The 71,364-nt window shown below is 35.1% G+C and overlaps 5 protein-coding genes across 10 annotated transcripts; 3 read left to right on the top strand and 2 right to left on the bottom strand.

The window, feature by feature from the left end:
* Window positions 1-3,035: 3,035 nt before the first annotated feature.
* LOC121243195 (probable WRKY transcription factor 50) lies at window positions 3,036-4,631 on the top strand. 2 transcript variants are annotated; one of them, XM_041141276.1, is made up of 3 exons: window positions 3,036-3,341; window positions 3,580-3,712; window positions 4,304-4,631. In XM_041141276.1, exons 1-3 carry the CDS (start codon window positions 3,050-3,052, stop codon window positions 4,425-4,427), a joined length of 549 nt encoding a protein of 182 aa, XP_040997210.1. In that variant the 5' UTR covers window positions 3,036-3,049; the 3' UTR covers window positions 4,428-4,631. The 2 variants fall into 2 exon arrangements, with proteins under 2 accessions (XP_040997210.1, XP_040997209.1); XM_041141275.1 differs by having other exon boundaries at window positions 3,043-3,392.
* Window positions 4,632-9,034: 4,403 nt separating this feature from the next.
* LOC121243194 (aspartic proteinase Asp1) lies at window positions 9,035-11,862 on the bottom strand. Its single transcript, XM_041141274.1, has 8 exons — window positions 11,539-11,862; window positions 10,992-11,109; window positions 10,681-10,907; window positions 10,222-10,455; window positions 9,971-10,109; window positions 9,691-9,885; window positions 9,508-9,580; window positions 9,035-9,422 (listed from the first exon to the last, which is right to left on the bottom strand). Exons 1-8 carry the CDS (start codon window positions 11,733-11,735, stop codon window positions 9,328-9,330), a joined length of 1,278 nt encoding a protein of 425 aa, XP_040997208.1. The 5' UTR covers window positions 11,736-11,862; the 3' UTR covers window positions 9,035-9,327.
* Window positions 11,863-30,963: 19,101 nt separating this feature from the next.
* LOC121242696 (dnaJ homolog subfamily B member 13-like) lies at window positions 30,964-32,883 on the top strand. Its single transcript, XM_041140624.1, has 3 exons — window positions 30,964-31,156; window positions 31,464-31,986; window positions 32,154-32,883. Exons 2-3 carry the CDS (start codon window positions 31,532-31,534, stop codon window positions 32,596-32,598), a joined length of 900 nt encoding a protein of 299 aa, XP_040996558.1. The 5' UTR covers window positions 30,964-31,156; window positions 31,464-31,531; the 3' UTR covers window positions 32,599-32,883.
* Window positions 32,884-33,305: 422 nt separating this feature from the next.
* On the bottom strand, window positions 33,306-48,391 carry LOC121242695 (aldehyde dehydrogenase family 3 member H1). Of its 2 annotated transcripts, none has more exons than XM_041140623.1 (10): window positions 48,040-48,391; window positions 37,791-37,859; window positions 37,592-37,688; window positions 37,255-37,461; window positions 35,856-35,971; window positions 35,606-35,710; window positions 35,345-35,517; window positions 35,146-35,236; window positions 34,517-34,666; window positions 33,306-33,718 (listed from the first exon to the last, which is right to left on the bottom strand). In XM_041140623.1, the coding sequence occupies exons 1-10, from the start codon at window positions 48,262-48,264 to the stop codon at window positions 33,479-33,481; spliced, it is 1,473 nt and encodes a 490-aa protein (XP_040996557.1). In that variant the 5' UTR covers window positions 48,265-48,391; the 3' UTR covers window positions 33,306-33,478. The 2 variants fall into 2 exon arrangements, with proteins under 2 accessions (XP_040996557.1, XP_040996556.1); XM_041140622.1 differs by lacking the exon at window positions 48,040-48,391 and adding an exon at window positions 38,716-39,307.
* A 14,361-nt stretch (window positions 48,392-62,752) lies between these two features.
* LOC121243047 (probable L-ascorbate peroxidase 6, chloroplastic/mitochondrial) lies at window positions 62,753-70,544 on the top strand. 4 transcript variants are annotated; one of them, XM_041141104.1, is made up of 13 exons: window positions 62,753-63,100; window positions 63,204-63,353; window positions 63,657-63,777; window positions 63,848-63,948; window positions 64,032-64,119; window positions 67,519-67,620; window positions 67,850-67,917; window positions 68,003-68,089; window positions 68,984-69,058; window positions 69,131-69,208; window positions 69,286-69,390; window positions 69,883-69,957; window positions 70,249-70,544. In XM_041141104.1, the coding sequence occupies exons 1-13, from the start codon at window positions 62,852-62,854 to the stop codon at window positions 70,399-70,401; spliced, it is 1,452 nt and encodes a 483-aa protein (XP_040997038.1). In that variant the 5' UTR covers window positions 62,753-62,851; the 3' UTR covers window positions 70,402-70,544. The 4 variants fall into 4 exon arrangements, with proteins under 4 accessions (XP_040997038.1, XP_040997041.1, XP_040997040.1 ...); XM_041141107.1 differs by having other exon boundaries at window positions 70,099-70,544; XM_041141106.1 differs by lacking the exon at window positions 67,519-67,620 and having other exon boundaries at window positions 62,755-63,100.
* Window positions 70,545-71,364: the final 820 nt, after the last annotated feature.

The following is a 71,364-nucleotide window of genomic DNA, read 5'->3' as shown; positions in this document are numbered from 1 at the left end:
CTTTATGTCCTGTGCAGATTTGCTACATCAATTGTATTGCATGCATGTATTACCACGGTGGTGTTTCTAGTAGCATTATTATTAGAATAAATATAGATAGAAGTTACTGTTGAGAGCAATCATTTTACACACATGATGTAGTATCATCTAGACCACACATCTCTCAAGTTTAAAATAAAAAAGTAGAGAACTAAAAGCAGCCATGTAGTGAGTGCAAAGTGTGCACTGCTACAGTGACTTCTCTCTAGCATTACTCAAGATAGAATTCTACAACCCCATATTTTAAGACTTAAAAGAAAAAATTAATGATATATACAAGTTTTAAATATACAAATTTTGTATGGATTTTTTATAAAAAGACAGATTGAGGTCCCATCATAAAAAATTATGAAAATTTTATTTTATTTTTTAATGGATTTATTTGTTTACAAAAAAAAATGTAAAATTTATACATCTAAATCTTGTTCATATCATTACTCGAGCAAAAATATCAAGACTCTGGGAATTAAAGACCAACCAGTATAAATATGTCATCTGTGTTTCCACTTGACTCGAGTTTCCTTTTCTTCTCTTTCGTCCTTTTAAGTTTCATTTGAATTGAAAGATGATATAAAATAAATTAAGATAGTTTATAAATAATAATAAAATTTATAAATAATAATAAGATGATTTGAACCCATCTTTTAATTCAAAGCCGCACTCAAAACACTTTTCGTACATTAGCTATATTGGAACTTCAAAGCGTCATTATAATTTATGACAAAAGTAAAGCCGCACGACCATGACCCTTGACATTCATCAAACAAAAGAACAGCGACTTTTACGAGTAAAATAAAATAAAATAAAATAATCCATCTGAAATATGTATTTATCTGGTGCACATATTCCTCGAAACCCTGATTGCTGTGTTGGTGAGAAAACCTGAGCCTTCATGGAGGGCCCAAAAGAATCCCCTTCAGCTTTCCTTCCCTCTCCCTGCTGGGCAAGCCTAGGAAAGTGATCTAGAAAGTAGAAAGTCTGGGAGACGACTCAGACGAGGCTTCCCAGAAGAAAAGGTTTTCTGTGTTGGATTAAGAGAGAACGGAGTTTGATTTGACAGATACCTAGTCTGGAAGGCACGACAGCAGGAAGTTTATACAAGTTGCTGCGCTTGGAGTTGGAAACACTACAACTCCAGCCTATTGGACAAGAGTTGCGTACTCTTCTTTAAAAAAAAAATAACAATATATATAATTTATTATTAAAAAATTAAAATTTTTTTCTATAAATCTATTATTTATTTATGTTTATAAAAAAAAACGATATTTACATATTTTATAATTATAAATAAAAGTTTAGCAAAATCATTTATCAGGTTAATCTTATTTATTTTTACATATAAGATGAGATGAGATGAGATGAGTTTGTATTAAAGTTAAAAAAATTAATAAAATATTATTAGAATATGTTTTTTTAATATTATTTTTATTTAAAAATTTAAAAAATTTTAATTACTTATTTTATTTTATATAAAGATTTAAAAAATATATAATAATTAGATAAAATTAAATTAAATTAATTGAGAGGAATCCTAGGTAAGTCGTAAAATGGCTTTAACATTCAAAGGTGAATTGGTTATCCGCGGTGGAGGAGAGGGACCAAGTCATCAGTCAACAGCCATATAAAATAAAAAAATAAAAATAAAATAAAAAAGGAAGAAATTGCCTAAAAATTTCGGAGTTAAAGGCATGGGGCCCTTCTTGATCATTCGATGTTGACCCAACTGACTCTTCTTCATCGGTCTTAACTATTTTATTTATTTATTTATTTATTTATGAGTGGTGGATTCCGGCGAAAAAGCTTGGTTTGATTGTTAAATATATCTCAAATTCGTAACAATTTATTATTATAATCTTTTTAAATATCAACACAAAATTTAATAAATAATTTAATTTTTTTAAATTTTAAAATAATAATAATATTAAAAAATAATATTTTATCACCTCAACTAAATCTAACTCAACTCAATTTAAGACTTAAACACAACCAATTCAGATCCCATTTGTTACGAGGTAGACGATCAACTTCTTAGATGTGATAAAACAAAAGAGTCCAAAATGCTGATGTCGTTGTTAGTAGCATGCAATCTTCTTGAATTTTATAATAATTTTAACTAGCGTTAGCAATAATAGTAATTAATATTTTTTGAGCAGTATTACTTTACTGTCAGAGTAGCATCCCTCATTATTATCTCTAGTTACTTTTATAATTTTTTTTAATTTTTTTTTTACATTTTTTTAATATATTCAAATATTTTAAAAAAATAAAAAAATATATTAATACACTTAAAATCATTTTTTTAATCATTAAATAAAAATAAAAAATAATTTTTTTCCAACAGTCAAATAAAGCGGTAAAAAATAGTAGGCATAGTAGTTTTTTTCATATTTTTTAGATTACGAGTCTACATATGATTTGGATCTTCTTTATCCTGTTACAAATGATATTAGAATAAAAAATAATTTGAAGTGGATTATTTGAGCCATTTTCTTGATGATAAATGACTTTGATTTAAATCATATTCGGGAATACAACTGGGCGAAGATCCTTTTAAACTATTTTATTATTATTTATAAATTATTTATTAATATTTATAAATTATTTTATTATTATTAACAGATGATTAGAGATATTCTTAACATCTAAACGAAGTGTTACGTTATAATGAATAAATACGGATAAAATATTACTTAATATTGGTTTCAAAAGAACTAGAAAAATACATGTACAAGATGTTATACATCGTCTTCACACGTGTAAGATTTTTGCGCAAGGAAGCAACCCATTACAGCTCAAAATCAGTCACTTTCACGTTTGACTCGTATTCTTCTCCGTTGTGAAGGGGTTGGTCCAAGCACGAGACCTACACCCATGTTCACACGATTACAACTCCTTTTTTGAAGTCTACCAAAGTCATCCCCGGCATGCCCCACTTCCAGTTCTGTCCAACCCTCTCTGTTCTGATTAGCATTAACATTGAAGCTTCGTGCTCTTTCACAGGAAGGTCAGGATGAAGCCGCCTCTCGAGTCATGGAACCGGTGTTTATATATGTGTGCCATTAACACTACTCAGTCTAGTACGTACAAACAATATCGTCATCATCCATTCCCCAAAATGTCTGATACCAATTCCCGACCATCGGACTCGAACGACAGACACTACTATGCTATCGAGCAGCCTAATTTCGAGCTTTCAGAGATCTTGATGTTTGAGGAGTGGCCGGACGAGGATGCTGCGTATAATGCTTCTGTGGGGCCTGTTGATCAGAACCCGGTTAATCAAGCAAATGAAGTAGTGTTGGGCGAGTCTGGTTCTCGGAGTGGCAGCCACATTGAAGAAGGGTCTGATAGCAGTAAGCAAAATTATTGATAGAGAAAAAAAAAAAAAACACTTCAATTAGTACAAATATAAAGCATTTTTGTAGAGTATGGATGAAAATGATTGCTCTAGTCAATATTTGCCTTGGGATATCTGCATAGCATTTGTAGCATCTCTCTCTCTCTCTCTCTCTAAAAATGTCTTTGGTTGTGCATTATTAGGAGACGATGGCAGTGGGCGAGAGAGGAGAGAAAGATTTGCTTTCAAAACAATATCAGAGGTCGAAATACTTGATGATGGATTCAAGTGGAGGAAGTATGGCAAGAAGATGGTGAAGAACAGCCCAAATCCAAGGTAAGAACTACAATAATGAAATCAATGGTAGTTTTTTACCATAGGGTACTTGAGGAATGTTTTATGGTATCTTTTAATTTTGAAGAAGAAACAAAGACCAATATCATTGTTCCATTAATGTTTATGGTACATCATCTCCTTTTGAGTTTTATATCAGGCTTAAGCTTTCAATGCTAAGGACCAAATCATAGTGATTTCATAATTCATATAGATGATCTTTGTCATTCTAATTTTGTTATCGTAATTAGAGTATCGCATATTTCAAATAGGAAAAATGATAGTTGCAGTTTTGAGTGCATAAGTACCGTGTAATCATTTTAAAAAAATGAATAAATACGAGATCCATATAAAAAAAATAATAATATTTTTTTAATAGTTGACCTCCTCACTCTTTTTAAAAGGACTGTACAATGCTTGCGTACTCTATAACTGCATGTAGCATTACTCGACAACAAAATTAGAATAGAGAAAACTATTATTCAGGATATGTTTTTCTTTTTTCTTTTTATCTTCACATTCCTATACTTTAGTCATACATTTACAAAGTTTGGGAGTGTGAGTCACCATATAATATGTGATATGTGATTACAGGAATTACTATAGATGTTCGGTGGACGGATGCCCTGTGAAGAAGAGAGTTGAGAGGGACAGAGATGATCCAAAATACGTGATAACAACGTACGAAGGCGTCCATAACCACCAAAGCTCGTTTTAGTAAATTACCATGTAAATGTAGTAGTGCTGCACATTGTACAGGACATGGTACAACCAGTCACTACTACTAAACATTTTGGTTTACTTCCTTAATTGCAACCTTTGTTGTTGTTGTTGTAAGGGCACACTTGTCGAGGCTAGGGCTATAGCTGAGTGAGTGCTGCTGGGCCATAGTTTGTACCATGATCTTTTGCTCATGAACAATACACAGATCTTCTAAGAATATTATAACTGCAATAATAGATGGACTTCTACTTTTTGTTGTCTCAAAAAATTTCTGAACTTTTTGTTGTCCCAAAAACATTTCAGAATGCAACGGCCGTGCATGGTTTTTCATTTTAATGATCAATGTCCTAAAATAAATGAGCTAACCAACGTTTGGAAAATTCTTCCATCGACAACATCTCGCGCGGGACATAAAGCTGTCACATAATTTATTGAAAAATGATATGTTCAGCTCTTGAAACCAATGATATGTAAAGCTTCTCTACAAACCAAAAAGAGTGATGCTAGGTTGTGCGGCGTGCCGCCTAAGCAAAATTGTTTTTTTTTTTATTTAATTTATATTTTCTTTTCATATTTTTTTAATATTTTTTAATATTTTTTAAAAATAAAAAAAAAATCAATATATTAATTGTCACTTTTTTAATCAGTAAATAAAAAAAATTAAATACATAAACAGTCAAAATGATAGGATAAAATGAGAGGACATACTAACATTATTTAAACAAAAAAGTGAGATCCACTTGAAGGCATTCACTTTTTGTTGTGAGTGCTTCGAAGGATTTGCATGTGTTATATTTATATTAGCATTACTCATTTTTTCTATTTATAGTTGATATATGATCGAGGGTTGATATATATATCGCATGAATATTATTTCCAAGGTGTTGATATAGCAAAAGTAACACTAAAAAGCTGTCTCTTACTTTTACGTAATCTAATCTCGCATTTCTAGCTGTAACTTGTTGGATTTGTAAAATCTGGTCTATTGTTGTAACGGCCCGACTTGATGACCCGATTCAACAATGATTTGTTACAACTTTTTGAGTAGATTTTCTAATAGGCTTGTATCATGAAACGTAGGCTTGGGCCAATAGGCTCAAGCCGAAGCGATCAGAAAAATGTCAAACAAAAAGTTTGTTCGACACTCACTCGACAGGTCGCTCGATACGCATTCGACACTCCGCTCTAGCGAATCTCGGATAGAGAGTAATGTCCATATTCTCCAAAGAGAACATCCCATTCTAATATCTTCGAAATAAATGAAATGAATAATTATATTTAAAGGGCTTTACCCCATATACCATCCACGTGAATATAATTTGATTTAGAATATAAATTTTAAAATTTAAATGTTATGAATCAAACTATGCCACGTGGATGGTGTATAGTGTAAATATTATCAAATCAAATTACACCCATTAAGATGCACATAATCAATAAACGACTTAGAAACCAAAATTCTTGAACTTATGAAATAAGGCCACCCATATTAATATGCCATGAAATAAGCTATGTATGGATGCTTTTGAAAAAGGATTAATTTTCACGAGCTGATCGTGAGCATTTAAATAAGAAAAATGCTATTTATACTTAAGAAGAAAAACTTACAAAAAATTTACTTATTTACATATCAGTTACTGATATGTTAAAAATTGTAAAATTTAAAATTTGAATTTAAAAACAAAACTGACCAAATGAATCTTATAAGTAAAGTGTAAATAAAAGTTATAAGTATAGATAAAACATACAAAAGAAGCCTGCATTCGTTGTGGTAGATATGATTTGAAAACTTTGTTTGATGTTCATTCTAACGAAACCTTTGTTTTACAATACGTTTGGAGAATTCACGCAGTCGAGGAAAGAAAATTTGACTTGAAGAAGATAAGCTGGGCTCTTTCACCTCAGAGGCCGCGTCAGCGCTTTTTGTAAATATCCTCAAGGAATCCATTAAAACAGATTTTAATGACGACAAGGCCACAAGATTTGTCAATGGAAGTAGGGCCAGTCATAATTGATGAAGTCAAGAACATTGAGGGTTCGTTTGTTTTTAGAGATGAGATGAGATGAGATAAGATTAAAGTTAAAAAATTTAATAAAATATTGTTAGAATATATTTTTTAATATTATTTTTATTTTTGGATTTGAAAAAGTTAAATTGTTTATTTTATTTTGTGTGAGAATTTGAGAAAGTTGTAATGATGAAGTGAGATGAAATGAGATGTTTCCTGAAAATAAACAGGCCTCGTTTATGGAGGTCGACATTGGGAGAGGATAAGAAGAATTTCGGAGAAAGCCATTGTGTTGTGTAGAAATTAGAATGTCAATACCCGTCAAACATCCAACCCCAATAAAACTTGGGGAACAAGAAAAAAAAAAAAGAAGATTTGTGTTTCAAATGCAATGAGAAGTATTGGGAGTGCCAAAAATTACTCCAAAATGAGTCATAATTATTATGAATAAATAACAACTAGTGTTTACTGTTTATCTTATTTCCAAACTAGTGTTGATACATGTGGCTATTTTATGAGCACGGGTGATGACTAAATGCAGCCTATCTTTGTGTCTGTAGCGGCCTATTTGTAAGAGAAATACTACAGACATAAAGATATTACATAAAATAAATTTAGAAATTAATGTGACTTGATGTGATACATCAAATTGTAAAATTATTTTTATTATGAATTATATATAACGGATTTTATGAAGACATCAGATTGTAAGTTTATTTTGTATAATCTCTTTGTATCTGTAGTAATTTTCAAATGCAGCATTTGTAAAATCTGTATTGTTCTTTGAGTTCCTTGTCAACATCTTAAGAAGGATCAGGTACAGACAACTTGCGATTTTTTATAAAGGAATTCTGTTACAGAATTATCACTGTTTTGGAATTGAATTCTGTTACAGAGCTACAACCCGACTTGGAATCCTCGGGTTTATGATCGAACCGACCCAAAACGCAAGATGACGGAGGCCAACTAGACCCGACCCGATCAAAATAAAACCGGGTTAGACCCGTATGCCCCGACCAGGCGCTCTTTCTTCTTCTTCACGAAAAGTAAAAACGGTGCAATCCAAGCATTGAAAACTCAAATAACACTCGTCCCTAAATCACTTTTTTAAATGTATTGGAATCTTCCCTTGCAACTAAAAGTCAAGAAAATTCAACCAATTTCCATTTCAGAATTCCCTTCTCTCTCTTCCAATTTCTTTGAAAAGACTAAACAACAGTGTACTTTTTGGCTTTTGTCTTCCTTCTAAGAATAAAACTAGTATGTCTTTTCATTTTATCCGCTCTATTTTACCGTTTGTCAAAATTATTATTTTTTTTATTTAATAATTTTAATTGTATTGATATATTTTTTTTAAAAAAAATATTTAAATATATTAAAAAATGTAAAAAAAAAAAAAAGAAAAAAAAAACCACTGAACAATACGCCCAACGATAAGAGTGGAGTGACATAATAGCCCCACTCTTCTTCTAATGCCATTTCTCAAGATGCCTAGAACCCCACATCTTCTTTTCCCCTTCTCTCTCCTATTATGAAAGTGTAACTCCTAGGAGCATTCACATTGGTCTATATATATATATATATATATAATTATATTTATATAATATGAGCCTAAATTTATCTATATTGACTTATGTATATCAATATATTTAACTAGTTATGAACAACACTTATCTAAATTTGAAGAACTACTATTCACTCTACAAAATATATTTTAATCATTATTTCTCTCTCTTCCCACTCTCTCTCACAATCTTTTCCTTTTTCTTTCCTTCAACAATATAACAAACATTCATCTGCACATTTATTTTATTATTATAATATATTATATATTTTTTTTCATTTTATTATATTTTTAATATAATATATAAAAAAATTATATTTTTTATTATTACATTTGTATTATTAATGTCAAATATATATAGTGGATGCTAATTATAAAATATATAAAAAAAATTGATTTTAGAAAAAAATTAATAATAATATATTATTTTGTCTATAAGTCAATGTGAAAGTTTTATTTGAATGGTAAAATGGATATCAAAAAAAGTGATTTTACATATACGTATGCGTATACATATATCGATACTGATGCTCTCAGAACTTACCTCCGGACCTTTTCAGGAGTTATTGTATTTTTCTCAACTAATCATCAACCCCAAGAACCGGATTAGTTGCTCATGACCAATGGAATCTAATCGGAGCAACAATCCGGTTCACTCTTGGTTCTTTCTCTGATCAGGTTTCCACTGCTGGGGCTGAGAGTTCTTGACCGCTCTCGCTTTTCAGTTGCTAGAAAATTCCCAATTAATCCCTGTGTAGGTAACCGATCGGATCGTTCTCGTTTTCATTTTATTCATCCTTTCCAGATTTGCATCCTTTTTTTTTTTTTTTTTTTGGTTTTCTTTTTGTTTCGGGTGAAGGGAGGTCATTTCAAAGGTAGTTCGGTGAGGGGAAAAGTCCGGAGGACAAAATGGCGCAGGGGTCAGTTCCGGATCCTTTAGTAAAGGTTGCCAAGCAGCATAATGTGTTCTGTTACTGTCGTGAAACTTGAAAGCAGCAATTAATGGAGATGCATGCAAAGTGGCAGAGATTGATCAACACATTGATATTCCAAAAATTTCTTTGGTAACCAACCAAACATTTGTATTTCTCACTGCAAGTATGGAGATTTTTATAAGTTATATCCCATCTACATTTCCTACTTGCAAATTATACCACAGACAATGAACTCTTGTAAACATTCAATGACTAAACAAATGTGTGTCCAACGTATGGGGATTATATTGTCGTTTCCTTTGCCATTGCTTCTGCCTTGGAGTTATTTTGTTATTGTTTTGGGGGACCAAAGAGCTTATTCATCTTCTCAAGAAGCATGAGTGTGGTTCAGAACTTGGGAAGCCTATCACAATTAGCAGGAGTCCATCCAATCAGCTGCTTTTCATTGTTATAAATCACCATTTTATCTTGCATAGAAATGTCTGCAGAACGAGAAAACAAAATCAGTGCAAATTGTAGCAGTTAATACTCATCCAGAAGGTTTTTTGCACAGAGGACTCTTCTTACCTCCAATTATGTTAAGATTTTCAAGTCCTACCTCGGCGCCTTTCAAAATTCCCAAGCACACATTGCCTTGTTTCTGAAAGGGAACTCGTTAGCCATATTTCTTTATTAACTAGCTCTGTTGCAGGAAACCGAAAGAAAATTGAGTGGAAAAAGAAACAATGAAGGTTATCAGTATGTGCTTACTGTGACAATGAGATAAGCTTCGGGTGGTAATTGTAGCTGAACACTCCTGGCATTTGTAAAGCTCAGCACTAAAGGCTTGAAGTAGTCCTTGACATCACCAACGGATTTGAAAGACTTTGGACCTTTCCAGCAGATTGGGAGGGATTTATCCTCTGGTGCTTCCTTTAATGGCTTTCCAGTTAAATCTTTCCTCAGCTGAAAGGCGGATTAATGGTGTCAGTTTCAGTATATGCATATATGGAAATTTGTAGAAGATTGAAGTCCTCTGTAACATTCTCACCAGATTAACTGTTGTTTGGTAAGCTTGGGCATTGAAGTAAGTATAAGAGCTTCCACTGTCAAAGACAATGAGGAGGCCCTTTACACCAGTAGGCTTCCCACCGAACAGAAGTTCGGCAGGTCCCGATGAGTAGTGGTACCTGAAATAGATCATCTAGCATTAATTTTTCGAAAGTGGAATGAAAATTATACACATTGCAGAAAAAAATGCTATATGAGAAGGGAAACAATGAACTTGGAGGGTGTGCTTACTCCAAGGAATTGTGTGAAATTGGTGTCCATAAAATCCCTGAAGAAGGTACAAGATCATCTCCAATGAATAAGAATCCTCCCCCTCGGCCACTTAAACAGTGGCCAACCACATTCTGCGTTAAACCCAAAGCATGCAATTGTGACACTATGCTTCCTTTGCCGTTACCGAGGCCCAAAACTCCTGCTGTAGATGGTGGAGGGTGTGATCCAGAATATTTTTGGTTATATCCACACCTGCAGACGGGTGGAACAGAGCATGATACTAAACAGGCATTAATCTCAAAACTTGGATTACATACATAAAAATTTCACGTCAAGCTCAACCCATTCAAAAGGCTAATCCCCTTGCATTTCAATATAAAAAAGTAAAAATAGCTTTTATGATTCATGTCAAATTCAAAATAATAACCCAATCAAAACATCAAGTGCCCATTTTGATGAAGAGAAACTGTTACCTACCCAAACGCCAATCGAGGACTGAAAGAAGAGCCATTGTACAGGCGAATGGGGAAGTTGTCCTTGACCAGCACACCAAAAGAAGAACCATGATCTGCGTAGTTGACCTCATAGTCACACTGGTCATTAGGGTCCTTGCACTTGGGGATTTCCGGGGCGTACATGGCAGTACAAGCAGGGTCTGCACAAGGAACAAGGTTGTTTTTCGGTTTATAAAGACGATCACGTGGCTGCATAAGCACACAGGGATACTGGTCAGGACATTATTAAAATCAAATGGTATAATTATTTTCATAATCAAACAGGAAATTAACCTTAGTGCAACCGGTACAAGGTGCATCACATTGGACCCAAGTCACGTCACTGCCGGTGTCAATGTCAAGGTCATACAGCTTCGGCGGATTACCTATGTTGATGTTCACATAGTAGTACCTGCCAGATTGAAAGAACAAGAAAACTCCATAAATATTTCAATCTCAGAGAAATTGTGAAAGAACAACTTTAAAGATTAAGCTAAAGTACTGAAACAGATTAGGCAACCCCAAAAAACCAGGAATCATAGCAGCGCAAAATCATTGCAAATTGAATAAAAAGTAATACCATATGAAACAATGGGGTTCAGCTATTATTCAACGAAAAGAATAAGGAATATCCGAGACATTCAATCAATTCTAACAAATCAGACAATTCCAAAGACTCAAGCAAACACACCCATCCAAGAAACAAGAGAAAAGAAGAAGAAGAATCAGATAATGCAAACATGGATCAGTCAGAAAACTGATCAAGAGAGAATTCAGAACTACAACATTATTAAACAAAGACTACTTGTAAATAATCCAAATAAAGTATCTAAATTCCTACCCAACGGGATAAACATTTCCTTGAACAGGAAAAACAACTGACGAACCGAGGCGAATAGGGACCGTGGTTTGGGGAGACTTTTTCTTGAGTTGAGGGGGCTGGTTGGCTGCCGAGAAACAGCCTGCAGGAAAAGTTGCAAGCAGACCCAGAAACAAAAAGGCCGTCAGTGCCATCATTCCCTGCCTTTTGTCACTCATTACAACCTACCTTTCTGCAGTAAAAGGATGAGAGAGAGAGAGAGAGAATGAAAGAGGGGGAGAGAAGCTAGAGAATTTGAAGGGTTAAGAAGTCCATGGAGTCCACTGGCGTGTCTGATTCATAAGGTTCGCCATTTATATACATGCGGCAGACTCCCACGCGTTTTCCTGTTCTACAGTTTGGAGAGGTTTTGTGATCATCGTTTTATTAGCCTTCTAGAATTTTGCTACTTTAAAATTTTGTACACATTATTTAAGTGGCAAAAAATCTATTTGTTGATTTGAATAAAATAGATAGATATGACATAATTTTAATTATAAAAATTATATATTTAAATTTTACAAATAAAATAATAGCATATTGATAATAAAGTTAATATACAAGGTTTGAAATTGCTGCACATTTCTAATAAAAAAGTGATATATATTATTAAAAAATTATTTTTTATGTGAATCTCAAATTTAATTAATTTTTTTTCAAAAGAACTGTATAGAATTTATACAAAATGAAGAGGCTTTGTTTGGATAGTGAGATAAGATGGTTTTAGATGAGTTGAATAAAATATTACGAGAATATTATTTTTTAATATTATTATTTTTTGAGATTTAAAAAAATTGAATTGTTTATTATATTTTAAATAAAAATTTAAAAAAAATATAATAATAAAATGAGATAAGATAAATTAAGAGTGTTTTTATAGCTAAATAGGACTTAATATTGTTTCATGATTTAGGCTTTGTTTACTTCTTCAACTTATCCCAATTTATTATAATTTTTTTAAATTTTAATATAAAATATAATAAAAAATTTAATTTTTTAAATTTTAAAATAATAATAATATTAAAAAATAATATTTTAATATCTCAAATTAACTCAATTCAATATCTAAACGTAACTTAAAAGAAATTTTTAACAAGGCATTGTGAATGTAAAAAGTTTAAACACGGACTCGTAATTTTTTTTTAAGATTCTTTAAAGTAAAAAGAGAGAAAGTTAAGCTGACATTGTGTCCTTCGGAAGTTTCATAGTACTTGCAGAGACAACCGTGTGTAATGCCAACCGGAAGTTTCTAGTTTGTGGGTTATTCACCGAAGTCTTTGGTCGAATTAATTACTTGTGAGCCGAGGACTCCAAGGTCGATACCTTTGACTTTTGACTTTTTATTGTTAACGTTATTCTCGTTAATGATACACATGACGAGTACATAATTGCAGTTTTACACCCTCTAGGATGAGTTCAATTGAGAAACACTTATTTCATTTATAAATTGAAAAATAATATTTTATTCAACTTTTAATTTTTATATAAACTCATATCATCTCAATTCACTGTCTAAACCTAATCTTAATTATATAATATTTTTATTAATTTATATGTTATCAATTAGTGCCTATAAGAATAAGTGACATGACACAATTTTGAGTCATAATAATTTACGTAAATTGTAACGTTTTGATAACTTAGGATCTGGATATTCAGAATATTTCTATATATTTATAAATAGAAGTGAAATGATTTTATTTAAAATATTTTTATTGAGTTTTGAGAAGAGAAAGTTGAATAAAAAATATTATAAAATTAAAAAATTATTTGAATATAATTTTTATTTTTAAATTTAAAAAAGTAGTATTATTTTTTATGTTTTATTTGGGAGTTTAGAAAAATTATAATGAATAAGTAATAATCAGATGAAACAATTGAAGATTTAATATTAAAAAATATTTTGTATTTGAGTGACAATACTTGTGAAGGAAATATTCGAGAATACTTAAAAATAATTGTATTGTTAAACGGACCGTCAAGGTGTATAAATACATTTTTAATGAATTAATCGACTTTTTTAATAAAATATTCTCAACTGTAATTGTTTTCCCTACATTTGTCTAGCAAACTGCATGAATAGGTTCTATATTTATTGCAATAAAAGCCTTCGGCTAGCATTTGGCCAGCGGCCACCACTAATTAGAGCTAGCTAGGTGACATATTGAAAATGGAAATTCTCCTTCATCATCATGCATGTATTTATTGACGATATTACCTAATCAACTAATTAAATATTTAATTATTTCTAATGTCTGTACAAGGCTCTTTTACCATATTAATTCAAGTTATAAATAATGGGCATATATATATATATATATATATATATATATATATGCATTTGGGGAAAACCCACCTGAGTAATAGAGTTTTCCATTTTCAAAGATAAAGAATGCCCATATGATCCTACACCAGCTAGCAAAGGGAAGTTAAGTACTTTCCAGACAGAAATTAACATTAACTTCCCATTTTAAGTGGACTACTTAGAAAGACCATTTCTAATTAGAAAATAATTATTCATCATCCTAACTTCCATCATCTCATGATGTGGCATTAGATAATAAGTTTATAAGTGAAATATAATAAATAATTTCTAATCATTTAATGACACATCATAAGATGACGTGAGGATGATAAAAGTTGAAATGATGAGTAGTATTACTCACTAAGTGAAAACTTTATTTTATTTGTATTTTAATTTTTAATTTGAATTTCAGATCTTAAATTTTAAAATTTTTCGTAATTTTCAATAGCTGGCACATCAATATGTATGGTTATGTAAATAAAATTATAAGTATAGATGACATTTTTTTATAATTGTTAATAGGGGCATCTTTGACATGTAAGAAACCCTAATTAATAGGGTTATCTACTTCATTAAATATTGAAGTGAACAGATAATCTTACACCAACACAACCATCCGATGCATGTATGAGCATTTACTCAAAGGCCATTCCTCCAACGTTCACTCTTATAAAAGCAATTAAAAAGAGCACTTTTCTCACGAGTGGTTTTTTTTTTTTAGGAATTTAAAAGAGGGAGGATGTGGGAAGGAACGAGGATAATACCTAGATATTTCCTTCTTTGTGCATATATATTATGAAGTAGGACCAATTCCAAAACCAAAGTAAGAGGGATGACATCGTCTTTTGGGTGGTTGGTGTTGTATAAAAGTCTCCACAGAAGCTTCTAAATATTATTCTATTCAGCGACTGACCATGACTCGACCAGAATATCAGATAAAGGGAAACATTTCAACCTTCTTGTGTTCTAGTTTTTTCCTCTTTCCTTCAGTTTTTATTCACGGGTAATATACTGACGGAGGGATTTTACACAATGTTTCGAATACATTTCAAGTAAGATATTGAAACAAGATATTTTGATACTGATATCGTTTCGGATACTGTTTCGAAATAGTTGATATATTAATCAATTTTATATATATATATATTTATAAAATATATATATAAATTATATTCTAAAATAATAGTCTATATATAATTTATATATGAATAAATTATATATATAATAAATTATAAATAATTTAGTCTGAATTAGGAGTCAAAAAATAAGTTTGCAATTTGAAGAAATGAAAAAAAAAAATAAATGCCAAAATATCAGACGGTATAGGCCGAAATGATCGAAATTCTGACCGGTACGAAACTATATCCTTTTATATACCGACTATGCTACAGAAACAATATATTTCAATCGTACCAACCGATACGGTATGAAATTCAAAACTTTAACTTTACATCCAAAAAAGGAAAAAAATAGTAATAATAGTCTCATAATTTTATATATTTTTAAAATATAGCTTTACAGCCACTGCTTTCAAATCCTACTAGGAGCTATCGTTAGTTATATTAATTTTTTTTTTTACTTTTTTTACATGTATTTTTTAAAACTTTTAAATATTTTTTAAAAAAATAAAAAAATCATAATATTATTAAAAAATGTCCTTAATTACTAAGTAAAAAATAAATAAAAAATTTAAGAGAGAGCTACCAGCTGTAGCGCCCACGGAAAGATTAGCTTTTTCCTTTTTAAAAATGATGATTAGGTTTTCAATATGCAATTTGGTCAGGTCAGTCAATAAAGTACTCTGAACTGTAGGGATGGTGGTAAGCAGGAATGGTGGTAGAGTCCCTAATCTCTCATCAATTTTTTCCTAATCTTTGCAAGTAGATTGTTACGTTTACCACACAATTTGCATATATATGGAGTTAATAGTAAAACCTTTGATTTTTTTTTTCTTTTTTGTCTCCCATCGATTAGTTTTATATTGTTTTTGTTTATGTTTTATTTATTTTTTCTTGTTTGCCTTCTTCATCTCCTTTGTTTTTTATTGGTCCTATTGACTTCTGCGGAACTCTTTCTACTATCCCCTTATGTAGATTATCATCTTCCATTTCAAACTTTCCTACTTAGATACCACTCCAATATGATTGCTGATTATTCTTTTTTTTTTTTTTTTTTTTTATGTTGCAGATTTGAGAAATTTGGATCTAAGTTCCTCACTTCAGCCTGAGGAGAGTGAGAGCGAGAGAGAGGGGGGCTAAGAATCAAACCTTCAGAATTGAAGGGGGGGAGAGAGAGAGAGAGCAAAAGTTGTGAGGAGAGTTGTGTCACGGGTCTCGGGAGAGGGGGGAGAAAGTTGTTACGAAATCCGTTATTCCCCTGGAACCAATTCTATTTCATATTGGGAGAAACTCATATGTGGCATCTCATGATTGGGGGGTGTAAAATGCTTAAACACACCAGGTCCTGCACCCAGGCGCTCCCTTGAGAGATATATCTTTGGATACCTAGAAAATAGCTCATGCTCGAAGTATTCAAAACTTGGAGTCGCGGCAATTGTGGAAGTACTATCTATAACAGATTGCAAGGAAAAAATTGTTGGTTTAAGTCCATATATTAGTTGGTCTTTTACCAATAAAATTATTTCTTTTTGCAGTTACCTATATTTGCAACCATATTGCTGTCGCAATCAAATTATGGTAGTCGCAAATAGTGATCTTAAACTCAAGTTAAGTCACTCACTTTCATCACTCCAACCATTCGGTCAACACTTAGATTTTATTTATTTTCACAATTTCTCTCAATTTATCTCATCTCATCTCATCTAATCATTACAATTTTTTCAAATTTTCACACAAAATAAAATAAACAATTCAAAATTTTCAAATCCCAAAACAAAAATAATATTAAAAAATATATTCTAACAATATTTTATTCAACTTTTAACTTTAATCTCAACACAACTTATCTCATTTACGAAAAAAAACGAGGCCTTAGCCTAATCCGCTCAAGACTTTACCCAACCTTGCAAGCAAGCTCTCCCATCATCCATAACCACCACTACTCAGCCCTTCCTCATCTCCTTTAGTCCTTCATGCTCTCACCACTTCTCTTCACTTTCACACAAAGCCAACTTTCACACTTTGACATTTTGGAGAGCAAAATGAGTGAGAAACTTGAGAGAGAAGGTGCTAAGTTTTCTCATGATACCCAAAGCTTTGTAAGTCTAATTTTCAAACTTCATCTCTTCTATTCTATGTACCTTAATTCATGATTTTGTTAGTGGAGTGTTGGATCATTTTTCCTTAAACTTTTGGTGGTTGATATTGAAAGTTTGGAAGTGATGTTTCGGGTAGCATGCTTTGTATGCCTTGGGAATTTTGTGTTGAGGTATTGTTTGGTCTTGAATATTTCGATCCTAATGATGTTAATATTTTGTTGGAGTGCAAATCTTTTGGTTGATTTATAGCACAAGAGGTTTTATGAGAAAAGTTTGCATGCTCCACTAGGATTATGAAAATTGAAATCTTTAAGCATGAAATCCTTTGTTTAAGTTTATTCTTTGAACTCTAGAATCTTGTATTAATGACTGGATCCTATATACTCTTGCTAATGAGATTTTAATCTATGTTTTGAGTTTAATTTTGAGCCTTGTGATTAGGGTTTTAGGTTGAGTTTTGATGAACATGCAAGCAAGGATATATGGTTTGATGCAAGTTTTGAGGATCTTGGCATGTTGCTTGTTTTAATGGTGAAGTTTGTTGTGCTATGTTGTAAAATGGTGCTAAGGCCTAACTAGGACATGTATATGAAGTGTATGAATGATTTAGTTCTTGAAAACTTGCATGCTACCTAAGGATCAAGTCAAGATAGCCTATAACAAAGCATGTAAGAATTGGTGTAGGGTTTATGGCACAAAACCAATTTCTATCTTTGGTTATCTTGAATTTTATTGCTTGGTGTCATGTGTTATCAAACTAGGAATGAGTGTTTAGCATGATAGAAGATATGACTGGGGATTTATTAAGGCTATTGAAGCCATTTGCAAGAGAAATGCTAGAGATTCTATACTAAGGTTTCGGGTTGCATTATTTGTTATGTTTTGAGTTGTTTGATTGACATGACAAATATATGACCATGATGATTGTATGAATGGTGTCTTAACATGTCACTAAACTAGGAATTAAGATTTGGTCATATGTAGAATTCGGATTATAGAATAAATAGTATGCAAGGAGGACCAAAATCACACCAAGTGAAAATAGGGTTTAAAGGTTTTGGCCATGGTAGGGTTCTCATATTAGATGTGTGTTTTTGCCAATTCTAAGTTCATAGATGGACTTAGAATGGAAAATACATGAGGTTTGGCAAAATTTGAGGCTTGTTTGTAATTATTGAAAGTTCAGGAGCTTATTTGTAAAATTTCTAAAGTCAAGGGGCAATTTTGCAAGCACTACTCTAGGATTTGTAATTTTGGTTTTTCTAAGATAAATGAGACTTCATCACTTTATAATACCTCTCATTTTAGCCTGCTCTACTTTTGTGCACGGAGAAATTTGTAAATTAACTTCTAACTTATTGGTAGCGTATTATAGTATCTAAGATGCTAAAATTCATGCAAGGTAAACATGTTATAATTATATATTTGTTATTTTCATAATGTTTATGACATACCATGTTGTCATATGTATCAAACATGGACATCTGTCATAAAGCACGACAAACATATGTCATGGATCATACGAGTTTATCATGAAGCATTTTTTAGTCAAGCATAAAATGTTACGTTTTATCACAAACCCAAATACTAGGATGCAAAATTTATCTTAGTGAAACTCCCTTGTCCACTTTGGAGTAAATCAAGTGGAGTGGAGTCCCTTGGATTGAAAAAGAACAGTCAACAAGACTTCGAATGGAACCAAAAGGTTTAGGAGCAAAGTCAAAGGCATCTAACACTAGCGGGTGTCGCTACGACTCATGGTAATGGTTAATTCAAACTACATGAGGTAAACCTTTGATGGCGTACTCATAACTGGTATACGAACCTGTGTTGTGATGCAGTACCAGCAGGAGCACACAGTCTATGGGGAATCGTGGAGTGTCCATTTCTCTGTAACTTAAGAATAAGAATGAATGAAATCTATTTATGAAAGCAAGCACGTCATGAAGTATGATAAGCTCTGATGTCATTAAAGTTATGTTTTTTGCAAAAGCAAGTCCATGTTTGTCATACATATATGCCATATTTATTATCGTGCATGCTTGATATACTATTGGTAGTTTAGACATATAATTTGTTGAGATTGAAAAATCTCACCAAGGTAGTTCCAACCATCATCCCCCGGAATGGTAACAACTGTGTCAGGAATTGATGGAGTATCGCACCCCAGATTGGATGAGGTGGAGTACATCGGGGACAAGCATAGAGGGACAAGCATAGAGGAGCTACTGGGGATTATACTCTAGCTTTTGAGCGTTATCTTGGCATTAATAGCCTAGTTACGTGAGCAGCATGGCGTATAGTTTAGGTTTCATTATGTCTATAACTAAGGAGTTCTTACACTAGTACAATGTTTATTTTGTTATGAAGACTTGTATGGACAAATTATGATTTTGATTAAGTATAAATGAAATGAAAAGTTGTTTTAGGATTCAATTATTCTTGTACAACGTATGTTATAAAAAAGAAAAAAATTGTTGTGTTTACTGCGTATTATTATAACTATGTTATGTGCATTGCATCTTATCTGTCATGAATGGGGGTATGTAATATTGTGTTGCATGTCCCGATACTTTAATCTCCGTTAAACTCCAAGAAAATTTTGGGAACGTCACAAAATAGATTGGAATGGATTGGAACAGGCTGAAATTTGGAATGAAACGAAATGAAAATGTATAGTGTACTGGGTGCTATACCAATAAGGGAAATTCTGGCTAGAATAGGACAAAATTTAAAAACTATGCTCACAATAATTTCAAGCAAAATCAACCGACTCCTAAACATAATTAAAACAAACTAGAAGTTAATAAAACTAAATTAGCTCCTCTAAAATAAGACTAAACATACTAAATGGTTCCAATTCTATCTCTTTCAAGTATCTTCCCTTAATCCAAAGATGGCACTAGCCCTTGTACAAACCAAGCCCTCCCGTCATTGTATTTCCAACCCAAACAACTCTCATTCCAAATAGTTAATAAGTTGCATAAAAAATCTCCAAGTAAGTCCCCATTAACTATCAACCCGAGACCTAATGATCCAACTTTCACACCCGAGACATAGCAAGTCAAACCTCCCTATAGAAAACTCGTTTTCACACTTTTCTAGTAACACACCCAACCAACCAGATTTCAAATCCATATTTTTATACTAATCAACTCATAAATACTCCAACTGATTTAACTAATACTTCCTTCTGACCTGCTTACTTCCATCTCCAAATCGACAAACATATTTCATCCAACCTCAGTGAAAGATTACCACAACAAACCATTAATCCACCGTACAACACAAGACTCCACAAAAATTCTAGAATTGTCAAGTTACTCCATTTCATGGGTTGGTCGCAGTTAAACATGTGTATGGAGAGAGGGAGGGAGGGAGGGAGAGAGAGAGAGAGAGAGAGAGAGAGAGAGAGAGAGAGCATCCTTACCAAATTTGTAGTGGTGCTTGGATGAGTGGTGGCAATGCCTAGTGGCAGAACGGTGGTATGGTTCAGAATGGTGATATAGCATTTCCCTGATTCGACGCCAAAAGCACACTTTGCCAGGCTTAACTTCCTCTGGTGCTGCCTCAGTATTGCGAAAGCCACCCTCAGGTTGTTCAAGTGCTATTCTGAAGTCTCACTCTCAAGTCATCCACGTAGACCTTCATGTTTATTCCTACTTGATTTTTGAACATACAGTTGACCAACCACTGGTAGGTGGCTTTCGCGTTCTTTAGCCCAAAAGGCATTACCATGTAACAATACTGTCCTCGGTCGATGATGAAAGAGGTTTTCTCCTCGTCCTCGAGGTTCATGCGAATCTCGTTATACCCAGAGTAAGCATCTATGAAGCTGAGCATATGATTACCTGTCGTAGAGTCGACAATTAGATCGATGCGGGGAAGTGGGAAGTTGTCCTTCGTGCAGGCTTTGTTGAGGTTGGTGAAGTCGACGTACATTCTCCATTTGCCGCTCGACTTTTTTACGAGCACCACGTTGGACAACCATTTTGGATAGTGGGCTTCTCGGATGAATCCAGCAGCTAATAGGTAGCCCACTTCCTTAGGTATGGCGACGTTCTTTTTCGCACTGACACTTCGTCATTTCTGCCTCAATATTTTGGCCTTTGGATCTATGCTAAGGTTGTGTTGTATGACTTCGGGGGCTATTCTGGGCATGTCCTCGTCAGTTCACTGCCAATCCTTGCCATGGCTTCTGATCGATCCGGGTTTAGGGGAATGAATTCCAACGGCTCATTTTGTTCCACATTTCTAAGCCTTTGCTCATCTCGGATTGTGCCTTTGGCTGGGGCATAGATGGGAGGCATTGGCAAGGTTTAGTCATCCACTGTAGGGCACACCGAGCTCACCTCGCCACTTGAAGGCATCCCTTCCTGGGTATGTTTCCCTTTCTCTTCTGCGGCATCTCCTTCGATCCTAGGAGTTTGGCTTTCTCGTTAGTCAGCTTCCATTCTCGTCAGCCCTATTGGTGGGCTTCCAAGTTGTCTGAAACGGGTTGTCCAAGCATAAAAAGTAGACGCAAGATCTATTAACATCCCACAGACGGCACCATTGTTAACATCGTGTTTCGTACGCCTTTGGGTCAGGTTCCAACAACTTAGGTCTTTAGAACTGGGCTTACGAAAATAGAAAAGAATGCAACTGGGAGAGGGTGGCCTTAGGGCTGGGAGTCTCTGATGCCAAAGTTAGTATCGTCTTTTGGAAGTTTGTAAATAAGTGAGAGAGTCTAGGTATCAAAGAGAGTTTCTCGTACTTGAGAGTTGCTATTTATACCGAGAGTCTGGGGAGACAAATCGTGTCTGCCCCCATGGAATCTGTGTCCTTTTACTATTCCTTCTGTCAGAGTCCTTTAATGTCGCATGCCTCTGCAACAACGTCTTTGATATGGCATGTAGCTCAGGTAGTGGTACATTAATGCGATGTGGTTCCCAGATTTGCCTTACCCTGCTAGCATCCTTGGTAGTCCGTCGATGTCTCCATGTCAAAGGATTGAGGGTCCCCCTTACTTCCCACCCGTTACGCTGATAGGTACTCAATGGTTGGATGCTATTCGAGGGGTCTTCAGGATGGCAAGTCCCATCCCTCTGCAGTACGTTCCCTCAATAAAGTTGCATCCAAGGGAGGGCCTACCTATGGGATGGGCTGAAGATTCTATTCGTTCTAGGCTGGGCTTTTGTTTCTTATTTCCTTAGTTGCTCCTCTCATGCCTGCTAAGACAGAAAGGGAAAAGCCCTTTACACTCTCAGTGGCATTGAGATGTTTTTCTAAGTTCTAGAAACTATGCTGGATATTCATTTACACATTATGCTTAGAAACAATTTACATCTCATCTCATTTCATTTCCTTCCCAAATATCATTCAAATACAAATATTTTCAAACTAATCATTACAACTTCCACAAACTTTCAAATAAAAAATAATTCAACTCTTTCAAATCTCAAAATAAAATTATATTCTAGTAATATTATAACTTTATAATATTTTTTATTCAACTTTTTATCTCTCATTTCCAAAATCCAATAAATACTTAACTCAAATTATCTCATTATTATTCACATCATCTTACTACTATTCACAAAATTATATTCTAAACATTGAGATGTTTTTCTAAGTGTGAGTTTGTGAAAGTCTTGAATATTCATTTAAAAATTATGTTTCCACCTGACAAGAGACTTGGACGCTGCACGCAAGGAAATTAACCAAGTGAAAGTCAAGGTAACTAGAGTTGGAGGTCCTCTCTAGGTTTCCTTCGTAGAGGTGGTGGTACTGCCTCTTGAGTGCAGTTATCTCTCCATTGTGTTGGTCTTCTAAGGTGCTGCTCAATGGAGGAGAATCTGGATGACTTATACAAGCGACTCTCGCTAACTGAGAAGGAGAATGATGCGGTGGTGGTGGAGCAGGATAAGCTTGAGGATGAAGTTTTATGCAGGGGGAAGTGTTTGATATTCAAGTTACTGACGGATAAGCCTTTCAATAAGGAAATGTTCAAGGCCACTATGCGGAAAGTCTAGCGACCTGTGATGCGAGTAAAGTTTCGGGATCTCAATGCAAACCTGTTTTTGGCAGAGTTTGATGATATTCGTGATAAAGAACGGGTTCTCCAAGAAGGGTCGTGGTTGTTTGATAAACAAATTATTCTAGTGAAGGAAGTGGAGGGTGGCCAACAAGTTCATCAACTTCAATTTACTGAAGTGTTGTTCTGGGTCCGTCTGCATGATCATCCCTTTCAGGCCAGGAATGGTTTTGTGGGACGGCTTGTGGGAAGTAAGACTGGTAGACTTGAGGAGGTGGATCTCGGTGACGGTGAAATTGCTTGGGGAGAATATTTGCATGTTCGTGTTGCTATAAACGTGCAGAATCCTTTGTTGAGAGGTACTAAAATTAACATTGGCTCTGGGAAAATTTATTGGGTCCGGTTTTCATATGAAAGGTTGCAAGACTTTTGTTATAGATGTGGTTGCTTGGGGCATGCGGAGAAGGATTGTCTATCCCATTCAACTATGGGTGGTAGTCTACCATACAGTGCTTGGTTGCGCGCCACTAGTTATGGGGATCGCAGTCGATCTATTACAACCGCGAAGACTGTTCATAAACAACCTATCGACTGGAAAAGCTCTTCTCCGATGTCATCAACCGGGGTGGCAGCGGCGGTGCCAAATGGTGGTGTCCCTGGAGGGGTTCCAGGGGACATTCTTTTTGGACGCGATAATGGTAATCAAGTTTTGTCAGTTACAGATTATGACATTATGGATACGCTGAATAAGGGGCAGCAGAAGAGGCTTTTTGGGGCGGCGAATTCGAAGCAGATTGATAACCAATTTAATCATGCGGAGTCTTTGTCTTCTGGGAGTCTCAACAGTAAAGCAACGGAGTGTGACGGACAGACGGATTCAGAGCCTACGATAGTTGGTGGGCCAGTGGGGTTAGCAGGCCCATTGGACACTCAAACTACGACTGGGCTTGTGGTTTCTATGGCTTGTAGCTCAGATAAGGGGCTAGTTGCTAATCAAGAGGGCTTACTATCGAGTGAGAATCAAATTCCACTAAGGCCTAATGGTGTTCATTCTAAACGATGGAAAAGGGTGTCGATGTTGAGCAAAACGACGAAGTCTCAACAGATAGTCTCTACACCTCAAGGGGTTGTGCAAAAGCGAAAAGCGTATGCTGCGAAGGATAATCTAGTGCTTTCCCATGGTGGTTCTTCTAAGAAACATTCTCTGGCTTTGCCTACTGCGGGTGAGGAAGCAGATGATTCAACAGTTATATCAATGGCAGCTGGTGTCCAGCGCCGCCGTGAACCATCAAACTGATGAGTTGGAATGCTCGCGAGCTTGGGAACCCACGGGGCATTCAGACCCTCTCTGGCCTGGTCAAGAGGGAAGGTCCCAATGTACTATTCTTGTAGGAGACGCGACTCACTTTGCGTGAATTTAATCTCTATAAGTACAAACTTGGTTTTAGTAATTGTTTGCCGATTGGTTACTGTGGTCGGAAGGGGGGTTTGGCTCTGTTATGGGGAAAGAAGTTGATCTGTCTATTATTAATTACTCTAACTCGCATATTGATGCTGCTGCTAAATCTGATGGGTCGAGTAATTGGTTTTTTACTGGTATTTACGGTAATCCTGATGTTGCCCAGAGGAGTCAAACTTGAGATTTGATTAAGGGTTTGTGTCGTGAAAATGGATGCCCGTGGTTGTTATTGGGGGATTTTAATGAAGTTTTGTTCCATCATGAGAAACATGGGGGTAGACCACGTCCTGAGGGCAAATTCAGTCTTTTAGGGAGGTGGTTGATGTGTGTGGTTTGAGGGATTTAGGTTTTAAAGGTTATCTTTTTACTTGGTGTAATCGTAGGGCAGGGAACCAGTGTGTAAGTGAACGACTTGATTGAGGTTTACCTAATTCTGCTTGGCGGCATTTATCCCCAAATGCTAGTGTTACTCATGGTTTAACAGCTTATTCGGATCATGTTCCTATTTGGGTGGAGTTGGCTGGTCTTGAAGGTTTTCTCAGATCTAAAAAACTTTTTAAATTTGAAGCCATGTGGGTGGGTGAGGAAGGTTGTGAGACTATTATACGAGAGAGTTGGAGCAATTGTTCTTCCTAGACCAGTCTTAGTGAAGTGCAGCTTACAATCAAAACATGTGGGCATAAGTTGTCAACGTGGAATAGGCAGTCTTTTGGACATGTCCAACAGCAACTTCAGAATGCTAAGTTGAATTTGGCTAAGGTTCATGCAAGAGGTTATGTGGGGGTGAGTAAGGAAGAGAATGATTTAGCTAGAAGTGAGGTGCAGAAATGGCTTGAGAGGGATGGAGTTATGTGGCGTCAAAGATCGAAGGCTCTATGGCTTAAGGATGGTGATCAAAACTCTCCGTATTTCCACATGAAGGCTTCTTAGAGGTGTAGGAAGAATAAATTACTAAAAATACAGGATGAGAATGGGATTTGGCAGGACTCGGAAGGGAGAGACAGGGTTATTCTTGATTACTTTAATATTTTGTTCGCTACCTCCCATCCAAGTGGCTCTTTGGACTTTTTGGAGTCTTTAGCTGGTCGTGTAACCAATCAAATGAATGAGTAGCTGTCCATGGTTTTTTTTGCTGATGAAGTGAAGGCTGCTCTTCAACAAATGCATCCCTATTCAGCCCCGGGACCAGATGACATGTCTCCAATATTTTATCAAAAATACTGGCATGTGGTGGGGGAGTTAGTAACGGCAGCAGTTTTGAGTGCTCTTAATTCAGGTGTGTTTCCAGCTTCTTTAAATCACACTTTTATTTCTTTAATCCCGAAAAAACAATCTCCTGCAAAAGTTAGTGATTATAGGCCCATTAGCCTTTGTAATGTGGTCTATAAGATTATTGCTTAAGTGTTAGCAAATCGATTGAAAGTTGTTCTGCCTTTTGTTATTGGTGAGAGTCAGAGTGCATTTGTTCTAGGGCGTCTAATCATGGATAATGTTTTGATTGCTTATGAACTGGTGCATTTCTTAAAGAGAAAAAAGAGAGAACAAAAGGGGTTCATGTCTATTAAATTAGACGTGAGTAAGGCTTATGACAGAGTGGAATGGGGCTTTCTACAATCAGTTATGGAAGCTATGGGTTTTGCTCCTCATATTGTCTCTTTAATCATGTTTTGTGTTCGCTCAGTTTTCTTTTCTGTCATGATCAATGGCGAGCCTAAGGGGCATGTTTATCCTTCTAGGGGTTTGAGGCAAGGGGACCCCTTGTCTCCTTATTTGTTCTTACTTTGCACCGAAGGATTGATTTCTTTATTGTCGAAAGAAGGGATGTGAGAAGGGATTTTAGGGCAGAAAATTTGCAAGGGTGCTCCAATCATTAATCATTTGCTTTTCGTAGATGATTGTGTAATTTTTTGTAAGGCTGATGTTGAGGAAAATAAACGAGTGTAGGCTATTTTGAATTTCTTTGAATCTATCTCGGGTCAGAAAATTAATAAGGAGAAAATAACCATGGTTTTCAGCAAAAATGTCAGACGAGAGGTCCAAACTGAAATTAAACAACTGTGGGGCAACAGTGAGATCCAGCAGTACGAAAAATATTTAGGCCTTACACCTATGGTGGGAGATCGAGGCTTCGGGCCTTCCTGTCTATTAAGCAACGAGTGTGGCAAAAACTCCAAAGTTGGAAGGAACAGTTGCTCTCAATAGGGGGGAAGAAGTACTTTTGAAAGGTGTGGCACAGTCGATACCTATGTATGAAATGAGTTGCTTCTCATTACCTTCTACATTGTGTTCTAATTTGGAGGGCTTAATGGCAAAATTCTGGTGGGTCAAAAGGGGGCGAAAAGGAAGATCCATTGGTTGAGTTGGGCAAAAATGTGTGAGCCTAAAGCAGGTGGGGGTTTGGGTTTTAAGGATTTGAGGATTTTTAACTTAGCTCTATTGGCTAAGCAGGGTTGGTGTCTGCTGCAGGATGAGACTTCCTTAGTTTTTAGATTATTAAAGGCTCGATAGTTTCCTAATTCAACTTTTGAACAAGCTGGTTTGGGCAACTCTCCTTCTTACACTTGGAAGGGCATTGGGGAAGCTAAGAAGTGGGTCCTTGGAAAGTGTAGATGGCGTATTGGTGATGGGAGAACTATAAAAATTTGGTCTGATCAGTGGGTTCCTGGTCATGGGGCTTTATGTTCTGAAGTCTCTCATGGCTTAACTGAAATTCAAGAGGAGGTGGTGGCTTCCTTATGGATGTTGATCAGGAAATTGGAATGTCCACAAACTTATATCTCTCTTCAATCCAAATGTGGTGTCTGATATTCTTAAGATTGTTGTTTGTCCAAGTGTTAATGTTGATAAACGTATTTGGGCTCATGAGAGGAATGGGGAGTTTAGTGTTAAAAGTTGTTACAGGTTTATTAAGTTAAGTTTGGGTTCTCGTGCTGCCGAGGCTTCAACAGCAAGTTCTTTGCATGTGTTATGGAAGCAATTATGGAGGATCCAAGTATAAAGCAAGATAAAAATATTTGCTTGGCGCGCTTGTAAAGATGGCCTTCCATCAAAACAAAATTTAGTGAGGAGACATGTGCTCATAGATCCTGTTTGCAACTTTTGTGGTTTTCTGTGTGAAGATCTCAATCATGCTTTGCTTACTTGTGATAGCTTATTGTGTTTGTGGAAAGAGCTATTGCCTGATATGCATTTGGATCACAATCTGAAAATTTGTGAGATAGCTTTGCTTTTGTGTCAAGGGGTATATAAGGATAACTTATCTCTTTCTTTACTGTTGCTTGGAGTTTTTGGTATCGGCGTAATCAAATGGTGCATGAGTAGGTGCTTTTGAGCCCAAGAACTATTGCTAATAATGCGTTGGGTTTAATAAGGAATTATATACATTTTTGATTGAAGTCTCGGGTGCAAGTAAAGCAGCACTTTTGCTGGAAAGCTCCTTTACCGGGTCTGCTCAAACTTAATGTTGATGGAGCAGTGTTTGGAGAATTGTGCAAATCGGGTGTTGGATGTATACTGCAAGATGACAAAGGGAAGGTGCTAATGGCTGCGTCCAAGATTGAGAGAGAAGTTGAGGAACCAGAAGTTGTGGAGTTAAAAGCTATTTTTTGGGGTCTTCAGTTGTGTGTCAGTATGGGTATCCCAAGAATTCAAGTGGAGTCTGATTGCTTGTTGGTGGTGGAGACTTTGGAGCAAAATGCGATGGATGGCTCTATATTGGGGCTATTATATAAGGAAATTAAGTCTCTTTCTTCATGTTTTGTTGATTGTTCTTTTGTTTATGTTCCTAGAAAGGGAAATAGGGCTGCCATACTTTAGCTAGGTATGCGAAAAATGTGGATGATATTGCTATGTGGTGGGATTGTATTCCGGACTTTATTTCTCAAGTCATTTGGCTTGACAAATGTCTGTAATCTCCTTTTATTAATGGAAGTATGGTTTCTTATAAAAAAAAAAAAAAAAAACTAGAGTTGGAGGATTTATTATCTTGTCAACCTAAAATGGAGATGCGTTTGCAGGAATAGCAAAGGAGCAAAGAATGTGTTTGGAAGTGAACAAACTCAAACAAAGATGATGGCGCAAATGGAACATGTAATATCATTGCGGCAAGACTGCACCGCTCGAAAAAAAAAAATGAGGTTCATGATCTCAATCAATCTCAAGCACAGATTTTGAAAGCCAAATATTTCCCTAGATTAGTTTTTTTAATGCTAAAATTAGGAGTAATGCCTCATTTATTTGGAGAAGTCTAATGGCAGCAAGACAACTTCTGGAAGAAGGCATGATATGGAAAATCGGCAATGAAGAGTCAGTGAAAATATGGAGAAATAAATGGATCCAAAAACCATCCACTTTCAGAATTCAAACACCAGTGAATATATTAGATGAAGATGCAAGGGTTAAAGATTGATAATAATACTAAGCATCGGAACATATCATTGTTGAAAGACATCTTCTCTGAATTATCTAAGGTTGAGGATGCGTGGGGAATGAGATACGATGAGCATTTTGTGAATAATAGTAAGATAGTTTGAGTTAAGTATTTATTGAATTTTGGGAAAAGAGAGAGAAAAAGCTAAATAAAAAATATTATAAAGTTAAAATATTGTTAACATATAATTTTTTAATATTATTTTTGTTTTAGAATTTGAAAAGCTTGATCTTTTTTTTTTATTATTTGAAAATTTGGAAAAGTTGAATGATTAGGTTGAAAAAGTTGTAATTATTAGTTTGAAAATGTTTGTATTTGAATGATATTTGGAAAGGAAATAAGATTGGATAAGATGAGATTAGATGAGATGGGATGGGATGTGATGAGATGAAATATGTTTCCAAACATCCTCTGAGACTCTTAGCAGGATTCCTATAAGCCCTTGCAATAGTTCAAACGTATTAACATGGAGGTGTACAACAAATGGTAAATTTTCTGTTACAAGTGCATATCATCTTCAAGGGAAAATTTTGGATAGAAGGAACGGACAATCATCAAGTAACAGACTTAATTAGAGATTGGACCAATATTTGGAAACTCAAGGTGACTAATGTTGTTAAAATGTTTTTGTGAAGAGCTGCCATGGGCCCATGAGTCTCTTCCTACTAAATTCAATCTATACAAAAGAAAGGTGGTGGAATCTCCAAGTTGTCCTATATGTATGGAAAATCTTGAAACTGTGGCATATGCTATTTGGACTTGCAGATCAGTACAAGATGTTTGGGGACTTAGCTCAAGGAGAATACATAAGTGCATAACTGAGGAGACATCTTTCAAAGAAGTTCTTGCTCATCTTTACTCATATATGACTGAAGAGGAACTTGCAGAGATAGTAGTGACAACTCAACAGATTTGGAAATAAAGAAATACCTGGGTTTTTGAAGGAAAAATCACACCTCCTTGCATACTAGTGAACCAATCTATACAAGCTATTAGTGACTTCAGAAGCTGATCTCAACTTATTCCTATAAGTGTAGGCAGAAACACTATGATAGATGGCCAATGGACAGTTCCTCCAATGAACTACTACAAAATCAACTGGGATGCAGTAATAGACAAAGTTTAGTGCAAGGTGGCTATATGAGTTGTAGTTAGAAACTGGGAAGGGAAAATGATAGCAACATTGAGATCCAATCGGGCTGTCTATCCTGATGCTCTCTTGGTTGAAGCCATTGCAGTTCTAAAAGCTACTATTTTCTGCTCTGAGTTGATCTGCAACATATTATTCTAGAAGGGGATGCATTGGAAGTGGTCAAAGCTATCAATAGTGCTGAGGAGAACTGGAGTTCAATTGAAATGATAATTAGAGATGTCAAGAACTGTTAGACAAGGTGAACCATTGGTCTGTTAGGCATGTCCATAAGAGTGTCCATAAGAGTGTCTATAATGTTGCACATGTCTTAGCAAAGAGTGCTCTTGGACTCTCTAAGGAGAATATTCATTTAGAGGACTATCCTCCTTATATTCATTCTTTGCTCTAAAGAGGATTAATAAAGGCAACCTTTTATAAAATAACAAAAAAAAAAAAATAGTTAAGACTTTTTATAAAATATTTTTAGGCAATTTATATTTTTATTCCATTCTTTTTGCATTTTTAAATTAATATTAAAACTATTTAATTTAACATTCGATTGCGCACAAATAATTATGTTCAAATTTTAAAATTTATCTTCCAAATCAAATTATAACACATAGATTGTATGTATGGTGTAAAGATTCTCAAATAGAATTATCATTTGTTTTGAAAAAATGAAAACTCCAAAAACTTAACAATAATTTTCCCAACAAAATAACCCTCCATGTCCTTTTTTTAAGTGATATTTGTGCTAAAGTAATTTTTTAAAAAAAGTAAAAAATAAAAATAAAAATAAAAAGACCCTTATTAAGCGCTTCACGTCTGGTTTACAATGCATTCTTCTTCATGTGTGGATATGGATCACAAACTCTTCTCTCTCCTCTCATCTCTTCTCACATGGTGAATCTTCCTCACGTTCTTCGCATAGCCTTGTTTCTAGACATTTGCAAAGCCTAAGAATCTTTCCTCTGAAAAGAAATACAGCCCCAAAGTTGAAGCGAAAGCCGATTTTGAATCCAAAAACGAAGCTCAAGATCAGGTAGGTATTTATTATATATTCATGTGCAAGAAAGTTTATAATTCCATAAATATTTTCAGTTTTGACAAGAATGATCTAATAATCAAGAACATCATCCCAAAATTCCAAATCCTACAAAGTTCAATCTTTGCTCTTATATAAATATCAACTCCTTTAAATTTATTGGGCAATATATAAACAAAATATCCTAAATTTGTAAGAGTTCTTGAGATCTGCAATACATATCATAATCATAATTAGCACTTGATCCTATGTAAATTCATGCATCCAAAAATGATTTAGCAATGTCCATATATAATGCATTCAGGACATCTTTCATTTTCAAGACCCCATTGATGATCATAGAGAGAGAAGTACTAGGAAGAAGAACAAACTATGAATGGAGCTCACAGCTTTAGATATGACAGTGAGACTATGGCAGGCGATAATCCAACGAGTTCGAGGGGTTTCTTCAAGCATCGAAGCATGGATAACTGCTTTCCCTCCATACCTTCTCCTCTGTCGAGAAGTGCAAGTCGGAGAAGGACTACAGTAAGCAAAAGAGGATGTTCTTTCTTCAGAAGCAGCAGCAGAAAGGGCACCGATGCTGCAATGCCCTCACCTTCAAGCAAGGGATCATGGCAAAGCCAAGACTCAAAATCCTCTTCTTCGGCTTCCTTCATCTCGAAAAGCATGAGTGGAAGAAGCTCGGCCCCCATCATGTTTTCCAACTCATCTGGGATGTTAAAGCCCCCACCAGTGGAATGGAAGCTTGAGTGCACTCTTGAGGAGCTGTGCTTTGGTTGCAGGAGGAAGGTCAAGATCACAAGAGATGTGGTTACAAAGACCGGGTTTGTTATCTACCAATAAGAAATATTATTCCTCGTCCTGAATTTTGTCATCCCTCGTCATATCATACAAGTAGCTTTTCATTCAAGTTGTTGGCTTATGAAACCACTTATAGAAAATAGTACTGAAGTATGTGCAATAAAACTGATTATTTTCTCCTTACTGGCAGGCAAATAATTCTAGAAGAGGAGTTGCTGAATATAAAAGTGAAACCTGGATGGAAACAAGGAACAAAGATCACATTTGAAGGGATGGGAAATGAGAGACCAGGGGCTCATCCCGCCGACATAATCTTTGTGATTGCAGAGAAAAGACACCCCTTGTTCAGGAGAGCAGGCGACGATTTGGAGTTTGCAGTAGAAATCCCTTTAGTAAAGGCACTTACAGGCTGCAAACTCTCAATCCCACTATTGGGAGGGGAGAATATGAGTTTGACAATTGAGGATATCATACACCCTGGCTATGAAAAGATCATTGCTGGCCTGGGCATGCCAAGATCCAAAGAGCAAGGAAACAGAGGGAATTTGAAAATCACATTCCTAGTTGACTTTCCAACACAACTGACAGATGAACAAAGATCAGATATTCTTAGTATTCTACAGGATACTTGCTGATCAACTCTTATTGCTTTTTCCTACCCTACAAGTGTTCTGTTGAGCAGCAATTCTAGAGGGATTCAGGTTGGCCACCAACAATACTTCATTGTGAAATATACTGTATACATGAAGCTTTGCGATGTAGTAATTCAACACAAATTAGATGTTCAGTTTTGCATCTCACAGAGCCAACCTTGTGGTTGGTTGAAGGATGTAAGCATTTTGATTTGAACTGAACTAGAATTCTGACAAAAGAGAGGTTCTTTCAAGTGTTTTATAAATTCCAGTTAAAAGTTGCAGTGATTTGGTTTCCTCAACATTTCTAGTATGCTTTAAATTACAACAGAATTTCATAATATGCCAGAATATATTTGATTACATGTAATCTAATCTGGTTGAATCAAGTTTACAAATAAATCAAGAAAAGGAAAAGGATAGACTGGTTAGTTTAGAGTATTGCATTATAATCTCATATATAGGTATGAAAAACTCTTCTTTTAGGTCAATAACAAACTCTTTCTTTCAAGATATTCCTAATGTCACCTGACTTATTTTTGCATCATTTTAGAAAGGAATCAAGAAAGACAACAGCACAGATTAGTAAATATAGAGTCTATCTTCATCTTGTATTCGAGAAAATTTATCAAGTCATGCAGATTTATGAACATAAGAGGTGGTGCTAAGGAGAGTGGCTCATTATCGGACACAGGTGCCCATTCAGGCCCAAGTAACACGAGCATCACATTGCTAAAAGAATCAGCAATGTTGCATATTTTTAATTTGCACACAAATCAAATCTTGTTCATATTGAAATGAGACCATTTATGCCGAGTGAGTAGCTTCAAAATACAAAGAAACAAAGAAACTTGCACCCAACACGGTTATATTAAATTATATTTTAATCCTTGGACAATCCAAACAGAGCAAAGATTGCACTAAGTATACTACCACCTATCAGAGCCTTCATCAATCTCAACTTCCCTTTTGTGTAAGGTGGGTACCTCACAGGTGCATCGCCAGCAAAACTTCGATACAGAACTGCCTTCTTATGGCTAAAAGCATCAAAAGAGAATTTCCCATGATAAGCACCCATTCCACTCTCCTGAACTCCTCCAAATGGTAAACCGTCAACTGAAAGCTGCATCATCAAATACATATTACATATTTAGATCCTATATATAATTGTAAAATGCAAAAAGATTTGTGAGGATCCATACATGTACATACAAGAACACCACATGCTTCTATTTGTTAGTTCACACGTACATAAATGTTGGGTTTTACTATCATAAAATAACATGTATATGGAAGTTACTGGAAATGTATATCAGCTCAGTCTTGAGACTCATTTCAGAATCCATATGGGCAAACATGAAAGATACTGTTGAGTTTTCATGAAAATCAAGCATACAGGATTCTGTCATTTGAGTGCAGAAAATCAAATTTGAGGCCAAGAGTTTTGAAAATCCAAGTGCTCACTGTTGCTACCACTTTATAGGTAAAGCTTGCATATTAGTAGACTGAGTTGAACTAAATATGTATATGTGCCTCTCTTTCTACCGTGCATTACTTTCTCCTGCTTCTATATTTTTATTCGTACATTTTTTTTTTTCACTGAGCAATCATCTGATATTGGCTTCCTTCCCTTGTAAGTATATTCACCCAAAGACTTCCAGAATTAGGATTCCTATGCAACACGACTTTCTAGCAAAACCAATATTTGACAAAAACAGCTACTATCTTTAATGACGTTCAAAATACCTATGCAACCATTGTGTAAGAATACCAATATTCTCACGTCTAACCGCAGATGTGTAAGAATACCAACTCACTCAAACTATTAGTTCCTCTCTATGTATGTGTGTATGGAACAACTGTACATGCAAGAGGTAAATGTTTGCAGCTAGATACTAATAGTTCAAGGAAGAATAATCACATGTAGAACAGTGTCATTGACGATCACACCCCCAGCAGAGACAGTCATCACAAATTGCTCCTTGAGCTTCTTGTTGTTGGTAAACAAATATGCAGCAAGGGGTTTTGTTCCCGAATTTATAATGTCAAAGCTGTCTTCCACTTTCTCAACCTGTTCCAACCAAAAGGCTAAATCATTATTGATCTGCCCAAGGTTCAAATAGAAAAACAATTACTGGCCAAATTCTCTATTTTCCTTCAAAGACCACCCACTTCTAAATTACAATAGTGACTAGTCTCTTTATTTTAATAAAATGCCATATCCTGCAGAAAATTCAAGAACTGATTGCTAACTCAAAATCAGCAGATTTTAAGCACGAGGCATAGGCAGCTTAAACTATTTTCTCCAAGTAATCTTTCTGGGACACCATGTCATAGCTACTATTATATCATGACAAGAACTACTAGTTTAGAAGAATACGCGGGAGTAAATTCTACTACTCTGTTCAGCTTGGAGAGAAGGACATGTGGTACTGTTCAATGTTATTTCAAAATAACTTCATATGCTTCGATATTTCTTTCAAGTTACATCCTAAAGAAATGAAAGACACTTGGGTGTATCTCAGTGCAATCAACTCTCTTGTTTCCTACCGTTAGAATGGGAAGCAAGGGACCAAAAATCTCCTCGTTCATGATCAGAGAGTCTCTGGGGGCATCCAGCAAGATGGTTGGGGAAATCTTCCTGTAATTGAGGGAAATAAACAAAAACAGTATGAAAGGTCTGTCGTACATAGCAAATATACGCTAATTAATAAAAACAAATAACACGCAGACACACAATGCAACTCACAAGGTCGATTTTTCACTCTTGCCACCATAGACAATTGTGCCAGAAACCCGATCCTCATCCAATAACTTGGTCAAGCGAGCAAAGTGGTTTGAGTTGACAATGCGCGACAAGTCTTTTGAATCCAATGGATTCTCCCCAAAAAAATGCTCCAGTTCATGTTTCAGAGCATCCACCTGGAGAATCAGAGGCATTATAGTAAAACTAAATATGTTTAAAACTTATGAAATAACATATTTAATGGCATAATATTGGCCAAATTACCAATTTCGGAGCAAAATCTTTTGTTGTTAAGACGTAATCTGGAGCAACGCAAGTTTGACCATTATTACACCCCCACTTACCCGCAATTATCCTTCTAGTTGCAACCTAGGAAGTACAAACAAATACAAGTTAGCACATGAGACACAAAGGTACACGTTGCAGTGATGGTAATGGATATGGCAAAATATTTTCCAGGACAATGGAAAGGGGGAACCATTAGGCTATGCAAAGAAAAAACAGTTCTTTTTACCTGTAGATTTATGCTCGAATCAACAACAACCGGAGATTTTCCTCCAAGTTCCAGAAGAACCGGTGTAAGGTGCTTTGCAGCGGCTGCCATCACAATCCGTCCAACTTTTCCATTGCCTGAAAATTCGAGGATAACTTGAGTTTACAAACAATCAAATCATTATTCTGTCAGAACCTAATGACCAAATAATATTTTAGCAGCAACAGGGTTACAGGCTTGTACCAATCGATAATGGAGAATTCCAATATTGAAAAGCACTAATTATCCTAACATGCTAAAACAGTTCATTTGAGACATGCTCAAATTGTCATTCAATAAGGCTAACACCAAGAGAACAGTAAATAAATAGCAGATAGAGACATAGCCAATGCCAAAAGTTATCCCATATCCTCCATGAAGGTGCTAGAATAGTCCAAGCTTAGCCCTGATTGAATTAACTAAACATTAACAGATAGTTCTTCCTCTTGCCTAAACCAAATATGTAATTGGCCATAGCCATTATTCAATGCAATGTTTTATATCTGAAGAGAAAATCAAAGAAGCAGAGCCTGCAACAAATATTGTCCTAAGACAACACATCATCTCCTTGTCAAATAGCATTCCCACTAACAAAATAGTCAAATTACCATAAATTAAGGGAAGGCTTGAACTTAACCCACCAAGTAACACTAGAACTCCTACCAGTTTCCAACCTTCGTCTCTTCATTTATTTTCTAATCAACTCACCACTGGGAAAGAAGATGTAAACATTAACATTAGATATGTAGCAAAACGAGATTAAGGTGCCCATGACAGAGGCTATTTCACCACCTCCACGGAAATGGACTTCCTTCACTCAATCAAACTTATCTCAAAATCATAGTTTCTCCATCAAACTGCCTTGATTTGAAAGAATACAAGATAGAGATAAAGCTACCCACTACGCATCCCAATTTTAATTCAAGAACGCTAGTCTCATCTATTTCACCATCCATCCCTAAACTACCCACGTGTGCAGCAACAACCCTTTTACGCAGCAACACACATTTAAGGCTTTAGAGTTGATCTGTCAACAAAATAATTTGTAACTTTGTAGTCTTAATAGATAACTCCTTATCTACCACCTACCTCAATCTCTGCGCCAATAGTAGATTTTCAGTTTTACAGGTCGTAGATATTCCATCACCACCTTGAACTATTTTCTTTTCTAAGTTTTTCAGTGCTTGTGAGGGACTCGCAACCATGCACACAAAATGAGAATTCCTCATACCAAATATTTGGGTCGGTAAGTTTATTCAACAATTCTAGCCAGTCAATCACTAATTTTACTCTTCATCAAAAGGAATATCACTCAATCCAATATCAACTTTTTAATATTGTCCTAGAAGAAAAGGCAAATTAATGAAAAATTACTATGAACCTGTATAACATATTTTGTCCCACTTTTGCTCCAGTAGTGCAGTTGTTTCAGCAACACCCCCCTCAACAACCCTTATCAAAGAGTTGTCCATATATTCCCCAACTAATTTTGCAAGCAAAGATGATGTGGCTGGAGAAACTTCTGATGGTTTTAGAACGACTGCATTACCAGCTGCAATAGCTCCAATAACGGGGTCAAGAGACAACACTGGAGAAGAGAGATAAACAAATGTTTGTTATAAGATAATATGGAGGAATTAATTTCATTAATTATTTTCAGGTTAGGGTCTAAATTTAAAATTAAATACTAAAAAAATGTTAACATAGAATCAACATACAGAAAGGATAATTCCAAGGTGAAATGACCAAAACAACACCCAGAGGTTCCGGCACTATTTCAGCTGATGAAGGAAAAGTTGTTATTGAAGTTTTAACCTGAATTAGAGGCAAAGAAGCAAACAAAACTCGGATAGTTAAATTTCCCAAAAATGCATACATAGAAGTTAAGTTGACTGTCAGGTAATGACAAAACAATACCTTTTCTGGCACCATCCAATGTTTCAGTTTCTTAATTGCCAATGAGCAGGAGTTCTTTAACATAGCAACCTGCATAACAAACCAAATAAATCAAATTTAGGGGGGAAAAGCAGCATATAAAAATTGACATCCTTATTAATAATTAAGTTCTGTGAATTCCGTGGGGTTCCAATCATAGAGTCCACTAAGAATCTCGTTTAAATAGAACCTTGGGCAAGCCTAAGACCCAAAGACCAGAAAGAGCTTGTCAAAAGTTTGATTTATGTACCTCTAATTTCAAATAATATATATGATTCTAGCAAATTCTCGAATTTAAATAATTCTGTAGTTTGAGATCATATGAGTAGTTACAACATGACAAGAGAGTAGTTAAAGAAGACTCTTGTTGCAATAAATATGACAGCTTGAGCTACGTAACAGTTAGAACTTTCAAGAAGGATCTAAAGGTCGGCCTTCTTATAGTATGGAAAAAGCTTTAAGTATGTATGCCATTAATACTCCACCATCCACCCATACGGTAAGGGCCAAAAGAAAAAACTTTTGATGTGTGATAGATCTACCAGCTCCATTACATGAAAATCCTCAAATCATTGAGACAAGATAATTGATTATACACTATATATTAACGTACTACTAACCTCGCTATATTTTCCCAAAGCCTTTAAAAATTCTAATTCAAGTTTTTATTTAGAAATAATTAAGCATCTTGGTAATTGGCTGTTCTTCGTGAAATTCAACCACATAATAATAACAATATCCCAACATATGCAATGAAAAAGAAAGGACGAAGAAAACAGAAGGTGGTACATGGATACATCGAGTAAAGCAACATGGAATTATAATCCAAAGTCAACGAGCAAAAAACATATAAAAAATAAAAATAAAAAGAGGCAAAGGCGATAGTGATGATGATGATAAAGAGGACCTCGTAGACGCAGGACTCGAGCTCGGGCTTGGAGAGGTCGGAGCGCAGAGCTTCGACGACGTCGTGCTCGTGATACTCAGCCATCTTCAGAATGCTCTTCAACTGGGACACTCTCCACTGGTAGTTCCTAGTCTTACCAGTAGCAAAGGCGCCCCGAAGCTCCTTCACCAATCGAGACGCCGCGTCCGCGTCGACCCCAAACTTGGTTTCCTCCATGGCCGCCATCGAAGATTCCTTCACGTAGATATCGATATATATATATATAGATAGATAGGTAGGGAGGTAAAGGCAGAGAGATAAGGATTGCAGTACAAGTTTATCTTCCCAGAGACAGAGACAGACTGAAATGGGGGGAATCGGAGAGGCTTTCGAATCGAAGCAGACGAAGAGGAAAGCGAAGACACCAACGTCGGATCAAGACGCCTCGCGTGGTGTATCGCTGACGGAAACCCTGAGAATGGCCTACGCTGCCCTGCGCAGTTCTGGGCCTTCTAGCCCCCGTAGAAATTATATATGTGAACCGTGGTCCGTGCCTGCCTGGGATTGGAGTCCTCAGTCCTTGGACTGTTTTGCATAGTCCACGCGAAGTAAAAGCGCGTGGGGAATTATGGAGATGGAGGAGTTTGTATTGCTTGCGAAGGACAACCTCTGGGACGGCTCTGTGGTCCCCATTTTCTTTTGATTTGACGTTTGTTTTTGTTTACGTCGCTGTTTCTTCTTATTCCCTGCCTTCTGATAGATATTATTATTGTCATTAATGACCCACCCTTGACAAAGTTGATCCAATGATTTGGAACCATGGCACAGCATTCCTCCATACGATTGCGATAAAGATATAGATATTCATGAAGGGTTTATTTTTCAAATTTCAGCTAACTTCAATCTAATTTTAAATTAAATATAATATTTAAATATTTAATTCTTAAATTATTAAACTCATTTGATTTCTACTCAAAATCTTCTTATATATAAGATTCATAATTTTTTTTAACTTAAAATATATTTATACGTGAAATTTATAATTTTTTTTAATTTCTTATAAAAAATATTAAATTCATCTTAACATCTAAATATATTTTAAAATCAATTTAGATGGGTCTCACATAACTCTTTTCATTATTCAACTCATTATTATTCATAAAAAACTCAACTCAATTAAGTTCAACTCAACATCTAAATGCAGGATTTTAAACTCATTTCAACTCATCTCAATTTATCTTATTTTATTATTATAACTTTTTAAATTTTCACATAAAACATAATACATAATTAAATTTTTTCAAATTTTAAAATAATAATAATATTAAAAATAATATTTTATTTAATTTATCTAAAACTATTACAACTCATTTATGAATCTAAATAAGACCTCAAAGGAAAGAAATTCATGAAAAATATAGATAAATTGTTAAAACAACAATTAAAGTTACCGTTACGACTGCATTTTTGTTTTATCCAAAATCTAAGGTAGTGTTTCCTATTTTTATATCCAATTTCAAGCATTGTCAAACTTTCTCTTACCAAACATAACTTAGGGTTTAGATTTTTGTAAGAATTAAGACCAAGAAATCATGGTAGAATAATGCTAGACTTCGTTTTAACTTTAGAAAAATGTTAGAGAAGCCCTTCAAAGTTATCATTCAATTATTTTAATTATTTTATTTTTTATTTTTTATTTTTTTATTTAATAATTAAGGAATTGATTATTAATGAAATTGTGTATTTTTTTATTTTTTTAATGATTAAAAATATTAAAAAATTGTTAAAAAAAATAGACTAGCAATACCGCTGGCCGGCCCTAGCAATTTCCTTAACTTTATCACCTTAGATCACACAAATCGATGTGATTAGTCTGAAGTGAGTACATAGCTTTAACCATTTAAATAGAAACCACTTAAAATAGAATAAATATAGATAAAAGTTACTCTTAAAAATAACCATTTTACATATATGATGTGGCATTATCTAGATCACATATTTTTCAAGTCTAAAATAAAAAAATAAAAAGCTAAAAGTAGTCATGTAGTGAGTATAAAATATATACTGCTACATTAACTTCTCTCTAGTATTACTTCTTAAAATATAATATTTAAGGTAATACTATTGAAATGATAAAGTTTTAAATGAAAAATAACATTTCTGAACAAAAGTACCAACATGGACGTAAAAAATGAGGCACATTCTAATTACGTAAAAAACTATGTTAGAAATACCATTAATTGTAATTTGCACGCCCGCTTTAATTCATTCGTCCTATAAAATAAAAGAAAACGATCGATGCACATGAAAATGACTTTTCCTTTAAGAATTTAAAACTACATAAAAAAAAAAAAAAAAAAAAAGTACCCAAAATGAATGCACATGGAATATTAAGTTACGTGCACATCTATTTGATTTTATTGTTGGTGTTTGGAAGTTAGGTAATGTTGTTGTTGAGGCAGGTCAAGGTGGTACAACAAACTGGGTTCTCTCTCCTCACACGTTATGTAGAAGTAGTGTAGTACTAATTAGAGCTACAGAAACGTTGGAGGGAATTGTCAAATTAGAGAAAGACGCGGAGCTTGAAATTTGGTCTCCTAATATCACTAATAACACAAACTTTGATCAAAATTTGATTAAAAAATCTATTTTTATAAATTTAGCTAGCTAAATACTTTTCAACAATGTCAAATAATAAACTCAATAAATTTATCAGTATTCTATTAAAATATCATATCTGAAGAACAAAGATTAACAACTGGCAAAGTAGCCCAACCCCTCTCTGTCTCAACTCAAGACACAGTCCATCTTTTTGTCCTCAACTCAAAACCTTCAAAGTCCATCGTTCATCAACATAAACATGCTTCTTCCTCCTCTCAAACTCCTCTTAGACTCCGCCCCCACACGCTCTCTTCCTAGAATTCTCCATTCCCTTCTTTCCATCTCCATACCCAACCTATTTATTAATATTCAAAAGGCCTAAAAATCAAGAAAAATGAAGAACTTCAAGAATTTTAGAGAGACAGAGAGCTAGAGAGACGAAGAACTTTGAGAACACCAAATAATGTTTGACCTCGTCGTCGTCTCTTTCGGTCATACCTTCAAGTGCGTTTCTGTACAAGTTTGTTGAGAAATTGGGTACTCACCAATGCTCGAAGACGAGTCTCGACCTGATTTCATCACCGTGATCCAAAAGATGAAATCGTGAGTCACCTGCAAGGATGTGGGCGTGGGTCACCTTCAAGTGAAACACACGAAACGAATCGCATGCGGGATGAGAATTTCTTATGCCAAAATAGTATTTTGGCCAGCATCTGGGGCTCAATAAACTTGACTAGTAAAAATATTGAAAGTTAAAATTACTATAATTTTGTTGAGTATACAACAATTACTTTTTGTATAATTTAGTTAAACTTTGACTAAATTTTAACTTTGTTGAATCCACTATTAATGGCCTAAGAGGGAAGTGGCTGGGGAATGTCCATTAATTGTTGTGAAGGATGCTTTCTTACGCCGAGATCCACATGTTGAATGATATTTCCTCTCGTTATTGTTTAAGGGAAATGCGTTAGCTACACAAGAATTAAAATAATGTGACTTTATATGGTATATTATATTATAAAATTATTTTTATTGTAAAGTAGATCTAATAAATCATATAAAATTATATCATTTTGTAAATTTATTATTATAATTCCTCTATATCTATAGCACTTTCCCTTTTATAAAATTATGAATATATTTAGAATCACATCACCTACGAGAATAAGTTTTTGAGAGATTTGTTCCATTTTTTTATTCCCATTATTAATTTTACAAAGTTGCAGATCTCAATTAGAATAAAGAATGGGGGATACCTTTGCTTGTAGTCACACGGGACTGGGTCAAGGGTTTTGACACCCACATGGCATCGAACTCAAACTCAAAATGCCTAATTTGGAAAATTCTATCCAACAAGCCTCACCAGCGGGTATTCTTTGTTGAAGATGATGAAAAGGTAAAAAAATTAATTAATACCGGGCAACCTTCTAAGTAGTCGGTTGAACATTGATGACAAGCTACAGTCTAGACTGTTCACCCAGGTACGCATCTGAGTTTTCGATTATACTCGGACCTGGAGCCAGGCGTGTAATGTGGCCCGTGTAAGAGCCCAAATTAACTCGGGCCAATACTCAGAAGACTCTTTAAGGTTTTGAAATCTGGAATCAGGGTTGTACTCATGTGGACTCTTAGATGGTCAATCTAATTTTAAATTAAATTTAATATTTAAATATTCAATTCTTAAATCATTAAATTTATTTTAACTTAAAATAATTTTACACGTGTGATCTATAATTTTTTTCAACTCAACACCTCTTTATACATGAGACCTATAATTTTTTTTAATTTTTCATAAATACAACTAAATTCATCTTAATATCCAAACACATCTAAATTTATCTTAGGTGGATCCCAAAAAATTTACTCAATTATCTCAACTCACTATTATTCATAAAGAATTCAATTCAACTTAACTCAACTCAATATTCGAGCGGAGCTTAAATTTTGCAAAAAACCCACTTTTTTTTTTTAATTTTTTACTTTTAAACTCGAGTACCTAAGTTGTACCTGGTTGGCCATAATTAAATTTTTTTTAAAATAAACCCGGTTGCATGTACCGGATAACCGCCTATGGAACTTGGTTATACGGATTCAAGCCAAGCATCCAGACTGGATGAACAGTATTATTTCCCTTTAAAGGTGGCTAATTGATGTAAGTCCAATGTAAACTTATTATAAAGATTACCAATGAGACGAGACGAGACTCGAGAAAAGTTAGAAGTATTAGTATTAGGACTAATTTTAAAAGTTATATTAAAAGTTTCGAGATTTTTCCCATTTATAAAGCACATCATAGCTTATTTTAATTTAAATTATATTTAATTTTTAATGTTTATGATGTAAGCTCTACTTAAAGAGCCATAGGTCGTTAATTAATAAAATATAAAGAATGTTGGATAAACATACATGTTATGGGCGGGCAAAGACAAACGAGACGACTCAAGGGATATGCACACGGAGACCATGCGAGTGAAGGCTATAACTGACGGTAGTGTCAGTTATACGAAAACAGAACGAAACATTTGACAATACAAAGTCATGTCCAGGGTCTTCGTGGTCAAAGGGAGTTCTACCCTAGCTTTAAGGCTATGTTTGGAATATAGAAGCACTTGATTCATTTAAGTTGAGTTCAAATTTTAGTCTAACTCAACATCCAAACACATATCTCTCAAATCACTAACATCATTTAACTTAGTATCTCTTTACATGTGAGATTCACAAACTTTTCATAAATATATTTAAAATCATCTTAACATCTAAACACATCTAAACTCATCTTAGATGAACCTCACAAAACTCATTCCATCATATCAACTTATTACTATTCATAAAAAACTGAATTCATCTCAACTCAACTCGATATCCAAACGTAATTATATCTCGCATCCTAGCAAAATTAATCATCTCGTGGGAGACCTGCGTCAATGAAATAGGTCTCATCGAAAAGTTTGCTTTGAAGGGCATTATGAAGTGTACTCCAATGGGATAGCTCTTCCCTAAGACTCGTACCGTCTCTTCTTGACTTAGGCATACACATCATATCCTTCTAGAGTTCTTCTTTCTCTTCTTGACTTGGACATTAGAGGCATTCCCCCTAGGGGATCACTCGAAGCCTTTTCCTTGCTCTTGTAGGTAAAAAAAGATCAGAGTTCAGAATGCAGCTAATCACATTGAAAAGTGTTTCAATAGTTGGTGTTACCTGTAGGATTAAAACCAAGATGCATCCAACCATACATTTCCATACGCTTCGCAATCCAAATACAATTGCAATGGATGGACATATGGCCAATAGAGGGGATAAGAGGTTCTCAAAAATGTAGGAAAACTTAGACGGATTACCCTAGCTAGGGATGTAACCGATCCAATTCGGTTTGATTTTGGACATTTTTTAGAATCAAACAAGTATACACCGGTTTTGTTGAAAATTTAAAAATTAATATTGGACCTATTCACAACCAAAACCTAAACTTTCGATTATTTCAGTTTTGGTCCAATCTGGTCTTTCCGGTTTTATGGATAAATAAAATCAAACTCCAATGAAACTTTAGCATAATCAAATGTTATATTAATGTTGTAAAATTAAAATTTATATGTTGTATCAAAATTCAATGTTATATTAAAAATTATAAGATTAATTTATGCTATATCATAATCAAATGCTATATTAAGATTTATAAGATTAATTTTATGTTATATCAAATGTCATATTAGTTTTATGTTATAAAATTAATAGACATGAATAATAAGATTTTAAACTTTATATTATATTAATTAGTAATTTCGTATATAATATATATTATAATATAAAAACCATATAAAAAACATTTTATATATTAAAAACAATATATATACCGGCTGCGTTCGAACTAGTGTTCTAAAAATCAAAACCGGTACAGAACTAGTTCACCGGTTTTCTAGTTTTTTATAGTCTTAACCTAGCCCTCAAAGCGCCTATTGAGAAGTTAAAGCAAGGATTGGAAAAGAAGGATGCTGGGTCGGATGAAGCGAAGATCGTCAGACAAACCCAACATGGTGAAACACCCTACTACCTGTCAGTTGCATAGGAGGTAATCAGTGTTGTACTAGTAAGGGAGGAAAGCAGGAGTCAATGGCCAGAATACTACATGAGCAAGGCACTGAGGGGAGTGGAGACACGATGCCCGGCCACGAATCAAACTAGTAGCCTTCGTGTTAGTACTGGCAGCCTGCAGATCAGGTACATGCAGTAAAGGTGCTGACCGAGGCGCCACTGAACAAGGCAGAGCATAACAACCAGATACATCTGGTCGACTCGTCAATCGGTCATTCAAACTCAGCGCATTCGATGACTTAAGACTATTTGCCGAGGAATTCAGTAAGCCCACTTTTTAAATATTGGCCGCTAAGCCTCATTTTTATAAAATAACTACCCCACTAGTACTCTAATTATCTAACGGTTTCAAAGTTGACACATGGCAAATATCTATGGACGAAGTCTTGTCATGATTTTTCTAGTTTGCAGGAGTTATTTACCCGTCCAACCACGCAAAAATCTACTTCAAAAATTGCTTTTAAAAATCATGGACGGTAATGATATGAAATCCCAACAATTTAGCTTAAAATTAATATTTGAAATTTAAGAAACCTTATCTGGTAAAATATCCCAAGAATTCTAAAAAGATATTGATCATATATAATAATTGATACCAAGTTTTGCTATACATCAATTACTATTCACCTTTACATTCTACAACCGATAACTTTTTTTTCATAAGATACTATACGTGTAGGATATGTATAATGAATAGTGATTGATGAAAAAAATTATTTCAACTCAAATATAAATCTCTGGTTAGGATTTTAATTAAGTACGGGCCGGCTTCCATTGTAAGCCCTTGTTAAAGCCACAATATCATGTTGTAATCTCAATATTTATCTGAATTTTCGAAGGTAAAATTGTAAATTAGTGCATATACATGCTTTTCTTGTTTGAAAATGAAAAAGTACAAAACCAACAAAAGCATGACAATCATCATCAGTATTGCCAATATTTCAACCACATCCACAATTAGACAAGTCCAAAACTTTACAAAACTCCATCTTCTAGAGAGAGAAACTCCATCTTCTCTCTACAAAACTCTTCCAAATCCGGTTCTAGCTTTGAGGGGAGGGTGCTTTGGCTCCTCCCTCTCACCTCCCTCCTGTCTATATATTCAATCTGTTAGTTTTGTTTTATCTTGTCGTGTTTTCGTTTTAGCTCTATTAAGGGGTGCTCTTTCAAGTGATCCCTTTTTTACATAAGTTTTGTTCCTCCTTCTTTCTAAGTTCTGTATTTCTGAATATACTCATAGATCTGGAACCTCATCTCTAATTTTTTTTCTTTCGGACCCGTGTGTGGAGTTGAGTCGCCTGGAAAGGCTGCAGCTGGGGCAGGAGTTGGTCGAGAGGGGCGGGCGATACTATGGCCGGTTGGTCGTGCGGCCGAGCTTGTGCGTACGATGTCTTCTGCACAGTGGAGGTTGGTGTTAATGCGAGTTGGGTGCTCGTGCCGTCTGGGCTCGGGATGCCGATGCTTGCGATGGACACGTTGTTCTAGGCTCACGCCAGTGCTCGTGGAGGGTGGTGGTAGCAGAAAGGGAGATGGCCTTGGGAGAGAGCGGCGGAGGGGGCGATGGGCAACGTAAATCGCAGAAGAAGAAGAAGAAGAAGGTAGAAGAAGGTAGTAGAAGGCAGTAGCAGAAAAAGAAAAGAATAGAAAAAAGAAAAAAAAGGAAAGTAGAAGGGGGGCGGCGGGCCCACTTGTTTTTTTGTGTTTTGGTATTTTTTATTGTGTTTTTCGTGTGTAATTTTCAGTTTTTAGTTTTTAATAAAAAAGAAATAGGCTATTTTGGACTTGATGTCCATAGTAACAGAGTCATATATTCCTTCTGTCTGGAGGATGGAGGGGGCTAGTGCTTCTCTTCTTTGAAAGAGGGGTCGTTTAGTTCTGTTTTTATAAAACGCTCTCTCTATTTGAAGAGAGTTTTATAGAAGTTAAGACAATGTCGCCATAAATGAATTTATGTACAGGGGTGCCCTGAGCAGATGCACGTAGTTTGACTTGTAGTTTAGGTTTGTCTTGTATTAATAAGTCACAGATATAACTTCGATTTATAAAATGAATTAAAATCTATTTCAAAAAAATATATATATTTCAACCACATCAACCGAACAACAATAACAATACTAATAACTCAAAGATGACAAAACAAGCTGCGCTTTTTACCCTCTTAAAACGTTCTACACTTGGCATCCCAAATTTGAAATATGTCGTATTGTACCATAATATATATATATATATATATATATATATATAAATATATATATAGTGTTAGGTCTATAAGAAAGTTGAAAGTTTATACGATAACGTAATTGCTTGGATACTAAGAATATCTTAGATATCTTCAAAATATCTCATTACTATTTATTATTTTATTATTATTTTTTATTATCATTCAATATTCTATCATATTTTTTTACTATAATTAACAGAATATCTGATAATAATAATACCTCACTACTAATATAATACGTTATATATACTTTACAGTAAAAAGAGTTTTTCAATATTGATGGATTATATTAAATTAGGTTACCAACGTATGAACGTTTTTGTGTAAGATTAATCAGTAGACACGTTTCTTTCTGTATATATTCGTGTTAACAGTTTGAAATGAAAAATATAAAAAGGTTTAGATCGATGGAGAGAGAGAGATAGAGAGGAACCTCGTAGGCTAAGGCTTCAAACTTAGGCTTGGAGAGGTCAGCGACAATTGCCTCAGCAATCTCTTGCTCGTGATGCTCCAACATCTGCACAAGTCGCTGCAACTGCGACATTCTCCACTTGTAGCTTCGTGTCTTACCCGTGGCATAGCTCTCCCTAATCTCCTTTACCAGACTCGACGCTTCTAATTCTACTTCGAACACCTTCTTCTCTCCCTCAATCGCCATTACTCGAACAGCTACAATATTCAGCACTCGCACGAAAATTAAAGCATCCTCTCACTCTCTATATATATCTATGAGAGAGAGAGAGAGAGAGAGGTTAGTACTCAATGTCTCGATGGTCATACAAATTAATGTAAACACTATTTTTTGTTTGACAATTGATCTTAACTACTGAGAAATCCCCCTCAAGTCTCAACCTTATCTCTTTTAGATCAGAGGAAAAAAAGTTGTCAGAACCCATTACACACGTAGCTCGGCAAATTGGAAGTCCACGACACCAAGGATGTTTGAAACGAATGATTCCCTTTTTCAAAGTGGACATGGAATTCAGAAGGCTATGACTATCTTTCCTAGATGCAACTTTGAAAGTTAATTTAATATAGCTATGGAAGTGGCAGGCAAAAAAGATTACTGTTTTACTTTGGGATCTTCCAAAGTGCTCTCCATTCAGTCAAGAGAGAGCATTTTCATCATTTAGGTTTTGAATACGTACTCGCCTCACCAATTTATTATACAACTTGACTACTCTTTTTTTATTTTTTAAGGGGAAAAAAAAAACTTTTCGACTTGTTAGATAACTTTTTTTATTCATGAACAATTTAGAAAAAAGAAAAGCTTACTTAGTGTAAATTAAAGTTGCAATTTACACCATTCAATAGAAAACTAACACGTAAGAGATTCAAGTTATTCATTTATTGTTATGCTTTCGGATTCATATTGTATTTGTAGTTCAAGGTTCAAGGAAAAATCATTTGTTGTTGAGTTTCAAACCCATCTATCAATATGTATTTTTTCTAATATAGTATATGCATTTCTTGAGAAAAACCAAATAAGAGATCAGAGAGTGGGTGGGGCGAGAACCAGACTTTCGAATTCGAAGGGGGGAGAGAGAGAGAGAGAGAGAGAGTGAGTGGAGAAAGAGAGATCGATGAAGTGATGAGAGAGAGGGAAGAAACGGGAGTATACATGATTTCATTTCTTTACAAGAAAAATGAATTTTTGTAACCAATTTATTACAACTAAAAGATTAATTTGCAAATAATTTTAGTTGTAAATAGTCATTTCGTTAGAATTAACTGGTCGCAAATAAATAGTTTTCTTGTAGTGATCGATCGCTACAAGCAATTCTATTTTCCATTTGCTAAAACCCAGACGTATAACACGAATTTGAATTTGTTGGATGATTTAAATCCACAATACTCACCACATCCGGCTCCTAGGCGCCCTCTTTAGAAAAGTAAAAAATTGAAAAAAAATAAAAAATAAATAAAGTGGTCAAATGATGGTAAAATGGTGGGATGACAAGCATTTTCCATTTATTTTTGGATTGCTTGTCAAATTGGTTATTTTCATCTTGACTAACTGGAGTCTTCCACTACTTTCATATCTTATGTTCAATCTGTGACTAAACAGGAAGTCTAGGGAAATGCCGGGCAAATAAAGCAAGTAAAGTAAACTTTGAAACATAAGAATTTTGACTCAAACTCATAGCTATAACGTCTCATTCACACATGCAATCATGCGGTAGCTGATTGTTTGGCGAGACAAGCTAATGGTTAATTGAATGGACCCTGGCTTTAAAGCTAGGATCACATTAATACATGACATTTTCATCCTATACGTACATATGTACTTGATCTATATTATTTATGATATAAGTATTTCTGACCATGGACGCGCGGGACCAGTCACGATAAATGTGACGACTATTAAGATCCTATATTAATATTATTCAATGAACTAAATTGTTTTGAAATGTCATCCATAAAATTTGGTAATTACAATTTAAGTTTATATAGTTTACTATGTTTGATTTTTTCAATGACCCATGTGGTCCAACTGAGAGATTGTTAGAAGTATTTTAATTAGTGGACCTTCATAGATTATAAATCATACATTATGCGATTGCCAAGTATAAGGTTTGGATAATATTTGTAAGGCCTACTTAGTGTGATCAATAAATTAGTGACATAATGGGGCTATAAACATATCTCTAGAAGTCAATCATATTAATTAGTCAGATCATGAACATTAAAGTGGTATGTGCTCAATTCATGTGTAGAAACTCGTTAACAATCTATGTAATTCTATTATTTTATGATGATCAAAATTAAAACTCAAGTAATATATAAGTTATGATCTCCACTCCAGATTGATTCTTGACTCTACATCTCATTGATGTGAGTTTATACAGAGTGAATATTAGACGTGGAAGACCGAAGTGCTACACTCTTCTCTCCAATGGCTACAAGTATGCTCTCTCTACCAAATTCCTACAATAGTTTAACATGTGATCTTGGCAATATTCAGATTCAAATTCAACATGTGCTTTTAGAGCCTCCTTGTCAAATCATTATAGAAATACAGTTTCGTATTTATAAAATACAGGTTTCTATTATATGAAAATACGATTTTGTATTTGTGTGTTACGTTTTACCACTCAAATTATCTTGATTTGGTTTTTGAGTGATTGGGATGACTGGAAAGTCGTTTCTCAATTTGTTGTTGTGGTCGTCGGTGTGTAGTTCACATAGTTTTTCCATAACCGCCGCTTATGATGCCCAAAATAAATTTCTTAGCATTTAAAAAAAACCATCGGAGGTATTGGGAGGAGATAAAAAATCTCCTCACTGGTGTCCCCTCACTAGGATGCACCGAAAATGGTGCTAGGTTGGCCGGGCTTTTAGTATTGGTCAGGCCCAGTTTTGGATCCCACTTTCAACTCCATTAGGTTTAAGTTCATTCGGCCACATCTAGCCTAACAACCATATCCAAATATATCAGTTGACCCTAATCGGTTTGACTGACCCATTTGGTATTTGAGTCTGTCAATCAACTAGGTCTGATCGCCAGGTTGACTGGGATGATTGATTTAACCCAAACTCAAGATTCTGACCCTGTTCAACCAATTAATAATATTTTAAAAAATAATTCTTTTCATTTTTTGAATATCTCTATTATAGACATATTATTTATTTGAGTTATTTAGGTGAACAACGTCATTGATCATTTGTGAGGTATATAGAAGAATATGACATCATTCCTTAATACATCCCGTCAAGAATTTTAAGCCAAAATGGTGTAGTTGAGACACGGAATCGAACCCTAAAGAATATAGTTAGGGGTATGATGACTCATTCTTATTTACTAACGTCATTGTTGAGAAGGCCATAAAAATCGCACTTTACATCCTTAATCGAGTACCTAGTAGAGTAGTAGCTAAAACCTCCTATGAGTTGTGGACTAGAAAAGGCATAGTGTTAGGCATTTTCATGTATAAGGTTGTCTAGTTAAGGCTAGGCACTATAGGCCTAATGAAAGGAAACTTGACTCAAGAACAATTAACGACAATTAACGACTACTTTGTTGGATACTTGAGAGATCGTGAGTTTCAAGTTTAGATGCCCTTCATGTAATACTATATTTGAGACGGATAATACCAAATTCATAGAGGATGTTCAGGACAGTGGGAGTACACAACCCAAGGATCTTGTATTTGAAGAGAAATGAATTGAAATTCCTTTAATAAATACTGTGAATGGCGAGATGGTCAAACTTGTCATAGTACATGGATGCAAGTCACCAAATCATTCTTAAGTTGCCTCTTACTAATATGGAAGAACCTGAACAATCTCAGCAAGAAGTTCCAATAAGGAGACCAAATAGGGAAATGTGATAAGAAATTCTGGATAATTACATTGCTTATCTCCAAGAGTATGAGTTTGATATAGGTATTAGGGTTGGAAAGTTGATCGAATTTTTTTCAATTAACGCAAACAAAGTTAAATTTTATGAAGGACAATGATGTTTGGTACCTTGCCAAATTGCCTAAGGGTATTGAACCATTTGGTTGTAAATGAGTCTTGAAAGCCAAGCGAGACTCTAAAGGCAATGTCAAGAGTTATAAAATACTTCTAGTGGTAAAAGGCCTTACTAAAAAGAAATGCATTGACTATAAAGAGACTTTCTCCAGTTTCATCCAAAGGCTCTTTTAGAATCATTATGACACTTGTAACTCATTCTGATTTAGAGCTTCATTAGATAATGTAAAAATCAATATTTTTAAAATTGCTTTGTACCTGCCGGTATAATCGAAATTTATCATACCAGAATAGCAACTGATACAAGGCATCTTGATATTTCGTTTCGTCTTAAATTTCGGTCTATTTCAGTTTATTTTGGGTGTTTCGACCGGTTTCCAAAATTCCGACCAAAATATGTATTTCAGCCCTAGGGATTTACTATATACCAGCCACTATTAACTCATATACCCCCACACTTATAGCTTTTTCATAGGGTATATAAGTATTTTTCATAGGATATGATGGTATTTTTCATAAGATGTGGGGTTTGGGGTGGTGAAAGTTAAAAACGAAGAAAGCCTAGCATCGTAACCCACCAAGGCTTTATGACAGCCCTTGTGTTTGCTTCTCCACACCTTCAACATGAACCCCACTCCATTACACCACCAGCAATGCTGCTCCACTACAAGCCTTCATGCGAACACCATCCCTAGCACCACCACATGTGCATTGGAAGCCCCATGTTTTCTACAACCAAGAGTAGAGCATCATCGCCAATGCACGGCAACAATCGCTACCTCTCCCACCCCTCTATTCTGCTACTCCCTTCCAGTCAACCTCAAGCCACCATTAGCCACAAACTGAGCCAGAATTGCCCAGCAAGCCTGCACATACCGTTTCTTCGTCATCCCTCTTGGTTTGCATGTAAGCCACCTTCGGTTCACTCTATAAAATCATCACTTGTCCCAAAAGGTTTCCAGGCATTAAATGCCCTTTTGGATACAGAGGTGAGATGAACCTCATCTCATCTCATCTAATTTCAACTAATAATCTCATTACTATTCACAAACCATCTCAATTCATCTAATCTCATCTCAGTATCTAAATGATTGCAGTTAGCTGGAGGTTGTTTGTGGAGGAGGGAGGTGCTCAAAGCTATGTATCAGTTTGCTGGTGAGGAAGAGAACCAAGGGGTACCGCTGAAGGTCTTGCGGCGTTGTTCTTGGTAGTTTGTATATCTCCCGTAATTCTTGACAATACTTTTATTTTTGCTCTCGTCCACAACTCATAACTAGCCTGGCCAATGCTCCAAAATGGTCAATCTTAAGGGGTACCTTGCAAATAATCAACAATTTCTTAATAGGTCTTTCTTACATACTTCAAATTAGAATTTGGTCTCACTTAAAGTTTATGGTAATTATATATATTTTTTTTCTTTTCTTGTTTTATTTCAAGAAATTAAATTAAAATATAATATTCACATTAGATTATTCTCTTTTAAAGTTTTTAATTATCTAGGTGAAACATATTTAACAAAAAACTCACGTTTTAGATAGATGACTATGCGGAATGTAGTTACCTACTTTAAAACTTTTAAATATATGACGTTACTACTATATATTATTTAGTAAAATAAAAAACTTAGTTTAGTGTATATATTTTACCTTTTTTTTTATAATTCTTTGATTGTTTTCATAGTTCAACCCTTCCCTCAATTACAACGCAAGAAAAGCTTAGAAGTAAAATTACTAGTATCTATGGAAGAATGCAAGTTTGATTTCTTTTTTCCTTTTTTATTTCTTAGTTATTTTTTTAGGTATTCTTAAAAAATTCTAATTCAACTAATTATTCCAAATCTAAAAGTACGTGGTCCCTCCAAACTTATAATCATGACTTTATCCCTAATTGTTGGTGGTTGTCAGCTTGAGGTGCAGTGGGGTTTATGGCACCAAGAAGACAAACTCGTTTGGTTTGGAGTGAACAAGCGAAAGGCACAATGACACTTGCGACAACCCTAATGCATGGAGGAAGTGGGTGCTTGTACTTGAGGTAGTTGTGCATGACCAAGAATTGGGTACCATTGAGGTTGAGGGCTTGCAACCAATATTTTAAGCTTTGTTTTGGTGATTGTTTAAGTATTGGAATGAAAAATTTAGGTACTGATGTGTTCCGATGTACCATTTCGAGATTAGCTATATATATATATATAAATTGATAATTAATAAAAAAAAATATGTGTATGTACGTGTATATCATATATGTATTTGTGTGTGTATATTAGAAAAATTTAAGATTTTCAATATTTAAGAATTTAGGACTTCTAAAATGAATATGCATTGCAAACATGTTAAAAAGAAAAAAGTAGAGATATTGGTGCTAAAATATAATATTAACCAAACCACAAATGTGAGTTGAGATAAAAAAAAAAATAAAGAGGGGAGAAATTATTAAAAATAATGAGATTAAAAAGAAAAGAATGTGGGGACATATCTAACGTGCACAAAGATAGATTATGCATGAAGAATGATAAACATGAAATGAATGCAATGTAGAAAAATTGTATTTGTCTCCCATTCAGATTTATCTTGAAAATAGACTTTTGATTCATATTTTCTTACAGAGATCATAATTTCACTTTTGTCGTTAAAAATCTTTCATCAAGAATTACATAAAATCATAGAATTAGTGTAACATATAGTATTATCACAATTCCCTACATGCACTGTGAGTACTTGTTGGTGACCATAGTACAACTCACGTTGAAACTACTTTGTCTATAGACTTGTTCTCATTGCATTGATAATATAACATGACATAACATCGGTAAAATCATAACATGTACACCCATTAACATTAGGTATTGTAACATATGACTTTGCCCTGGCCTTTTTTTAAAAAGAATCTATTTGAAACCTGTTGACTGTTTTTAATCAACTCAGGGCTTACCACTCCATATTTAATCACTCCAGAGTGGACAAATGAGTTCTACCAGGATACTTCCCCATCCTAACCTTTGGGGTCGTGATAAAAATATTTTTTCATGCAATGCTTTTTTTTTTAAGAAAAAAATGATTTTTCATGATATGCATGTATGTGGCATAGTTAAAAAATGATAGTTGTATGCGAAATGACAAAAATGGAACATTAGATATGACATTCATACTCAAAATGACAGTTATAAAATGAATGTGACATTTATCAATAAATCATAAATAATCATCAAAGTATAAGTCAGAGGCCAACTTATTGACTGTTGAAGTTGGAAGTGAGGTAGTGGTTATGATAAAAATTGCACTAAGTTAGAATCTACACTTCAAAGAAGAATAAAATCTTCTAGATAAAGGGAAATTATGAAAAAATCCCTAACTTCCAAATACTACTACAAATGCAAATGCTTTCCAACCTTAACTAGAATCCATAGCCCTCATATCTTGCACGCTTTAAGATTGTTTATGCCTTAAAAATCAAAAGGATCTTAGCCTATTCATCCTCAATTCGTGGCATGCTTTCTAGTTGATGCCTATATGAAATTTTGACTATTGATTCTTATGCATGCATGTAAAATTCATCCAATAAAAAGATGATCACCAGAAATCCTTAATGAATAAATAAAAGTTTAACCTTGAGCAAGTTCATTCCAACACTTAATCATGCCTATTAAAATCTTTAAATTCTAACTAAATCTCAAATGATGCATGATATGACCTCTCTATCAATGACATGCAAGAATTAAATAATGCATTCTTCTTATCCCAATCAGAAGGCTTTCTAAAATGCTCATATTTCAAGCTTAAGTAAAATAAGCTAATTTCCTCAAATGAAACGTGATTAAAAGTCAAACCATACATGCTTTGATGGTCAATACAAGATAGAAATTAAAACCTATTATGGCATGTTTGTAACCTCGAACTAAACCTTTAGAAATTATTCTAAGACATACTCGAATCATATCAAGAATTATCAAGGCATGTCATAACTAATATCTTTACCAAAAATAATTTAAACACTAAACCTATCCACCAATATTTCGGCTTTTAACTAAACATGGAATCTCATGCTATACTCATCCAAGATTAATACTAACACTCAGAAACACAACTTAACACATAAATTAAGATCTAGGGGGAAAGACTTACAATGATTTCATGGCCCTCCTAAGCTTCTCACTCAAACTCAAGAACTCACTTAGAACTTCAAGAACACTCAAAGAACAAAGGAAGGGAGGCTCTCAAGAACACTTAAAGAAGATTTGAGGAAATGAAGTGAGGAACTAGTGAAGGAAAGATGAGTTTATATAGGGCTCCAAGGGGTGGTGAGGCATAGCCAAGAAGGCTTGCCATTGGTTGTTTTGGGCAGTGGGTGATGATGTCGCCTAGAAACCTTTTGCCGTGTGTGGTTGGTTGATTTCTCATCATCATTGCATCTATGTAGGGCTGAAATGACTAGGGGAAGAGGTAGAGTTGCCGTGGGAGAGTGGAAAAAGGGAGAAGAAATAATGCATGGCATGAAGGCAAGCCATCATGCCGCCAGGTAAGGTGCATTCCTAAGGCCAACTATTTTTATCTTATTCATTTGGACACATCTCTATGGTTGTTATGCCTAACTTAAAGGCACTCTTAAGTGCCCCACATAGGCAGTAGAGGGTGGGGGATAGTTGTCGAATGATGAAGAAATGGCAGCCCAATAATTAAGGTGTTTTAAGGGTGTTTGCTGAGATACTCAAAGGTGCATTCAGATTGGTTCAAATTTTGGGATTTCGGCTAGGGTTCTTGAAATCAAGCTTAGTAGGAAAATTTTATGAATAAATGATGGGCCAATGACAGAAAATTCCTTGATTAAAATTGGTATAAAAAAATATTTAAACTAGGGGCACATTAGTCCGTTGAACACAAAAGTACAAATGGGTGCCAATTTTTGGGTCTGACATGCCATTACCCTAAATGACATGTGTAAGGGTTTATCTAAAATTCTAATATGATATAAGAATAATGGAAATGGATACCCAAACAAGGAAGTTTTAGAACAAAAGGTTGAGAAATGATAAGAATAAAAATCAAGCTTAAAACATGGTTTCAAAATCACTAATCGTGTGGTGATCGATCAATGCTCTTAACCAAAATTATAAACTTAATTTGATTCTTTCTAAAGCTCTTAGGGTCATGGACTACTCTAATAAGCTAGTCTTCTAAATTATAGTGTTGATCTAAGAGTTAATCTATAAGAGTAAATAAGCGGGGTGTTACAATTCTAACAAAAAAAAAAAAAATTAAAAGAGCTGGAAAAAGCTTTAAAAACTTGGAACAAAAGCTACTTTGGACACATCCAGACTTCAATAAAAAATATGACCCAATCTCTCAATCTCATACAACCCAAAAATCTTACTAACCAGTCCATTCTGTTGGAAGATGAGTTAAAATGTAACTTAAATGAGCAATTAAAAAGGGAAGAGATCCTTGGCACTAGAAATCCAGACTCCAATGGCTTACCATCATAGATCTCAACAAAAAATTCTTCCACATGACTGCCACCGTGAAAAGGAAAAAGAACTCAATTGAGAGTCTGAAAATAGGCAACAATCAGTGGACCTCGGACACAACTAAGATTCAAAACAGTTTCTTGGACCATTTCAAGAACATCTACACCATCACTAACCCTACATTTTCCAATGAGCTTGATGAATGATTTCCTCAAAAAATCTCTAATGCTGATAATCAGATTCTTTGTGAGATCCCAAGTGAAGAAGAAATTTCAAATACTATCAAGAAAACTCCCAATTTAAAGCCCCTGGTCCAGATGATTTCACTGGATTGTTCTACAAGCATTTATGGAACATTGTTAAAGAGGAAATGATTGCTGGTATAAGGAACTTTTTCACTCATGGGAAAACTTTAAAAGGAAATGAATCATACCCACATAGCCCTTATCCCAAAGACAAGCAATCCAAACATTGTCCATCAATTCAGACCCATCAATCTCTCAAATGTTTGCTACAAAATCATCTAAAAAATTCTAGCAAATAGACTCAAAGTAATTCTTCCCAAGATCATCTCACCTCACCAAACAGGCTTTGTTCTTGGTAGGGTGATTTAAGAGAATACCATTATTGCTCAAGAGGTTTTCCACCACCTAAAAAGGAAAAAAGAAAAACAAGGTCTAATGGCTATCAAAATTAATATGGAAAATACTTTTGATTTCATGGAACGAGTTTTTGTCATTAAAATTATCACTTGTTTAGGATTCCATTCTATTTGGATCAATTGGATAAAGGAATGCATCTTTACTGTCAGCTTCTCGGTCATCATCGATGGAGCTTCCAAAGGCTTCTTCCTTCCCTCAAAAGGTCTGAGACAGGGTGAACCACTATCACCCTAGAGGTTTGAGACAGGGTAAACCACTATCACCCTTCTTCACCCTTCTTGTTTATCATGGGCACTCTCTACACTCACTGCTAGAGAAGAAAGCCATCATCTCATTAATGGTATAAACATCAGCAGAACTGGACCTAATCTTACTCATTTACTCTTTGTTGATGACTTAATTTTGTTTGGTAAAGCCACCACACAAAATGCACAAGCTTTCCAAAGATGCATTGAAAAATACTCAAATTGGCCAGAAAGTCCACACTGGAAAATCTTCCATTCAATTTAGCCAAAACATTCTCCACAAGAAAAAGAAACATCAAAGATTTGTTGGGGTTCAAATATGCCAATTCCAGAATAAAGTATCTAGGAATCCATTTGACACTCACTAACTTAAAAAAGTCTTATTTTAATGAGATTCAAGAAAAGATCACTCAAAAGCTTGTTGGGTGGAAAGCAAAACTCATTTCTTAAGCGGGTAGAACTACCTTGATTAGATTTGTTGCAAGTGCCATACCCTCATACCTCATGTCAACCATATGGATCCCACAATTAGTTTTAAAAAGCATTGACAAATCCTTTAAGAATTTTTGGTGGGGCTTCAATCCAAACAAGTCACACAATTTTACATCAAAATCTTGGAAATCAATCTGCCAACCAAAGTCTATGGGAGGCCTTGGGTTAAGGTTGACATCAAACTTTAATAAAGCCCTCCTTTGCAAGCTAAGTTTGTAGATGATAAATGGGAGCAATTCTATTTGGTAAACAATTCTTGAGCATAAATACCTAAAAAACCTCTATTTCCTAGAAACATCTCCTAAAATGTCTGATTCTTGGATTTGGAAAGGAATTCTAAAACAAAGAAACCTTATAAAGAGAAGCATATGTCACCAAATTAACAATGGAACCAATACTAGAGTGTGGAGAGACCATTGGATCCCTAATCTAAGTACTTTCCTCCCCACACCTCAAATTGAATCTATTTACAAAGATCCTGGCCTTTTGGTTTCAGAGTTGACTCTAGAAGAACCTAGAAGATGGAATGCCTTTCTACTTCAAACACTCTTCCATCAGGACACTACCAATGATATCTTAAAAATTACTTTGGCCTAGTATAACTACCATTCGAGGAGGGATAAGGTGATTTGGACCCAACATGCTTTAGAAAAGTTTTCGGTTAAGTTTGCTCATGCTGCACTAAACTTGCTCTCTGATCATCATCAACCCACCACCAGTCCAGAAACTTGGAGGAAAAATATGGAAACTCAAAATCCAAGATAGGCTTAAGATGCTCACCTGGAAAATCATGAACAATATTCTTCCCATAAGATCCCTACTGAAAAACTGCATTTCATTGAATATCAGTTAAACTGCCCGATGTGTGATTCTGATGAAGAAACTCTAAATCATTTATTTCTAAATTGTACTTTTTCAAGAGTTTTGTGGAGACAATCTCCATGGCCCCTAGACATCTCTTACTTTGTCTCTAGAGGGATCACAAACTGGATAAAATGCATTCTCAACCCCACAAACTCCCTCAGCATCTCCACTTCTGAAAAAAGCAGTTCCAAATCTTTGTCATCACTTCAATGGACAATATCTGGTTTTTAAGAAACAAAATTGTGCATGAGTCCTTTATTCCTAAGATCGAGAATTTTGTGACTAGGACTATAAAGAATTTCGATGATCATTGTAATGCATGAGACAATAAACAGCTAAGCAACCTTGTGTACATGAAGGTTATACCAAAAGGCCATTATTTTCTAACATTTGATGTAGCAGTAATGAACACAAGAAGCACTAGCACTGTAGTATGCAAGTCACCGGATGATTCTGTGGTCTTTGTTAAGACCATTTTTATAAAATCTCAAAATGCCAATCAAGGAGAAGCTACTGCTCTGTACTTAGGTATTGAAGAAGCTATAGCTCAACAGATAAAGGAAATAGTAATTGGTGGAGATTCTCAAGTGGTAACTAATGCTATTGAAGAACCAGAGAAAGCTGCTGAATGGGTAATTGAGCCTATAATTAGGGACACAAGAATACTTCTACAATCATTTGAGAGTTAAGAGTATTAGGAAAATATATCGAGATCACATCGATGTGCGCATAACATTGCGCAATGGACTGCTTCAAATTATATTTTTGGAAGCATACCTCTTATCAGTATCCCCCTGTCTTTTAGATTTCTATAGTGAAAAAGATCCACTTGTAATAGGCTGTAACAATGGTAGCATATGACTATACTATGTTCTATTTGAATGCAATATCTTGACTTAAAAAAAAAAAAAAAGAGGATCAAAAAGCTCAAATGGATCAGCAACTCAATGAGGAGACAAAGTGACCCTAACCACTATAAGAAAACTGCTTATTTGTGATCAGTTAATTTTAGTGAAATGACTATTTACAGTTAAAATGAATCTATTTTAATTACAAATAGTCTTTTTGTCGTAATTAAATTATTATAAAAATCTATTTTTCTTATAGTGAATGCTTGGTGCTCATGCGCCAAAGAGGCTGAAGTGGCGTGGGACATATTTGGAAGCTATGGAGGTGAGGAACTCAATTATGCCATACTTGTAGTCGGTGGAGATTGAAATTAATGTTTGGAGGCCTATACAATTCGGTCACGCGTAAGTTTCTCGGTCTTTTGTCAATACTTTTGAAAATTGGTATAGGAGCAGCCCATGTGACAATTTGATGGCTTTGCTTTTCAACCAAGATTATTGACCAAACACATGTGTACACGCTTTGAATATCGATAATGTTCAAAATTCAAAAGCTGCCTCGATTATACAAAATCGGTAATGCTATATAAGTACTCACATACTTCTTTTATTTAAAGAAAAAAAAAGTACGGATTATTAGCAAAAAATAATTTTTTTATATGAATTTTAAATTTATTTATTATTTTTCAAAAAAAGTATGATAGAACTACACACTCTAAGATTACAAAAATCATTTCTCATACACAATATACAATATTACGAAATTCACTTCATTGAGAGAGGGATTAGGTTTGTCGCCAAAAGAAAAAAATTATTTCGAAGGAGAGTGAAAATTAAAAGAGAAGTTATATTTGTAGTATTCGCTTGTGCAAATCTATCTATTCCTTTTGAAAAAGAAAAATAATATTTATAATTTTAAAGTGTATAAATCTCTCGCACATAACAATTATTTTATAAAAAAAAAATATATATGAAAGTCATATAAAAAATTAATTTTTTAATAATTAATTAAAAAAGTGTATAAATCTCTCGCACATTCAAACTCTATCCTTCTGAAAAGAGAGGGCTACCTTTGCTAGCATACGTGTCACATTATTAGATTCTTTGTATGTAAAATAGACCCTCCAGTTTAGCCTATCAGTTAGCATATCTCTAATACCTTTTATCACACTTCCATAACTGGTATCAATATCATCAATACTATTAGCATTCCTCACCGCTGTTTGACAATTCCCTTCAAATATAACTTGTGACAGACCAAAATCAACACAAAACTCCAAAGCTCTCCCTAGGGCCAAAGCTTCTGTAATAACTTGTTCTACCATACAATTTAAGCTCGAGCATAACGCTGCCATACTCTCACCCTCACTGTTTTTGATTATAATTCCCATACCAACCTTCTACAATTCAAAAGGGTGCACGGAGTTTACATATTTTAAAACTTTATCTATTATTACTTTTTGAAAAAGTGAATAAATTTATGATTTACATGAAAAAATTATTTTTTTAACAATAAATTCTATTTTTTTAAAAGTAGACTAAACTTATTTATTTTAAAACGAGAAATAATATTTACAGTTCTAAAGTATGTAAATATAATATAATTTTTTAAAAAATAAGTAAGATTTATTATTAAAAAATTAATTTTTCTTTTAATATCAGTCCGTATTTAAACACTTTAAAAAAAAAATTATGGAACACTTGCGCAGTGATGCGCACCAACTACTACAAATATAATTTTTCTTTCAAAAGTATATTCTAACGTTAGTTAAATTAAAATAAAATGGAAAATGGTAAATATATTTAAAAAAGTTTATAAAAAATTTACTTTTTCACATATTAATAATTAATATAATTATATATTGAAAATCATAAAATTTAAAATTTAAAATTTAAAATTTGAGTAAAGAAACTATTAAAATAATTTTTAAAAATAAAAATACAAATAAAACTGTAAGTACAACACTATTCAAATAAAATAGACGTCATTGCGCAAACGGCGATGCTAATAGTTTTCTTTTTCTTTTTTTTTTAAATCATAATAATAAAAGGATTAGGATTTAGGTGCCTCTTCGGGATAAGATAGGGACACGAGCACGCAGTGGATGCGTTAGCTGGCTAGGATCAATCAACCAAACCCTCCGAAACAAACAAAATTTGAAAAAAAATAAAAAAAAGGATTAGGACATCGAGGCAGCTAATGGCAGAGCGTCTGGCACTGACACTGTCACCACTGCCATCCCAATCTTCACCCGCCATGGCTTCTTTATTCGGCACCCACGCCGCCGCCTCTTCTCGCATTGTCCCCAACACCTCCGCCGCTGCCCCTTCAACCAGACTCTCTTTCTCTTCTTCTTCCTCTTCTTCTTCTTCTTCTTCCACTTCTCTCGCCTCTCTCAGATTCCTCAGATCCTCTCCTCCCGTCTCTCATCTCTTTCTCAACAGCAAGGTCCCTTCTCTCTCTCTCTCTCTTGCTCTTGCTCTGTTTGTATGTTTTTCTTTGCGTTTTATTCGTCTATGAAAATTTTGTCTCTTTGGATTAAACTTTTTAGAAACGATTGCTGGTGGTGCCTCTCGTATCGAAGAGAGGTCTGAGCGCCGCGGTTACTCCGAAATGCGCGGCCTCCGATCCCGACCAGTTGAAGGGTGCCAGAGAGGATATTAAAGCGATCCTCAAGGCCAACTTTTGCCATCCTATTCTGGTAACTTTTTTTACCGCTGCATTGCAATCTAAGTCACTAGGTTTTAATACTTACTCTTTCGATCAAATGCATTGACTATTGGAGGTGATCGATGTCATTGTGTGCCTCAGTATGTTGTAGAACTCAGGGTTCTCTTGCTTTTTTCACTTTCGCAAAATGCTTTTTCTTTCGCAGAACGGTTGCAAAGATGATGTCTAAATCCAAAATCAATTGCATTTATAGTTGGATTTAAATTTTCATTGAAACTTTTTCTCTCCCCGCCCCTTCCCTCCCTATCTGCCTGACTTATTTGTATGAAAACAGGTTCGCTTGGGTTGGCATGATGCTGGTACTTACAACAAAAACATTCAGGAATGGCCACAAAGAGGTGGAGCTAATGGGAGTTTGAGATTCGAGATTGAGCTCAAACATGCGGCTAATGCTGGTATGGTTCAACATTGGCTGTTATTAAGTTTGGTTGATGGTTATATAGTCTTATGAGCTTGCATTTTCAGGTCTTGTAAATGCATTGAAGCTTATTCAGCCTATCAAAGATAAGTACCCTGGTGTGACATATGCAGACTTGTTTCAGTTGGCCAGTGCTACTGCAATTGAGGTTCTCCTTACTCTAGAAGTTGTTATGATCGGAACTTACAATTTACAAGATTCTACTAACTACAAGTGCTTCGGAAATTTCAGGATGCCGGGGGCCCCAAAATCCCTATGAAGTATGGAAGAGTGGATGTCACAACACCTACAGATTGCCCAGAAGAAGGGAGGCTTCCTGGTAAGAGGACCATACTGTTGGGTTTATGCTCCTTTGGAGTCCCACATCGGTGGGAGAAAAATAAGGAGGAGGCCCCATGGCCTATAAAAAGGAGGTTTAGCCTCCTAGTTAATTACACCAAGTCATATGCTTAATTAGTAACTTGTGACTCTAAGAAAAGTCCTCTATTAGCCTTTTCTTGTAGAAAGGAAAGAGGTGAGAGTCAAAGTTTTCCCAGTGTGGGTGTCATTTGGGGTGATGAGAAAAATTGTGTGATTGTAATAATTTTTCACATAGTGTATTTTCTTCTCTGGGTCTAGTGGTTTTTCTCCTGTTTTTAGGAGTTTCTACGTAAATTCTTGTATTATTATTATTTCTTTGGTTTTCTTCATATTTCACCAAAAAGTAAATCCTGGGGTGAATTTGGTAGGTCCAAATTCCTAACAAGTGGTATCAGAGACACTAGGTTCTTTTTGGTGGGTGAAGCTTTGGTGTGGTAGTGTGAATACGTACAGTCTAAAGAGGTTCTGTCTAGGAGATTGGTATTTAAGTGGTCCAGTGTGACCCTCCAATCTTTCCTGGGAACCTTGAAGTTCTGTCTAGGAAAGAATAATCTTTCTTGGAAACTTACTTAGTGAATATTATTCATTTCTATGGTAAAAATTCATCGAAACAATGTCAGGAAGTAAGGCTTCAAATTCTATCAGATATGAGGTGGAGAAATTTGATGGGAGAATCAATTTTGGCTTGTGGCAAGTTCAAGTCAAGGATATTTTGATTCAATCAGGATTACACAAGGCGTTGAAGGGCAGACCAATCCCTGAAGTCAGCAGTGATACTAGCGTGACTGATGAAACAAAGAGCAGATCTGTAATGAGGATGAAGATTGGGAGGATCTGGATTTGAGAGCAGCAAGTGCGATATGTCTGTGCCTGGCCAAGAATGTTCTTGCAAATGTGCATGGAATATCTACGGCAAAGGAACTCTGGGAAAAGCTCGAAGAGTTGTATCAGACGAAGGGCGTCTCAAATCGGATGTACCTAAAGGAGCAGTTTCATACACTGCATATGAGTGAAGGTATAACTATTTTAGATCATTTAAGTGTTCTCAATGGCATTGTCTCTGAGCTAGAATCTATTGGGGTTAAAATTGATGATGAGGATCAAGCCTTGAGACTCATCTGGTCTCTTCCACCTTCCTATGAGCATATGAAGCCTATTTTGATACATGAGAAGGAGAAAATAATTTTTTCAGAGGTTATTAGTAAACTCTTTTCTGAAGAGAGAAGATTAGGTGGTGGAAGAAATGGTCTACCTGGGAATTTAGCATTGATAGTAGCTGGTAATGGGAAGAAGAAGAACTCCATGAAGATGTAAGTAGTTTGCTAGGGGTGTGGACAATCTGGGCACGTCAAGAAAAATTGTCTAAGAGCAGGAGCAGGTTCGGCAAGTGGCTCCAAGTCAGTAAATGGAGAACTGGTAATGAAACTAACGTTGTGTCTCTCTCTATGGAAGACGATGTCTGTTAAAGGGACATGTACATCCTCATGGCATGCAGGCAATTTCTAAAGTTGCCATGATAGAGGATGTGTTAATGTTAGTGGGTCCACAAGTTTGCACACAGGCATTGGTTTGGCACTAATGCAGAGTGTGTGGTGGAAATTTATATCGATCGCTGATGAACTTCCAAGAAAGCCAAACGTGGAAGTTGCACCATAATTTTTCAGCAAGGTTATTTTCGACATGGGCCGAAATTGAAATGCTTGAAATTGGTTTATTCTGAGTGGGTATGCTTTTATGGTGGCGCATGATAGCAGAAGTTATGAAGATCTTCATTGCGGTGGAGCATGGCTGTGGGATCGGCCAAAGTCGCAAGGTGGAGATTGTTGGGTTTATGCTCCTTTGGAGTCCCATATCGGTGGGAGAAAAATAAGGAGAGGCCCCATGGCCTATAAAAAGGAGGTTTAGCCTCCTAGTTAATTACACCAAGTCGTAAGTTTAATTAGTAACTTGTGATTCTAAGAAAAGTTCTCTATTAGCCTTTTCTTGTAAAAAGGAAAGAGGTGAGAGTTAAAGTTTTACTAGTGTGAAAGCTTTGTGGGTGTCACTTGGGGTGAGGAGAAAAATTGTGTAATTGTAATAATTTTTCACATAATGTATTTTCTTCTCTGGGTCTGGTGGTTTTTCTCCTGTTTTTGGGAGTTTCCACGTAAATTCTTGTATTATTATTTCTTTGGTTTTCTTCATATTTCACCAAAAAGTAGATCCTGTGGGTGAATTTGGTAGGTCCAAATTCCTAACAATACAAACAAACTGGTGAATGCATCTATTCAATCTAGTTCACACACTGCACATCGTACAAAAATGAAAACCTCCATCATCTCCGGCCCTGAAAGAAATAAAAGGAGAGAATCTGTCACAGCCAGGCCTTGTGCTTCTCCATAGACCAACCTTGAGGTGTCTGTACCACCTAGAATACTTGTCCCGTGCCTCTATATTTCACCTATAACGTATCACAAAATGATCTCACCAACCGCCATAACAATTAACCCAATAGGGCTTAGTTAAAAGTGCTGAATTTTTCTTGCCCCTTACCATCCTGTGCTTCAGATGGGGAACATACCATATTCCATTCCACTAAATGAGACTAAATTCCTCATTATCCTACCCCATGAAAATCCTGCTACAGAAACTCTTGTTAGCCACACCAGTAGTCATAAGAAGCGTGAGCCTTTAACCTTTAGTTAAGAAAAATTTCTTCCATCCTGGCAATCTATTCTCTTTCTTTTCTAGGATTCACATGGTAGAATAATTAATGAAGATCCCAATTCCCAAGGGCAAACTAAGTTAGCTCATAGGTAAAGATCCCTCTTTATTGCATAAAAAATGCTGCGAGGCCCTCCACATCTTCAATTTCCCAAGCTGGGACTAATTTATTGTTTCCAAAATTAATTTTTAAGCCAGAAATGGCCTCAATGTAAAGAAGAAAAAACCAAATCCATTCCAGATGCTCAGTAGCATCATGAAACAGGATGGCATAGTCTGTGAACAGGAGATGATAAAATTTTAATGCACCCCTACCCACCTGACACACAGATTACCATCCTTTGAAGCTCTCAAAAGCTTCCAACTAAGGTTCTCTATTACTCGAACAAATGACGGGAGGTAATGGGTCCTCTGTCTCAACTCCCTAGAGCTATTAAAATGGTTAGTGTGGGTCCATTTACCAGAATTGAGAATCTAACAGTGAAAATGAAAGATATTAATCATCTCCTCCATTTCTTTTCAAATTCAACTCTGCCAATAAATAAATTAGACTCCCAACCCAGTTTTTAATGTATTAGCTAGAACCTTCACCAAAAAACTGCACATGTTTACCCCTGAACTATCTGCCAAAACTTCATCATGTTTTTGGCTCCAGTTTCCTTTGGTGTAATAGTTATGAAAGAAGCATGTACGTTGAGATCTTCTTTCTTTGCCAATGGATTTTCAAGTGCAATAGAACTTCCCGTTGCTAAGAAAAGTAAGCATATAATCTGTTATTCAGTGTTGTCTCTATTGTATGCTTAGATACCTTGTTGCTTTGGTTCTTTGGTCACAAAAATGTTTTCTAGATTAGCTTTCTTTGGTTAGCCTTTTTTTGTTTCTCTCTCTGTTTTTTCTTTCTAACTTCTTAATTATCTAATGCTGCTTGTCAATCCACTTTTCTTCAATTCTTACAACCTTATCTTGGAATATCATCTGATGATTAGATGCTGGTCCCCCTTCACCTGCTGATCATCTACGAGAAGTTTTCTACAGAATGGGGTTAAGCGATAAGGTAATTTCATGGTTCTGTATGCTTGGTTTTCTGGTATTACCTCTCTACGCATGTGATACTTACCTGTGAGATGTTTTATGTGCAGGAAATAGTTGCATTATCTGGTGCGCACACACTGGGAAGGTCAAGACCTGAACGCAGTGGTTGGGGCAAGTCGGAGACAAAGTACACGGTATTGATTCTTCTGTTTATGTGGGCAGAAGATCATTTTCACTTAGTTAAACATTTCATGCTCAACACTTGCAGGGATTTTGGATTGTTCTATTAAATGAGCATAACGAATCTGTAATCGTAGATAATTCAAAATGATATCCCTAGCCATTAGTCAGACTGTAAAAGTTTCTTTACCTGCTGAGGAAATATTTGGTTTGTGTTAGATGATGAACCACAATAAATTCTGCGAATTAATTGATTCCCTAATCAACAGTGAAGAATAGCTTTAAGTAATATGATCATATGATGAGACTAATGTATAATGAAATCCTAGTTTTGCCACCATCACGTTGGCTGTACTACATGATCATATTATCAAGTACATCCTTTAATCCAGTTGTTTTAGAGGCAGCAATTGATGCCGAGTAGACATTTCTTATGTCCTTATACATGGGCTGCTTATCCTCATTTTCTTAGACTTTATCAACATTGAGATTAAATATATATGAGGGCTATCATGAGACAATGGAGACCAAGGAGATTATCACCTGATACCTGGTGACAGCTCTAACAATAATGTTAGAATCCTTTTCTACCATGTTAACTATACCAGACCATGGAGATTGAGGAGATTATCGCCTTTATCAGCAACATATGAGCTTTTTTTATCGGTATTATGGCTCTTTTTTCTTTGTATTCTATCTGTTATTGATGCTTCTTCTATTAATTAAGATCTTTCTATGTTCTCGTCTATTCAATACAAATGATAACTCAAGAATCTACTTACCGAAAAACATTGGCTTAAGAATCTAATATTAACTAGCAGTCACAACTGTAATGAAAATAGAAAGTTGAAGAAGAAAAATAGCAAAACCAACTGCTAGAAATATGACTAGCATCTTTTATATGACAGAAAGATGGGCCTGGAGCACCAGGAGGACAGTCCTGGACAGTGCAATGGCTGAAGTTTGATAATTCCTACTTCAAGGTTTGAAAATCGCAATGCCTTCTTTATATACTATAAATTCATCCCTTTTGCTGATGATGACTGCTCTATCAGGATATCAAACAAAGAAGGGATGAAGATTTACTGGTGTTGCCAACTGATGCTGTTCTTTTTGAAGATCCATCATTCAAGGTAAAATTAAGTGAAGTTTTCCATTGAGACAGGTGTATATGGTGTAAATTGTTTTTGATACATTGCATGATTTGCAGGTATATGCCGAGAAATATGCTGAGGATCAGGAAGCATTTTTCAAGGATTATGCTGAAGCCCATGCAAAACTCAGCAACCTTGGAGCAAAATTTGATCCTGCAGAGGTTTGTTTTCCTTTGCTTGTGTTTGTTGACTTTTCATAGGATGCTAATTGCTAATCAAGTGTGAGTAAATTAATTTATGAGCCTTACTTTGGGATGACATGCTGGATATTAGACAAAGTTCGGTCAAGTCTACATGACATAACCCACTTTCCTGTTTATCGTGCATACTATGTTAGAGGTTTTTCATGAACGTGCAAGAGATTTTAAAATGCTAAAAGTAGCTCTTGATCAATGACTTGCTACAGAGATGTGCACTTGTATTTGTAGTGCTAAATTACACCCAAAACTTTAAACTTGTGGTTCCTGTGGAAATAATTTGATTTGTTCGGTTTACTCTGTTTCTTCAATCCCAAGTCCTTTAGAGGCATAGAGAACATACATTTGTAGATGCAGAGACTCACAAACGCACACAAATCATATTGAACTATTATATTTTCTTTCTAATGCAACTGATGAGTATTCTTAATGAACTGCTATGAATTTGGCTGTCAGGGTATTGTGATTAATGATGGTTCCTCAGGATCTGCACCAGAGAAGTTTGTGGCATCAAAGTACTCGTCTGGGAAGGTTGTAAGCCTGATGAACTTACATCCTAACATTATTTTAGTTGATGGCTGTTTGAAAGTCCTTGCATTTTTGGCATGAAATGATCTGGTGGAGTCAGTTGACAATTTATTCATCATCTTTACCTTTCATGATTTGCTGCAGGATTAAGAAACAAGTATCATGTTTTCTTGTGCCGTGTCTTTTAATAAGAAGAAGCTATTTTCAAATCCTGTCAACTCACATCTAATGCATGGAAGTCTTAAATGAAGAAGAAAGGAATAAAATTCAATAGTCTTACCTATGTACTTGCAGAGAGAGCTGTCGCCGTCTATGAAACAAAAGATTCGGGCAGAGTATGAAGCATTTGGTGGAAGCCCAGATAAGCCTCTACCGACTAACTATTTCCTCAATATTATTATTGTGGTTGCTGTTTTAGCAGTTTTGTCATCACTAGTTGTGAACTAGGTTTTCTGAGCTTATTGATGAAAATTGCATTGTTTATGTGCACTTCGGTTTACTCTGGCATTGCCGATGAGTGAATGGTGGCTCTTGTTGTATCCATACAAGTTTCATACTGGAAATGAAAGTAGTAAATTAGGATTTGTAAATGTTTCAACGTCTCAAATCACACGGTAGCTTACAATATTATATAATAAGTTCTTCACAGTTCTCATAAAAAAAAAATGTTCTTCACAGTAAGGTTTGCTACTAACAGCTGTTGGAAAATATATAGATATAAATAATTTGTGCAATGTGATTTGTAAACTAGAGAACAAGGAAAATAACAAGCACAATTTAGAAAGAAAGAGACCCGTGTTGAGGCATGTTGTGATGGATACTTTTCTTGGAGTAGAATTCTGCTGCCTCTGAATTGGAACATACAATAGATTTATTGACAGTCTACTCCCAAGATATAACAACTTATGTTCCATTTTATTTCCTTTACAGTACACAAAAAAAGGAAATTCACAAATTCAATATAAAATAGTCAAAGTCCAAAGAAAGAAAAAAATAGAGGAATTTTTCTAAAATCTGAAGAATTTGAAGTGTATAAATTGGTGAGTAGGTTCCTATTTACAGAAAATGAAGTGAATTAACTTTTAACAGGAGCAAGTCACCTTGTCTTGCATGTCCCGACTCTTCAGAGTCTGCCAAATCCCAAGTGGAATATGAGAACGTCACATTTTCTCTTCTTGACTAATATAAGCCACAGTTCTTTGAGACAAATTTTCTAGTTAGAGACGAGATTGAAGTGCCAAAACAGAGCTAAGAAATGAAAATCCAAGAAAGGATTGAAGCTGAAATGGTATTATTTTAACCTTTAAAGTTGGGTCAAGCTTTTCGGCCAAACCAATAGGAGTTTTGTCTTCCTCAAAGTACTCCTTGGTGGATTTGCGTGGCCACAAGCAAGTTACCTAGTGTTTTTCA

Source organism: Juglans microcarpa x Juglans regia, chromosome 8D, assembly GCF_004785595.1.
Source record: "Juglans microcarpa x Juglans regia isolate MS1-56 chromosome 8D, Jm3101_v1.0, whole genome shotgun sequence".
Classification (NCBI taxonomy): Eukaryota; Viridiplantae; Streptophyta; class Magnoliopsida; order Fagales; family Juglandaceae; genus Juglans; species Juglans microcarpa x Juglans regia.
The sequence above is the reverse complement of the archived record's forward strand: the minus strand, read 5'-3'. Positions and strand labels throughout refer to the sequence as shown.

Excerpts from the sequence above, each read along its gene's own strand:
- LOC121242696 (XM_041140624.1), top strand. The coding sequence starts at position 31,532 with ATGAATGGAGCTCACAGCTTTAGATATGACAGTGAGACTATGGCAGGC. Across the intron at positions 31,987-32,153 it reads GATGTGGTTACAAAGACCGG|GCAAATAATTCTAGAAGAGG; the intron begins GTTTGTTATCTA and ends CCTTACTGGCAG.
- LOC121243194 (XM_041141274.1), bottom strand. The coding sequence starts at position 11,735 with ATGAGTGACAAAAGGCAGGGAATGATGGCACTGACGGCCTTTTTGTTT. Across the intron at positions 11,110-11,538 it reads GGAAATGTTTATCCCGTTGG|GTACTACTATGTGAACATCA; the intron begins GTAGGAATTTAG and ends TCAATCTGGCAG. Across the intron at positions 9,423-9,507 it reads AAATCTTAACATAATTGGAG|ACATTTCTATGCAAGATAAA; the intron begins GTAAGAAGAGTC and ends CTCGTTCTGCAG.
- LOC121243047 (XM_041141104.1), top strand. The coding sequence starts at position 62,852 with ATGGCAGAGCGTCTGGCACTGACACTGTCACCACTGCCATCCCAATCT. Across the intron at positions 67,621-67,849 it reads ACTTCCCGTTGCTAAGAAAA|ATGCTGGTCCCCCTTCACCT; the intron begins GTAAGCATATAA and ends TCTGATGATTAG. Across the intron at positions 69,059-69,130 it reads TTGATAATTCCTACTTCAAG|GATATCAAACAAAGAAGGGA; the intron begins GTTTGAAAATCG and ends CTGCTCTATCAG.
- LOC121242695 (XM_041140623.1), bottom strand. The coding sequence starts at position 48,264 with ATGGCGATTGAGGGAGAGAAGAAGGTGTTCGAAGTAGAATTAGAAGCG. Across the intron at positions 35,972-37,254 it reads GGACAAAATATGTTATACAG|GCAATGGAAAAGTTGGACGG; the intron begins GTTCATAGTAAT and ends TCGAATTTTCAG. Across the intron at positions 33,719-34,516 it reads TCAATGACACTGTTCTACAT|CTTTCAGTTGACGGTTTACC; the intron begins GTGATTATTCTT and ends TTGATGATGCAG.
- LOC121243195 (XM_041141275.1), top strand. The coding sequence starts at position 3,050 with ATGAAGCCGCCTCTCGAGTCATGGAACCGGTGTTTATATATGTGTGCC. Across the intron at positions 3,393-3,579 it reads TGAAGAAGGGTCTGATAGCA|GAGACGATGGCAGTGGGCGA; the intron begins GTAAGCAAAATT and ends GTGCATTATTAG. Across the intron at positions 3,713-4,303 it reads AAGAACAGCCCAAATCCAAG|GAATTACTATAGATGTTCGG; the intron begins GTAAGAACTACA and ends ATGTGATTACAG.